Raw genomic sequence first — 72,089 nt, 5'->3', positions numbered from 1 at the left:
AAACCAACAATGGTTGGTAATGCCTTAAAACGGTGTGATTTTCAGCCTCATGTGTATGGGGGGAGAATGACCAAAAAAAATGTCATCAGCTATAGCATGTGGCAGGAGTTTTTGCTGACACTGGCAAAGCATTGTGTGGTGCCAGCACTGTTGTAAGAACTGTGTGAGAGCAAGACCATTGCACAGTGATGAACTCTGGAGTATGGTGAAAAAGAATTTCATGGCTGTGGACATACATGTGGTCAAGCCCAGCATATTTCTATTGAAACTGGCATAACAGCTCATTTTAAAAATAGGCTTAGAACAATTTTTTTTCCCAACACATTGTCCCTTCTCATTCACCATCACTAAAAAAGAAAAACCATTCAGTTGAGGACATGCCTGTTTGACAGACAGCACATGTGATGGAGAGCTGATGCTGTGCATCTGGAAATGGGAGTAACTGTAATGAAAAAAAACCCTGGATAAATGCAGAGAGAAATTACTTCCACTGAGTGGTGTTTTGTTCTGTGTTTTAAGTATCCTTTTAATGTTATTAATAGATCTTCTTAAAAATAAATTATTTAAGGAAGCTTATCTTTAAAATACTACTAGAATTATGATTAGAAAACATGTGAATCATTGCTGTTTGATAGCACAATTAATTTTCATTGCTCTGTTTGTGACCTACTTACACAAACTGTGAACACAAACCTCATTGGATAATTAAAAGAGTGTAAATATCATTTGTCCAGTCTCCAGTGATTTGTTTCAGAAATCCAATGAGCTTTCTACAGTGAACTTGCAAATAAAAAATCCTCAGTTATGTATAAAATTTAATTATCACGTACCACTAATTATTTTTAATACTTGGTTTCATATTTTACTTAGAATAGCACAAACTGTATTTAACATGCAATTAAATATTTTCACTTGTAATTTATGTCTCTAACCAGCAGTTTGATGCAACAGAATGTCGACAGATTGAACAAAACAGAGAAATACAGTCTTAGATTTAGTTTTGGATAATCTTTTTGCAGAATTTTTGTTGATGTAAATGAAGTTTTCTTTAAAATTTACTGATGGCCTTCTAACTACAGGTGTTAATTTCAGGATTGTACCAAAGAAATCCATTTCATAATCAAGGAAATATTTGGCTAAAGGTCATCCTGATTCTCCTTTCAAATACATTTATCAATTAAAAATCATAAATATCAGTGAACAATAAAGTTTATTAAGTTTATTAAGAATAGCAAAAATCTCAGCAATCCTATAAGCTTGCAACTAGCCAAAGATCACAAGTTTGTTAATAATGATGAGGAAACAGAAGCTATTATTTGACTCTGGGGGGGGCTTGGTAAGAAACCAGATTGCAACCTCATATAGCATGAAATCCTTTCATATCTACAAGTAAACTGTGGATATTCTGACTGTACTTACTTGAGATGTCTGAGTTAAATGGATAGATAAATACAAATATGGCAAGGGACTACATTTAATTCTGTACAGGAGATCTTTTCCCAGCCACCTCACTCCCTATAAATCTCCCTGTTCTCCTCTTTGTCCATCAGGAGAGGTGATGTGTGGGCCATGTCCAGCCCATCAGGAGCTCTGTGTCCTCCCTGTCTGCCTCTGGGTCCTTCACCCCAAGTGTCAAGCTGCCCATTCCCTGTGACACTGCACAACTCAATCTCTTCCCAGTCCCATTTACCCTACTTTAAAGGCAATAGTACTTCTGCTGGCTGAATTTTCAAGTCCACATCAGCACAGTGCTGACAGGAGCCAGTAAAATGTTATTTAAAAGCCATGAAGTCTCTATTTGACTTGATAAGCACAGGAACTCACAGCACAGTTTTGTGAATTACCGGATTTTTGCATTACTATTTTGATCTAACTTTTATGGGGGGGATTACCAAGCAATGGAATTTCATCTCTCTCTACAGCAAAAGTGTATGCTGGGTTTTTAACAAGCCCGGTCAGACTCTCTGAAGGCATTGACATTCTTACATACCCTAAACTGAAGTGAATGGTATTTACTCTAAGAATGCTATTTGGCCACCACTTGCTGTTGTCATAGCTCTAGCAAGAGTAAAGATGCAGACACTGAGCTGAGACAGTAACAGCCAGGGTGGAAATTGCTATCTGAGTCTGTTCTGAAAGAGAAAACTGACTGCAAGTGACAGAGAAATAAGAAAAGGGGCTGCATGCAATGACATTATTCAGTTGTGACATATGGCATGCTTAAAAAAAACCAAGAAAACAAATCAAAAAAATCAAACCACCCGAGATTCATATTCTTGTACAATTTTCTCTTGCATTCAAAGAATTATTTTAGCAATTGAAAAATACTTCTTTATCACCTAGATGGCTCAGAACATGGTAAACAGGTTTTCTTTGAACTTCCTGATTTAATTAGTTTTGGATAGAATGCAAGCACAATAAATCCCAGCTCTAAAGGTCACATTTTGGAAACATTATAAGCCACCTAACAACAGAAGCTTAGAAGGAGAATGCTTTCTCAGCCTTTATGACCGCCTTGCAACGCTGTAATAGCACTGGGACAGCAGTTTTACTGTAATTAAATATCCTCTGCAACAGCCTGGAGAAGCAGAAACACCCTGGTCATCTAGGATGTGTGTAGCAGAGGAAGACTCCTGGGGCTGGGGTGTGCACAAGGGTTAACTCTTTCTCAGGCATTGCAATGTGACAGCAGCAGCTCCCACATCCACAGCTCAGCCCAGAAACTTGTATGGAGACACTGGCTGAGTTTATGGATTTTACTGGTCAAGGCTTTTGTACTTATGGCAGAGGGAGTCCTTCAAGCTGTCTCTCACAGGATTCAGGAGATGCAGTAGGACAGGATGTGTGTCTGTGACAAGGGCAAAACACCAGATTGGGTTTCCAGGTAGAAGAGGTGGGGTGGAGGGGTGGCAGGGGCACGTGGAGCCATTCCTCTGGACATCAGCAGCACCCCAGACAGAATGGAGAAGTTTGTAGACCAGGCACATCCAAAATTGTCCCAGCTGAATCTTTCTGAGCCTGTCTATCAGGGTCTCACCACCACAGCTAATTCACATCAGAGAAAATCAGCTACTCAGCTGCTGCTCTCTGTCTTAATAGCTGCAGGGCTCTAAGCACAAACTGAGTGGTACATATCCCTGTGCAATGTGAGACTCTGTGTTCTCCAAGAATTCTTTGGTGACAAAGAGGTAAGGACAGACTTTCAGAACTGCTCGCTCCAAGAAGTGACATTTTATTCTATGGGAATAAACTTGCATGCAATCACACAACCACTATAATCAAAAACATTAAAATAACATGAGTTCTGCAGTATAGAAATTTTTAAAAATAGCTAAAGGATAAATTATGGGAGTAAATAAGACACTTTTCTGTCTTTTGGATTCACCTGGACATCAAGGTTGATGCAAGACTTGTCTATAACCTAAACTGGGTCCATGGCAGTTTTTGTATACATCTCTCAAACAGCTGTGCTTATGGCTAGTAGGAGGTTTGGTTCTTAACCAAAACTGGAAAAAAGCCTGCATAGCTTGCACTCCAAACTACAAAAGTAAAAGATATGAAATACTATGCCCACTGCAGAGACAACATAGAAACACCTTTAGAAAAGTGTGTTTCAGAATTCCTTAAGATCTATAAGATCATTCTAGATATCTCTATCCCACAACAGCTTGAATTGTGGGTCCAAATATGAAGAACAAAGAGTGGGATCATGCCAATGCCCTAAGTTTGTTTCTACATGTTATATAAATTAGAATTTGTTGGCTTTTTAATGGCTTACTTGTGCACTTAATGTATGGAACAGTCACGTGTGATTCAAGTTGCTAACTCTAATACAGTAGTTCTACATGCTATAGAAACACAGAAAATTTCCTCACGCTCTCCCCTCACTACATATTTATACTTCTTATGTCTGCCAGATGGTGTGGAGCAAATTATTCTAGCACTCTGACCATGTGAATTTTAAGCAGATGAATATAACAGTCTGTGCAGCACTTTGGCTTCTTTTATCATTGACTGTGGTGCTGGTCTGTTTGATCACACCCCAGAACAAACAAATCTCATTAATCAGTGTTTTCTTTTTTTTTTTTTCCCCTCTTTTTTCTTTTTTTTCTCTCCTTTTTTCCCTTTTGGCTGCTTTTCGCTTTCCATTCACTTTTGGATAATTTCTTTGGGAAGCCTTGCTTTTAGAGAGATACAAATTTTTGAGTCAGTTTGGTCCTCTGATTTAAAAGTGCATTTAGCTTTAAGAAAAAGTGCCAGCTTGATAGAACTGAGGAACAGTGCACGTCACCTATAAATGAAACTTGGCCAGGATATCTATGATGTAAATTATCCCCTAGTAATCCACAGCAATTTACATCTCTAGTTTAAAGGGTAATGTGATTTAAAATCCATGTACCTTTCATTACTAGGACTCTTACTGAAACTGTCATTGAAGGTTCTGAATTATGCAATTCGAATATAGTTACTTCACCTCAAATGTCAGCAACATTAGCCAAGCAATAATTTGATGATGTTGCTTAATTCACTCTGCCATGACTGAACTGGTCTTGAAGCACTCCTGACTTTTTGTTTTACTTTCAGTTCACAGAGTCGTAAAAATATTGGTCAGAAGGGACCTTTGGAGATCATGTGGTTTAACCTCTGTGACCTGGGACTCTTGCCAGCACTAGATCAGATCATCTATGACTCTCTCTGTAGGAGTCTTGAAAAGCTCTAAGGATGAAGATTACTCTGGGGACACAGTGATATGAACCTGCTCCACTGCTGCTCTGTCCTAGGGAGCCCAAACCTCCCTGACTGAAATTTGTGCCCATTGCCCCCTATTACGTTCTCTGTTACTATGGAAAAGGGTTCTGTTCCATCACCTTCATCACTCCCCTTCAAGCACCTGGCAGATTGCTGGGTAGCTCTGCTTTGCTAGACTGAACAAGCCTGAATCTCCACCACTTCTCACAGTGACCAACCTCCATTCCTTCTTGGTGGCCCTCAGAGGGACCCTCTCCAGTTTCTCCACATCCCTTTCCAAACTGGATGCAGATCCACCTCAAGCAGGTGTGCCTCACCACCAGTGAATGAATGGATCACCCTTTTCACAACTGACTTAAGATATTTAGTAAGTACTACTTAATACTCTTGGCTACTGAGTTCTTGTGGCAGTTTTCCTGTATTAGACTTTGAAACGTAAAGATCTATGGTTATTAGAGAACAATTATGGAATACACAACTTTTGTTATGGTCCTGGCTTTGCCTTTTGACTGTATTGAGGTTGCCTCCAGGCTTCAGGGAGATCATTCCTGCAGGGATTTTATCTGGTAGTGTGAATACCCTGTCTGTACTCCTCCTCCAGACTAAGAAAAGAAGGTAACAAAGTCAATTTGCAGGCCAAGGCACCATTTCTTGAGCACATTTCAAATAAATATCCAGTAAAGATACAGTACTTTTTTCACTGTTGTTTTCCCTAATAAGCTCCTTGATGGGGATGGGAAAGAGCTGGAGGGTTGGGGGATATGGGGCAGAGCATGGATTGTAATGCTAGTTTCAACAGCTAAATTGAATAGTGTGGCAATTTTTGCCATATAATAATATGTACATGCTTCTGTCAGGGATATCTACCCATAAATATAGAATCCACAATGAGAGGGAGTCTTAATGTCAAAGGTACAAGAACACTGTAATAAGTGATAAAGAAACCCTCACTTATCTCCTCTTCAAAATTAGACATCCTTGTTAATATTCCAGCACAGACTTGGTTTATGGAGCTCCAGGCAGTAACAGCAGACCTATCTGAATCAAAATGAAAGCTGAGGGGAGGAATGAAAAAATATAGTGCAGCAACCCAGTGCTGATAACAGTGTATGGCACACACCACGTTGAGAAATGGGCAGGAAGAGGCAATACAAGAGCATCAGTGCAGACTGGGATGCATTGCATCACAGGTGTCTTGAACGAAAATATGATGGAACTCAAAGTTGTGTTCACTGGACAACAGCAAGGTCAGATTTTAGGGTAACATTCAGTTCTAATCTTGACTCAGAGAAGGGCAATTAGATTTATGTGGTATTTAACAGTAGGAATTTTTCTCTTCCTCTTTCTTCTATTTTTCTCATTCTCACCTGCCTCAATGACAAAGTCTCAGTTACATTCTCCACAGCATCTGGGCTCATCTCCTAGGAGATCAGTGGCTTTGTACCTAGAGCATATGGCCACTTCACCCTTTCCCTGAGCAAAGTTTCACCTGCAGCCTTCTCTCTTAATTGTTCAATATTCTCCTTCTTCTCCCAATGAAATATTGGCTGTGCTTCTCTATCCTTTGGAGTTTCAAGCTGATTTCTTAACTCAGAAATTATTTTTAAGTAAGTGTTGAAGTGTGGGAGTAGAAACAGCCTCTGCAAGGCTGTGCATAGGTGCAGCACAGAAGACTGCTGAGGGCAGGCAGGGCTGTGTAGCCAGCAGCTCTGTGTCTGTTTTAGAACATTAGGATGAAGGGGGAGCAAGGGGTAAAAAATAGGTCTGAATTTTGCAGTTTCATACCGAGGTGGTGGTGAAGACACAGAAGCTTGCAGGGTAAGTGATTGATGGGGGCTCTAAACCCAAAGCAGCTCATACCCTTCTTTTTCCCTAAGTGGATTTTCTTTCAGTCTTACTTCCTATGACTCAGCTCTCTGCACTTTCAAACTTCATCCCTTTAGGTAAAGTCTGTGAAAAGGCTCTGTTCAGAAGGCTGAACTTTCTTCATTTTTCTTCTGTTTCTGCTTCTCTTTCTCTTGTAACTGTCAGCTTTTATGCTCTTCTGTCCCTTTGCCCCTACTGTTTTTTCTACTCTTCTTCCTTCCCCCCCTGGCAGAACACAATGTTGGGACTGAGATAAATCTAAAGAAGGAGTATTCTCCAGGGAGCATCCAGATGATGGGCATGAGCAGATTTTGTGAAAGCAAAGGACAAACTATACCTCAGAATCTTCAAGCTGAAATAATTTAGCATCCTGACTCTATGAAACAGCACAATTTTCAGATCAAGTCAGCAGATGTTTTTGAAAGCACTGTCACCCAATCTCTATCTCAACTATTGCAGAGTTAGTATAGAAAAGTGATTTGTTGTTAAGGTATGACTAATCAGATTATGAACACATCTCTTAGCTATTTCTTTGTATTAACTACTGAGGACATTTTAATTCAATAGTATTAATCATCATGGCATTAGCCAAGGTTGGCATTTACTCTCAATCAGAATAGAGGTGGGAGATGCTGTGGTTATAACTGAAGCTATCATAGACCACCTGCAGATTCTGTAGGGGTTATTGTTCACTGATATTCTTAAAGCACAATGCAGAAAACCTCTCCTAGATCCATTCTGGGGATTACAAGACATTATTACCCCCAGCTTCCCAGCAATGTCCCTCTGCTCGACTGTTAATACTTTCCTGCTACCCTATTCTTCCAAGAAAGCAATTTATGTAAGTGCTCTCTAGCTCATTTCTGTCCAAATGAGAAAGGTTAACTTAAACCAGTCCAAAAATCAGCTCTTTGTTAATGCTGTTTATTTGACAAAAGTAGATCTGAAAGTTTGTAAAAAATACACCTATGGGAGAACTTTAGAGTTAAAGGATGTGTAGCAGGGATATTAGAGTTTTCTTTTTATGTCTCTCAGTAGACAAGCAACAGAGCTGCTCAAGTCTTGTTCTGGTTATTTTTGATTTTTTTTTTTAAGTGTCCAAGTAGATGCATGGTTAAAAAGATGAGCACATCAGTCTAATTTGATTTAATATCCTCTAGAAGAGGATATTAAAGAGTGTTTCAGCTACATGTTGGAGAACTTAAAATATTTTTTCCTACTTTGCTGTTCCTCCAGCCTGACATGCCTCATCGTAGGATACTGCAAGCTTTTAATAGACTATGAACAATTCTCAGAGAGTATTTGTACTGAAGATCCAGTCCTTACCCCATCACTCTCCCACACAAGGTGCTAAGCAGCACTGCAGCCTTTTAAAGGAGAGAATATTCTTTAAGATTCTCCACTATAAATTTGCTCTAAGGTGTAAATTAAATATCCATTGGAATCTATGGAAAAACAAAGCTACTGTCAAATATCTGAATATTTCTGAAAAAAATGCCAAGTAATTATTTTTATAAGAACAGCTAATGTTACTTGTGTAAATGTATCCAAATGTCACTTGAATATGGTATTAGTCATCTGGTAGGGGAAAATGCATATCAAAAAATAGCTTTTACAAGAAGATACAAAATTCTTTGGTCCTGATCCTCCAAAAAGTTATTGAAATACTTAACTTTATTCACTATGAGCAGTGTCAGGCTGTTATGTCATGGATTTTTTTCAGGCAGTCTGGCAGCTGACAGTGTCCTGTCTCCGGTTGCTTGTCTGTGTCCCCGTGCTACTCTGTCTGTTGTCCTTGCTGGCAAACAAAACAGGCTAAGAAATTGCTTTTATGTTGTTATTGCTAGGCTATTTTTTAGCCATCTCAGTTTCACAGCCTGATGCACTGCATGGCTACCCAAACAACCATGGCCTAGGGAGGGACAGGGTACTGCAGAGATGGGACTCAGCAGCCAGCATTGGGAAGGTCAGGGACTGCTTAGGTTCTGCGGCAGCACAGTTCTGAAAAACCTCATTTACTTCCATAGAACTACTTGCTGCATGGTAAATATGAGACTTCATGTACCCTTGCATGGACAGAAGGTACTTTAAAAATGTTAAAATTGCAGAAAAAAGTGCCTCCTTACCTGTGATAACCTCAGTTCTGCTTCACTTCTTATCAGAGAAGTATTATAGTAATTGTACAGTACTGCTGTAGTACTATTGTAATGTATTTGCAGTAGTAGTATTACACATTGGTAGAGTACATAAAAATACTATGCACAATGCTTTACACAATATAGTAGTATTACACATTTGTAGGAGACAAAAAGGATTTTGAACCAGGATTGCTTTATTTGGGCATCACACCTAGGAAGCACAGATTAGTCCCAGGCATTCTCTTTTCTGGAGCCATCTCTTACAGCAAGGAAACATTCACTGGCATGATGCAAGATAATGTCCAAGAAAATGAAGGCTGAAAGCTGCTGCCTTCAGAACAAGTTATCTGCTTTGCAGTTCAGGCCCAAAGTGTCCCAACAATGCTATGGCAACAGCATGCTCCTCACCATCCTCTTTCCCAGTACTTTTCCAGATCTGGCAGAAAGCAGGAACTTCCAGAACAAATCCAACCTGCACATGTATAGATCAACTGCCCTATGTGCCTGGGGTAGGCTCAGTTTATAAGACATGAGAGAGGCATCCATATTGCTCACCTTTGCAAAGGCAGAATTGTGAGGATGAGGTCACTGCAACTCTAAGAACAACCATGAGCCCCAGGGCACAGGAGACAGTTCTTTATATTAACCCAGATATGGCTGTTATAATTTTACAAATGCTGCAAGGGCAGTGTTCCACTTGTTTGCTGTTGAGAGACAGCTGCTCCATCTCTGCAAAGAAGGTCACTCAACAGAGTACTGAATCAGCTCTTATTTTTGCAAAAAGGAGCAGCTCTAGCAGCCCTCACTCCTTCCCTTTGGAAACAGTGTTGCTCATCAGAGAAGATATTATTAAAGGGTATGCAGTGCTATATTATGATAATAGTAATATAATAGTGCATTAACCCCACACCAAAAAAAAAAAAAAAAAAAAAAGAAAAGGAAAAGGAAGAGAAAGAGAGAAAGAGAAAAAGAAATAAAGGAAAAGAAGGAAAAAGAAAAGGAAAAAGAAGAAGAAGAAGAAAAAGAAAAAGAAAAGCCCCAAAGTTCTTCCAGCTCCTTTAGAACTCTTACACTGGTTTTCAGGTTATAGTAAGGCTGTTAGTCCTAGCCATGACCTGGGGGTAGAATGACTCCCACTAAGTACTAACCTCACTTCTGCAAGGCTGGGGCTTTATAAGTTGTCAAGAAGGAGGTTACAGAGCTGCAGCAGTATAAATACACTTTTGGTGGTTTCTATTGGCTCCTGAGGATTTTTCTGCGTGTGATCTTTTAACGCAGTTGAGAGAAAAATTTGAATCATCTGGGGAAAGAATGAGGAAGACCACGTGTTAAAAAATTTGGCCCAGCTAAGCAAAGTGTGATTGTTAATGTTTATGGTTTGTTACAAACCCTTTCTAGGGTATGATGGATTTTCTTAGTCTGTATCATTTTCTACTGCTATTATTCTGTTACGTAGTGTGGAGCTTATTATGAAGATAAGGATTAGTGTTTACCACTTTAGATGTTAGTAGCCCATGAAATATAGGTTATTAGATCACCTATATTGCTGCTCTATAGTTTTTTTGTAATCTTAGCTTGTTGAAAAACTGTGTATGCTTTACATAGATAGCAGAAAATAAGCAAATATATTTCTTAATACTTCAGCAGGCACTCAGAGTGAAGATGAACCACTGATGGACCAAGCATGCCTAATCTTAGGCATGAATATGAATGTTGTACAGATTGTATTAAAGAGAGGACTTAAAAATAACAGTCTTAAGGAGCTACTGCAATAGTGAATAAGAGATGACTACTCAGTACAAAAGGAATGAAAAATATATACAAGTGTAGTTCATTTTTTTCTTCTGCTCACGTGAAAGATTTGCAAAGAAAATGCAAGAAAGGGTCACACCTTCACAAAAGAAGTGCCAACTGAAAAATGTATTTGCTCTTCTTCCAATATTATAGTACAAGATCAAAGAAAAACTTGAAATTGAGGTCTTCTCTGACTTTAAACACTACTCCATGAAACAGTTCCTCCCTGATACACCTTACATTTAGTGAGCTTCTCTCAAGATTTCATACTTGGCTTAGAAAGCAGACAGATTGTAAAGAGCTTAGAAGTTCCTTCATATACAACATACTAGCCTGTAGTTTCAGATATTTCCAAACATGGATGGTATTGAAACAGAATACCTTTAACCAGAAAGATCTAGAAGTTACCAGAACAATGTGTAAATTCAGTGTGTAATAAGTGTAAATTAGACAGGGGAGTATTTTTCATTTACACTGGCTCTTCAGCTTTTATTCCAAGTGCATGAGGAATACTTTCTCTTTCATGGTTTCTCAGAGGATACTAAAGGTGACTATGAGGCCTCAGCAGGTGACTGAGGGGCTTGGAATAGCAGCTTGTTGTATTTCATTCTAGAGAGCAGGGTTGGTTTTCAAGTGTGTTGTCTCATGCTTAATGCTACAGTAGATAGAGCTGCAATCTCTTTCTCCTCCTTCTCCGCTTCTTTTCTTCTTTATGGAACTTTGCCAAAACCATTCAGACCTTTTGGACCTGCAGACTCAGTTACAGTGTGGTGTGTTCTGTGTGAAACAGGATTTAACAACCATTCACAAACTTCAGGTAGTGCCTGCATGGCTGGACCAGCTTGCTGCCATGGCCACTCTGCTGTTGCCACGCTGGCTGCCTACAGTGTGCTTGCCAGAGTTATTCAAAGTGTTGATTTCTGTGTATTTGAAGTGTTGCGAAGTTTAGTTTCTGTAATTACAGAGAAGCTGCCTCTTTTCTTCACTGAAGAAGCTGGGATCTGTTCATGTATTCATCCTCATACTTTTTAAATTTTAAAAAAAGTGGAAGTCTGACATTTTAAAACACACTCTGATTGTGGGTTCTTGTCTCAAGTATTCTTTCCCTAATGATGTGACAGAACATGAGGATAAGATCCATTAATTTATATGGGTTTGCTGGGGGAGGACAGAATGACAGAATGAAAGCTTGTCTGTGATAAGCATTTGCATTTAAGGCTTCTGCCTTAATTTTTGAATATTACTCTTTTTTATATATATATGTATTTACATATATAACACACATATATATTTACATACACATATATATGTACATATATATATATGTATTATACATATATATTCTTTTGAAACAGTGATTGCAATGATAATCAGAAATACAGCTTTAATATTTTTATATTAATTTGCAGAAAAATATTTCATATCATGTTTTGTAGATTTATAAACAAACAGGGGTTAGGCTTGCTTTTAAAAAGCAAACTATTAAAAAAAATATATTGACAGTGCCAGTGTGGCCCTAACATTGGGAGCACATAGACTGTAGCTTACATTCTCCTGCTAGTCAGCCAGCCATAAAAGAAATATGTGCTACAGAGGTTTTAGGGCTATAACATGCAAGTTGTAGTAGATTTAATCTCCCCTGGCTGTCTGTCTTACAGCTCTGCTTATTATTATAGCTTCCATTGCAGCAGCAGTTTGTGGTTTCACTTCCATGCTACTAGATACATCTCATTTTTCTTCCTTTTATAAAGTTGGTAATCTCTAGCCAAGGGGCGAAGCAATTAACTACAGACAATAATATCCTAGACTTTGTCACTAGATTTCTCTGTCAAAAACCTCACCTGATCCAGGGTATATCTCTGAATTTGAATTTTGACTTGTCTGAGACCCATGTTTATTCTGTTGGGGAGAAGGAAATGCACAAACACAAGCAAACAAAAAAATTCAATCAATATTTTAGAGATAATGTTATTCTCTTAAGCCATTGTTTCAATTTTAAATGTTAATGTTCCTTTCAACCCAAAGAGCATATTAAGTATTATGCCCGTATGAAAAGCAAATGAATATTCATTGGAAATTGGCTAAGAGGATTTTGATTCCAGTGAGTATACTTTTTAAAACTAGGGTAAGAAATGGAGAGCAGAAGAGTAGACAGTCAAATGGCATCTCATATAAATGCCTCCTGTTTCAGTAATCAAAGATTTTTATTTTTATAGATAATATAAAAGATTGGGGGAGAGGGGCTATAAACCACTCTTACTTACAAATGCCTTTGAAAAAGCAGAAAATATGCTTAAACATTTTACACATTCCTTTCATCCTTTAGGCTTTTGACTTAATGCTTATCACTTTGTTATGTCAATTTGTGCTTACCAATCTTTTTTTTTCTCTTGTCTAATATTTAGGCTGTGATCCTGTGAACAGTTACCTACATGCTTAGTTTTGCTACTCCTAGTAATCCCTTTGAAGTTAAAAGGATTATTTGCATTAGTAAAATAAGGCATGTGTGTGCTTGCAGGATGAAGGCCTTATATTGTAAAGTCTTTAGGATGGGACCAGATCATTTATTATGCAGCTGTATAGCTCTAAGCAAGGCTGGGTGGTGGATGAGTTCAGGAGTTTGCAAAGTATTTTTAACAGAGAACTACTATGGGGGTTCTCAGTCTGGGGCATAGAACTCAAGTAGCTGCACACCCCATCTCACACCCCATCTTCTTCCCTTCTTTTTTTCATTCGCTGCTGAGGTATATCCTAGGAGCTCATTCCTCCTGAGATACCTGCTCCTTTTTTTCTCCCTCCTAAAGCAGAAATTTCCTTGGTGCTGGCCATGTGGTAACCTGGAGCAAGGCCATGGATAGCTTTACACTGCTGGGCAAAGGAAGGAGCAATGAAGACCTGGAATGTACAGCTGGAGAGCATCCCAGGCTCCTGTTGTGGGATTGTTGTTGCCTTCAGAGAACCACACACTGCTCATCCCAACCAACCCATGTGATGCTTTGATCATCTTCACGTTTTTCCACTTCCAACAAAGACTTCACCACTACCTTTTTTTGCTCTTTTCCCCCCCTCCCTTCTCTGAGAAGCATAATGTGTACTGTTCCAACACTCTATTCCAATAATAATTTACTTTTGTTTAAGACAGCCATAATTTAATACCCACTTGGGGAGATGTGGAGAAAGTCTTTCCTTAGGTTCATTCTGAGAGCACAGGTCTGTGTACACTACCACACCATCACAAAAAATGAGTTTGATATTTGGGATATATATAGAGAGAGACCCTATAAAACTTATCCTCTGGCAACCTCTGACATACATGTTCCTGTGCTTTTTGTAATAACCCTTGAAGAATTACTTGCAGGTTGACAGGAAAAGCTCAAAATCCAGTTTTCCAGGAATATTTCTTTTGGTTGATGGTTCTAAGAAGAAGAGTGTTATTTTTATTACACTAGTGTCTAGAACCCCAGTTGAGCTGTGGGTGCCATTTTGTTGTATAAGCTAAAATTAGGGCTCTTCTATTAATGAACATGCTCTAAAGACTTGGCAAGGGGGTTAGAATGAGATGAGCTTTAAAGTCCCTTCCAACCCAAACCATTTTGTGAGTCTACATGAAATACTTCAGTCGTTATATTGGTAGCCCCAGAAAATCTTTGGAGGCCACAGCCAAACACCCATTTGCTGAGCTGGCTGTGTTTGTGGAACAGGTCACTGCTGATGGCTGGTCTTTCCTGACCACTTCCACTGAGTGCTCCCACCTTCCGTGAAAGGCCCAGTTTGGTTCGGTTCCGTCCAGTTTAGTCTGGTTTGGTTTGGTCTGGTCCGGTTCCATCTGGTTCAGTCTGGTTTGGTCCAGTCCAGTTTGGTCCAGTCCAGTCCGATTTGGTCTGGTCTGGTTTTGTTCAGTCCAGTCTGGCTCAGTTCAGTCCGGTTCGGTTCGGTCCAGTCCAGTCTGGCTCAGTCTGGTTTGGTCCAGTCCAGTTTGGTCCGGTCTGGTCCAGTTCAGTTTGGTCCGGTTTGATTCGGTTCGGTCTGGTTCGGTCCGTCTCAGTCCAGTTCGGTCTGGCTTGGTCCGGTTTGGTTCGGTCCAGCTTGACCCCGTCCCTGACCCCTCATGACCACTGGAGCGCATGGGGCAGGGCGGTACCAGCCGTTGGGTGCACACTGAGGGAAGGCCCCGCCTGCGCCCCCTCCACGTGCTCCAGATGACCCGTGGCAGATTTTTGGGCACCCGGGTCCCACACTCCCATGGCAGAATGGGGAGGTCAGCCCGGTCCAAACTCCCTCCAGGGGAACTCCCGCTCCTCCAGGGGCACAGGGCGGGCAGTGCAGAGGGGCCGCTCCTATCGGGTACTGGTGGTAACGCACAGCCTGGCAGGGCCCGATCCCACCCTCTGTGAAAGGCCCGGTTCGGTCTGGTCCTGTCCGGTCTGGTTCGGTTCGGTCCAGTCCAGCTCGGTTCGTTCTGGTCAGGTCCGGTCCAGTTTGGTCTGGGTTGGTCCGGTCTGTTCCAGTCCGGTCTAGTCCGGTCCGGTCCAGTTTGGTTTGGTTTGCTCCGATACGGTCAGGTCTGGTTCACTCCAGTTCAGTTCGGCTTGGCTCGGTCCGGTCCCGTCCGGTTTGGTTCGATCTGGTTTGGTCTGGTCCAGTTCGGTTCAGTTTGGTTTGGTCCAGTTTGGTCTGGTTCGATTCGGTCCAGTTCGGTTCAGTTTGGCTTGGTCTGGTTCAGTCTGGTCTGGTTCGGTTTGGTTCAGTTCAGTCCAGTCCGGTCTGGTTTGGTCCAGTCTGGTTCGGTTTGGTCTGGTCTGGTTTGGTTTGGTCCGGTTCGATTAGGTTCAGTCCGGTTCGTTCTGTCTCAGTCTGGTTTGGTTTGGTCTGGCTCGGTCCGGTTCGGCTTGACCCCGCCCCTGAGCCTCTCGTGACCACTGGAGCGTGTGGGGTGGGGCGATGCGGCCATTGGGCGTGTGCTGAGGGAAGGCCCCGCCCGCGCCCCCTCGGTGCGCCCCAGTGCCCGCGCGTGCTCCCCACCCTACCTTCCCTCCGCAACCCCCGCCGCACCCGTCACTGCTGCTGGTTGGTCTTTCCTGACCACTTCCATATTCTTTAGCTGAGCTGTTTATGCAAATGCTCACTTGCTCCCACAGTCTGATTGAATTAAACCCCCCCTATTGTTTAAAACTTTTGATCTAACCTATTTCCTTTAACCCAGGTGCTGATGGAATGAGTGCTCATTCAAGAACCTGAGTAAAGGTTCTGTTCATCTCTGGCAGAAGGGCTGTGAGAGCAGTGATGGGGAGGAAGCCTTTCAAAGGGCACGTTTTTCAGCAGACACACCTGGTGGAGGGGAGATGATGGTGACATGATGGGAGAGGTTTTAATTTCTATCTCAAAAACACTTTTGTTTATGGTATGGATTAAATCAGCGAAGCGGTGCTGAGGGAATACACTGGGAATGGAGATCAAGGAACAGAATGTGCCGTGGTTGGTGTTCTCCAAATAGCTGTCGGAGTATCAGGAACAGTGCCTCTTGCCTTCCCAGAAGCTCTGCAGAGCAGCATTTACGAGCTGTGCCCAAGGATCAAGTGACTGCACTGGAAGGCGAGGCAGCTGCTGAGAGTCAGTGCTGGGAGGAGCAGCCGTGGCCAAAGGTGACTGCGGTGTGAGAGCAGGGCTTACCCAGCGAGAGGTAAGCGTGCTCTTAAAAGGCATCTGATCATCTGCCCGACGTCACCTGCTCCTGCCCAGACTCACAGGGACTTCCAGTTAGAGGGCAAATGGTGCTTGGGTGGGTGGTTAACCCAGTTCTGCAGAGGTGCTGGAGAAAGGCTCGGGGCACAAGAACCAACTCTGAAGCCCAACGTGTCTGGACCAGGCTTAATCAGGCAGAATCCTGCTGGCACTTACACAGGTTGGGAGTGTGGAAAACAAGGATTAGAGCTGTAAGTGTGCGAGCAAAACCTGACTGCAACCTGACTGCAGGGGGGGAACGGCACTTGAACTCCCACCTCTCGTTTCCCTGGAGGAGCTGTCTGAACGCTCACCCTGCTCACACCTGGAGAAATGGGATTGGGACTCAAGAGGTCTGTTGAGCAGAGGATTCCCCATACTGCCCATCTCACATCCACACAGCAGGCAAACTGCAAGAGAAAGTGACAAAAACGAGTGTTCCCCATAGTTTTTTCCTCAGGAAATACACTGCCGGGAATAATCCGGAGTACTTAAAGGCTTGTACAGCACGCAGCCCTCACGTCCCTGCCTTTCCAGCATTCCCGCTGCTCCAGATGACCCGTGGCAGACTTTTGGGCACTCGGGTCCCACACTCCCATGGCAGAACGGGGAGGTCAGCCCAGTCCCAGCTCCCTCTGGGGGAACTCCCGCTCCTCCGGGGGCGCAGGGCGGGCAGTGCGGAGGGGCCGCTCCTAACGGGTACCGGTGGTAACACACAGCCTGGCAGGGCCCGATCCCACCCTCTGTGAAAGGCTCAGTTCGGTGGTTCGGTTCAGTCCGCTCTGGTCCAGTCTGGTTCAGTTTGGTCCAGTTTGGCTTGGTCCGGTGTGGTGCGGTTTAATTTGATTTGGTCCGGTCCGGTTCGGTTCGGTCTGGTCCAGTTCAGCTCAGCTCGGCTCGGCTCGGTCCGGTCTGGTTCAGTTGGTCCGGTCCCGTCCGGTTTGGTTTGATATGGTTTGGTCCAGTTTGGTTCAGTCCAGTCCGGTTTGAACCAGTTCAGTTTGGCTCGGTCCGGTTTGGTTGGGTCTGGTTCAGTCCAGTCCGTTCTGGTCTGGTTCGATTCGGTCCGGTTCAGTTCGGTCTGGTCCAGTTCAGCTCGGCTCAGCTTGGCTTGGCTCAGTCCAGTCCCGTCCGATTCGGTTTGATCTGGTTTGGTCCGGTTTGGTCTGTCCCGTTCTGGTTTGATTCGGTCCTGTTCGATTCGGTTTGGTCCAGTTCGGTTCGGTCTGGTCCAGTTCGGTTCAGCTCAGCTCTGCTCGGTCTGATTCGGTTCGATATGGTTCGGTCCGGTTTGATTCAGTTTGGTTTGGTCCAGTCTGGTTCGATCCGGTTCGGTTTGGCTCGGTCCGGTTTGGTTGGGTCTGGTTCGGTTCGGTTCGACCCCGCCCCTGAGGCCCTCGCGACCGCCGGAGCGCGCGAGGCGGGGCGGTGCCGGCTGTTGGGCGCGCGCCGAGGGAAGGCCCCGCCCGCGCCCCCGCCCGCGCCCCCTCCACGCGCCCCCGCGCGCCCTCCCCACCCTTCCCTCCCTCGGCACCTCCCGCCGCGCGCGCCAGCAAGCGTCTCGCGCAGCCTCGCCACTTCCTTCCGGCCGCCATTTTAGCCCCGCTGCGCCTGGCCTCGCGGCGCCGCTGCTGCTCCTGCTCCTCCTTCTCCTTCCCTTCCTCCTCCTCCTCCTCGAGGAGCGGAGAGCTCGCCCCGCCGCACCCGGACCCACCGACCGACCAGCGGCTGCCGCCATCCCGCCGCCGCCATGTCCAAGCGACACCGTCTAGACCTGGGGGACGATTACAGCTCCAGCAAGAAGCGCACCTCCGATGGGTAAGGGGCAGCGCGGCCCGGCCCGGCCTGGCCCGGCCCGACCCGACCCGGCCGAGGGAGCGCGGCCTGCGGGTGGGGGGGACCGCAGCGGCGCCCGCGCGATCCGCTCCTCATCCTCGGTTCTGGGCGCTCTCCGCGGGGCCGCACCTCCCTGGGCCACCCGCGGGGAAGGTTGCGTGGCCCAAACCGCGCGGCGATCCCCCAGTGGCGCCGCCTCGGCGGGGTAGGCCCGGGAGCCTCGGCGGCTCCCTGGAGCGCTAGGCCCAGGCCCCGGATCGGCCTTTCTGTCGGGGCCGGGCCCCTCGGTGGGGGGCGGAGGAGGCGGATGGCGGAGAGCGGGCCGGGGGAGCCGCGGGCGGCGGTGTTGGGAGGGGGAAGGGAGGCAGCCGCCGGGCCAGACGCCTGGGCTGGGCTGGGCTGCGCTGCCGTCGCGGAGGAGCTGGGGGCGGCGCGCTGCTCGGCCTGCTCCCCCGCGCCCGGCTTTGTCTGTAGCTTTCTGCCTCTTCTAGCTCTATTTTTTTTTCTTTCTTTTTAAATTTTTTTTTTCTTCCTCTCTGGTTTGAGAGGTCTGGCAAATGCGGTCCTAGAGGTCAGCATGATGTTTGTTTCCGTCTGTGTAATTAGTGCCTAGCCTGGTGGGAACGTTATTCCTTTGTTAACGTCTTTCACTCAGTAATCGGCAGGGATGTGCCTGACTCTTACGATATGCCTGACCCGATGGTGAGATGGGTTTTGCAGGAGGGATTAGGTTTTTTTTTTCCCTGAGTTTGGCGAAGTAACAGTTTTAGGACTGTGCTGTGTAGGCTTTAGCATATTGTCATTAAAGGTAAAGAAATTGCAGGAACTCAAACAATACACTGGTGCTCTCCTTTTATAAACCCTTGTTTTAGAGCCTTTTCTGTATAATCTCTTATTCTCTAACGGTGGGGTGAAGACGGGTGGAGGAAAAGGCAGGCGGCTGCTTAAAATAAATTTCCGGTCTCAAGGAACACAAGTAAATTCTGTGATTATCGAATATGTCCTTGATGGAGCATAGAAAGATTTTAGTGAATTAATGCTTTTTTGAAGTCCAGTTTTTTGTGGGTTTTTTTTTTTGTTTTGTTTTTTTTTGTTTTGTTTTTTTTTTCTAGAGTATCTAAGAAAAATGTTTAAGGTTAAAGCTTGCAATAAATGAAAGTCTAGCATAGCAGTTAGTGGTTGCTGATAGAGACTTTTCAACACTTGCCATTTTTTAATGGTTAGACCCTGGAGTTTTCATACATTTTTCTCTGCTAAACAGAAGTGGATTTTCATTATTGAGCATCTACTTCCCATATCTAGGAGAAACAAAGCTATTTTTTAGAAGAAATGTATTAAACTATTTATTTCCTTTAATAAATCTTTGGATGGTTTGCTGGAAGATGAAATAGCTCTGTGTATACAGAAAGTTGTTCATATGCAGATGAATAGGTTTAAAAAATATCTATGTACAAAAAAAGTGGGTATGCCAAAACTGGGCATCATTTAAACATAGTAAAACTGTTACCATTGGCTATAAAGATAAAAAACAAGTCAGTATTTCCTTGTTTTTTCATGTTGGTTGGTTTTGCAGTTTTGTTACGGTTTTATTTTGCATTTTTTTGCCGATTATCTACTGTCATCCTGAACTCTTAGTCTTAGTATTTTGTGTATACTGTGAGGTCCCACCAGTGGTAAAGCTTTTTAAGCAGAAGTGTTGGCAGCTACAAACTACACCAGCACTGCTCTAGTTGCCTCCTTTGTCCCTTTCTCCTCTGCCAATGAAAGTATTATATGGCATAGGACTGAGAACAAGTCACTATAAGGGCAGTTATTGAGAATGATTGATTATTTTTAACATTACTTGAAATTTTGACTCATGTAGCACAAGCCATACTAATACTGCATGATCTTGATATATTTTGGGATAGTTGGGCTTTGCAGCTTCTGGAAGGCTGTAAGGAAGATGCACAGAGAGATAGTTGCAAATAGCATGTATGTGCATGTCTTCCTCTGTACGGGGAGTGCCTTCCTGCAATTTAGTTGCTTTTGGAGCTGGGTTAAGCTGAATTATCTCCTTGGGTGGTTGCCATTACTCATGCAGAGTAGGAGTTTATCTTGCAGTCAAACTAGACCACCTGACTGACCATGACAGTTGTACCAAGTTACCCTGTATTTTTTTAGCTCCTTTTTTATTTGAGGCCTGTAATGGTACCCATGGCTCTGCCTAGCACTGATGCCATGCCAGCAGACTTGTTCTTGTTGGTGTAGCCTTAAGCATTGGCATGACATGTTTTCTTACAGGGTATCACCTATGAAGTAAAAATTTTTTTTAAAAAATGGAGATATGATGGAAGGTTTTGGTTACAGTGTTTTTTGTGAATTGTACACATACTGTTTAACTTGGGTTGTTGTTTTGTTTTGGTTTTTTTGTCTTTTCCAAAGATACTTGAGTTGTTGTGTAAAGTCATGGTTGAAGTGTTAGTGAGATTCATCACTCAGGCTAACTGTAATTTGTTTTTTATGTATAGAACAGAACCCCCCCTTTAGCTGCATTGGCTTTTTTGCATTACCTATTGCCATGTCCAGTAATGGACTAAAACCACTCATCTTCTGTTAGATGTGCATAGAATTCAACCGTGGTGATCAGTGGTTTTACCTTGTGTCGTTTGTTTCCGTTTTTATTCTTAAATGCTTTCCATACCCTGATTTAATGATTAATGTAGCATTTCTTTTGTATCCACATGTGTGTAATTATGTCTGCAGACATAAGAAAGTGACAGCAGATAGCAAACCTCACCACTTCTCCTGAAACACAAAGCAAAAAGTCCAACCCCCTTCTGATTATGGAGGCTGTTACGAGATGCAGGCACAAGACAAATGTGATTAAATTATGATTCTTTAATTGTTCATTTCTGGATTTGAGATCAGTCTCTGTGTAATGAAGAAAAGTAACTTAAATTTGACAGTGTATAAATGAACTGCCAAGTTGCAGTTTTGTTTGAGGAAAGTTTAGTAAATTTATATGGCAGCATAACTAATTCCTCTTCCCTTGCTGATCAAAGGAATCACAATGTGTCTGCTAAGTTTTGGTATTGATGGGGAAGCATTATTAGGTAAAAAGTGGTGCTTGAAAATGATAAGTATTGGAGTGTAAATTTGAGAGCATGTTTTGTATTGTGATTTTTTTATGCCTCCATTTCTCTTTTTTTTAAAACAAAGTGACACGACTCTTAACCTGTAAATACAAAAAAATGTAGATAGAACTTGATAGGCTTGTTTTCTGATTTGTATAGTTAAACAGCTGTAAGAATGCAATGAAGAAACTGAGAAATGGAGGATTAACAGGACTTTCCTGTAGTGTATTTGAAGTCTGTTTAATCCACTGTCTTGTTCTTGAGGTTGTATTTTTATCTATGCTTAAAGCCCACACACTTTGCTACCAGCAGAGAAGAAGGCAGAGCTGTGTTCTCCCTTGCTCTGCAAGTGAGTGTTTGGGAGACTAGATCAGAGACCTCGATCTAAGTTAGAATTAACATCTGTGGAGGGGGTCTATGGAGGGCTCATTCTTCACAAGGCTGTTGAAATGTTTGTACCAACACACAGGAGAGGGTGGCAGCAATGTAGCTGGGTTCGTTTTTAGCAGTAGCACTGCTTTACATGAGGCTGAAGCATACCTGAATATACAATTGGTGAGCTGTGATGTAGAAGCTTCTGGCATCACAGTAAGTAAATAGCTATGGAATGGCTTCTTATTGGTGTGGTTTTTGGTGGCTTTTTTCTTTTTAGACTTTGACTAGATACCAGTGGAAAAAAAAAATTCAGAAGCACACATACAAAACTCAAACCAAACCAAACCTCTCCCATTGTGAAAGGTGTACTGCTACCAGGCTGTTGCATTTTACCCATTTCACTGTTCTTACATCACTTTTACATCTCTACTTCCTTGTCTTACTATTTATGTTACTGTCTGACCATGCACTTGTTTATCCCCATAGGTGCAGATATTTAAAAATCTGATTGTGAACAAATAGCTCGATTAACTAACAGTCCAAAGCTTCATTCCTGTCTGATACCTGCTATTAGACACTATCTGACATTATATGTAGCATAATGGAGCCTGGTTTCTTCAGTATTTAACAGGGGTAACTTTTCTGTACCTGAGACTATGAACCTACTATACAGTAAGAAGAGATATCTGGCTTTTAAGTGTTTGATTACATTAGAAGTAATGTTGAAGGTATGGAATCTCGTAGTCAAACAAATGATCTGGAAGGTCCTTAGTTTTCAGACAATTCAGCTTCCAAAGCTGTAGGAAAAATGAAATATAAATCGGGAGTCTGTGGTAAAAGGAGTAATCTTAAAAACAAAACAAACAAACAAAGCCCCACACAGAAACAAAAAAAGCCCCATAAACAAACAAACCCAACCAAAAAAAAACCCCACAACAGCTTATTGAAACAACGTCTGAAGCCATACTGTGCTGAAGTGTTGAGAGGAAAAAATAAGCTAGCATGGAGTGGTGGTTTCCAATGTGGAGCACATTTTGAATTGCAATTAATAGAATCAGTACTAATATAGTCTTGATTACTTCATCTTCCCTGTACGTAGGCATTTGCTTATTAACTTCAGCAGTTACATTTGAATGCCAGCTGCATTTAGAAAGAAATACAGCAGCTTGGAAAGAAGTGTTGGCTAACAGTTTTCTTTAGAAATTCTTTCTTCTTTCAGAAATTCTTACATGCTGCTAAAAAAAAGGGAAGATTGTTTTCAATTAACTATTTCTAAAGATCTTTATATGTTCATTTATGATAATTTCTATGGTTCACCTTTTTGATGGGATTTCTTTTAACATTGTGCACAAAATAAGATGAAGCTGAGGATACCCTCACTTTTGATTTTCATTAGTTTCAGGGTGTTTTTGTTAAGTGGGGCTTATTTCAAAGTGCTGAATGAGGGTAAGTTTGAGATCTCTATTAAAAGCATGCTTATAGTCCTTCAGGTCAAACTGAGCATTTTTTTGCAAGTGTTTGAGTGTAGGGAGAGTGAGATTATGTACAAGAACAAATAAATGAATATACAAAATCAGAAACTAAGAGCAAGGCCAGAGATTGGCATTTGAGTGGATAGCTATGGTGAAAATAATAGTTTTTCTTTTGCAAGTGCAGTGAACTTTTATTTCACGTAATATTTGGAACAAATGGGAATATGTAAATGCTCATTGTTGTGAGTGTGGTAGGAGGTGATAATGGAGAAGATGGTATGGCTTGGTAGTGCTAGGTTAACAGTGGGACTTGATGGGGGCTTGATGGTCTTGAGGGCCTTTTTCCAATCTGAATGATTTGGTGAGCTGTAGTGGTTGGTTTTAATAAAGTTTGTCAAAGTTGAGCATGTCAGAAATCGTATGGAAGGCTTAGAACAAAAAAACCACACATTGTGAGATGTTAAAGTAAAAACTTTCAGGGCTTGCTTGTCCCCTTGTGAGTTTTTGTGGGTTAATATAATTCCATTGCTAGGTAGGCAAGATGGATGTTTTGTGTTATCTTATTTTTCTGCAGCAGCAAGTAGGGATTCAAAGAATTGTGAGAGAACTCTGGGACATAGAGCCGATTCTTTCTAGTCATTACATGAAGAGGATTAACATGATGCTCTTTTCATGTGGTACCTTTCTTCAGTTTTGCCTGTAATGAGAGGAACTGGCAGTGCCTGTATACAGTGCCTAACTATGTGTATTTGCTGTTCTGAATGCATCAGATATTGTTACTCCAGATATTCAAGGTATCTGTTTCAAGAGTTTGTGTCCACTTTGTACAAGATCTTTTAAGTTGTTGTATTTAAATTCCTACTCTGTATTTAAATATTCAAATACCTCATTTTCTGATGTGTCTCTCAACTTATTCTAGGAAAGATCGGGACCGGGACAGGGACCGTGATGACCGTTCTAAAGATCGTGACAGGGATCGTGACAGAGATAGAGATCGTGACAGAGAAAGGGACAAGGACAAAGATTCCCGATCTACATCTAACTCTTCCTATTATGGGGCTGCTGGGTTACCATCTATAAAACCAGCAATGATTCCACACAGTATTAACCCTTTCACAAATCTACCACATACGCCACGATATTATGATATCCTGAAAAAAAGGCTTCAGCTTCCTGTCTGGGAATATAAAGAAAGATTTACAGACATCTTGATCAGGCATCAGTCATTTGTGCTGGTTGGAGAAACAGGGTCTGGTAAAACAACACAGGTGAGTTCTTAGCTATCTGTGTGGTACTGCAATTTTTTTTAAAGTTGAGACTGGTGTGTGTGGGTGCAACTTTCTGTGGAGTCTTGAAAATTCATTGTGTGTCACAAGTTGCTTGTGAAATTAATTGGGTGCAGGTTTTATTTGCTTGATTGATACAGAAGTGAGAAGAATCTTTCAGCATCTTTGTTTTTCACAGTCCAGTCCTATTCTCTGTCATCTGCTTTTGTTAGGCTTCATGATTGGTAACTATCTTTTTGATTTAAGAAGGTGAAGGTATTTTAATGGCTAGGCAGAAGTGTGCTAATCGACAAGCTGAGGTGATGATTCCAAATTTACATCTGTAGTGTATTTAGCTGTTTGTGTAGATAGCAGTTGGAAAGTAGAAAAAGCATAACAAAGGGAATTGAAATGTCAGGCACCATTCTGATGTTATCTGATTGGATCAAGTGTTTTTGTGATATTCAAACTTGAAAGGAAGAGACTTGTGTCTCCTTGGTACCGAAACTTCTCAGAGGTCATTTAGTTTTCCAGTACTTCGTTTAAAATAACAGGTTTTTTTGTACTTTGATGGATTTAAAAATCTTGCTCAGCGATGAAAATAGTGAGAATAGATCTGCAGAGCCTTCTTAACCCCCAAGAAGAATTTTGGGGACCAATATACAGAAAAGATCCAAGATAAAAGTGTGTATTTATAGCAGGACAAACCTGCTCGTAATTTTTATCCTCTTGTTTGCTGTTTAAAATCTGTGGAAAAATGATGTTAAAAGTTTTTTCTTTAAACTGATTAATTCCTTTTAACAAGCCAGAAAATAACTGAAGGAAATTAGTCTTAATAAAATGGATGATAGCTAACTTACAGTATTACAGAAATAAATTTAGTCATAAAATTTATCTGCAAAATCTGAAGGATGTAGTAATACATTGGATACCTCTTACCTCATACAGCTGTATGTGAAATATTTGAAGTTAAATGCCTTCCTGCAAATTTTGGGAACCAGTGTCTTCTTTGGAATTTACCTTATTGCATTATCTGAATTTCTCTTTTAACATGTATAAGCGAGACCAGGATTTTATAGAATTCTTCAGAAGTGTTTGATGATATAGTTACTTAGAAGAGGTGGTATTCTGAACATTGATATAAAAAAAATTTTGTACTTACATACGTGAAAGCAGGATTTCTTTTGCATGATCTGAATTTGAAGATCTAAAAAGGAATGTGTTCTTAATATCTATGACTTCAGATACCTTGTACTGTCACATCATTCCTCGGGCATAAAGCATTTTCTGAATTGTCTTGTTACTTTACCCCTTATTTTCTGGAAGGAGTTATAAAGCTAAGGCATCTTTCCTAAGAACAGGATTTAACCTACCAAAAGCACTGAGCTATCTTGGAAGCCTCGTGGTTTTGCTGAATTATCTCCCTTAGGGCTTGCAGATACATTCTGAAACAATTACAAGTGTCTCTGTAGGAACCTATCACTGAAAATGATTCTACTACCAGTTAATGAAAATCTTGTTTTGCACATAAGTGTCACATACTTACTGTGGTCAAGGGCTGTCTTAAAACTAGATGGGGGATGCTTGTTTTTCTTCATTTGTTGATCAGAACAAGGTAAGTAATTATCTGTGGTTAAGAAACCCTGTAATGCTCAAACTGAAAAGACACATGAACTACTATTTGTATTAAGTTGGTATTATTTGAAATATATAGGGAGTTGTTCTTCCAGAATTACTATCTTCTGTTTCTTGGCAATATTAGAAGGCTATAATAGCAGTAGATAATCTTAATGTGAGTGAGCTGCTGCCTGTCAGGTCCCTTTCCTGATTAATGTGTGCACATTTTGCCTTCAGTGTTGTTGAACACCCAGGTTTGGGAACCCTTTGCTTTGACAGTGGAAACAGCAGAAGATGAAACTTTTCAGAAAAGTCTTACTCTGCACAGACTTAACAAACATAAAGCAATGGAGAAGTAAATTGCAAGTCAAGAGCCTTAATTTCAGAATTTGCTGAATTTCAGTAATTGGTGAATTATTGAACTAAGCCTTCAGTACTTGCAATGACTTGATTTGTAATTTAAACTTGGCCTTTTCAAGTTAATGGTTGTCTTTAAATGCTCTCAGAATATACTCAGCGGCAGATCGAGTGAGCTGAATTTCTTTTAGAGGTTAAATGCTTGCTATAATTGCAACATGTGCTCATTTTTAAATGTGGAATCATAGGCAGTGCTTTGTAGATGGAATAGTAGAGTAGCATCTGCTGTCACTTGAGAGTCTTAATTTTAAAAGGTAGGATGCTTGTTGACATAGCCTAAAGGATACCATTTTGTCAGGAATTTTCCGTGTCAGGTGAAGTTCAAAACAAAGTGGTTTAGAGTATAAATCTCCTGCTCTCCATGCAGTCTGCAAGAAATTGTTACAGGTGAAAGTCCTGGTGCCTTCTCAACTAATGAAAATTTTGAGAATTCTACCATATAACTTTTAACAAAGTTTTCAATAAATTTAGGTGGCTCAAAAGCCAATGTTGTTGATTGTCCCTTTCTTGCTTTGCATACCTTTAAAAACAACTTGGAATAGTCTTTAAGAGCCCTCAGTGCCTTTATCTTTGATCTTAAAGATCACTATATGTGTAGTCCTTAGCTATGCATGTTTATGGCAGCTGTATTTGAAAAATTTCATTGAGAATATCCTTGAGGTTTAAAGAAGGTGCTAACTAAAGATATTTCTCATGCTTTTGATATTGATAAAATGACTTTTCTTAAGGGAAGGTTAAGGGCTTTGGTGATTTATAGGGTGGTTTTTGTTTTGGGGTTTTTTTTGTGTGTGTGTGTCAGTGGAGTTGAATTGATTTTGTTTTGTAAGAACCAGTTAATAAGTACTCAGTATATTCCCAGTCATGACTGAAGTAGAAAATGTAGTATGGCAGAGTCCTTTTTTCTCTAGTGCTTGCATGTCTTTTAAAGCTGAACATGAAAAGTATATGCTCGTAGTCACCTAAATCAGCTCAACACACAGAAGCGTATGCATCCCTTTTGTTTGATGCCATTGCTGTAGGCTTTGCTGTTTACTGAAAAATTGCTTTCAGGTTTTTTTCTGTTAGTTTTTAATGTGAATATGCCTTATTTGGTGGCATTGGGTCCAGCTAACTAGTTTATTTGCTCTCATGTTTTAGATATTTTTGTACATGCAGTAGGCATCTTCCTAGAGTTAACCAAACTTTATTTGATAAAACACAAAGTTCCAGATGACATTTGGCCACTTGGAGTGTGTTTAAAACCGATTTTGATTCTTGGCAGATCCCTCAGTGGTGTGTTGACTACATGCGCTCCTTGCCGGGACCGAAGCGGGGAGTAGCCTGTACCCAGCCCAGGAGAGTTGCTGCAATGAGTGTGGCTCAGAGGGTTGCTGATGAGATGGATGTCATGCTGGGCCAGGAGGTTGGTTACTCCATTCGATTTGAAGACTGCAGTAGTGCAAAAACTATTTTGAAGTAAGTATGGCAGCTCTCCTCAGGTAAAGGTGTGGGGAATCACAGGGCAGTGAAGAGTGTGATCAAATCTATGAGAGGTGTAATAAGAGGAGTATGGTCAGGTACTTTCTGTGTCTGTGTGAGGAGACAGGAGCAGAGAAATCTGGGATGTGGTACTTGAGTAGAATAGAAAACAAGACATTCCTGCTAAATTGCTGCACCATATGGGAATTATCTTTAAGTGATTCTTAAAGAAGAGGGTGATCTGAAGAAGTATGTTTATGATCAAGGTACAGTTCATTTTACTGACCTTTGTTTCGTTGTCCTACTTGGGGTAATCCTAGGGAAGTTTAGTATCTTATTTCAGAAAGAAGTACAACAAAGCTTAAAAACTGGCCTGTACCTCACTCTGGGACACATAGTCCACAGTGTTTTACTTGTCAACTATTCTAGATTGCTGTGCTGGGTAGGTATTTGCAGATGACATTCAGAATGCTCAGTATAAAAGGATTTGACAGTGTGGTTCAAGGAACAACACTTTCTTATCAGATGGTTTCTTTTGCTTGTACAAGTAGTTGAAGGCTGGGAATGAAGTTAATGTATAAAAAGAAATCTAACTGGGACAGAAAAGAAAAAGTGAACAAATGATCTGCAAACAAAAAGTGGGAGAAGCAACTGCAGAAATAATTTCTGGGATTTCCGAGGGGGTTTTTCCCTTTCTTTTCCTGGTTCTAGACCTGGAAATTTGCAAATAATAATCTACAGATTAGTTATAAGCATTGTTAAACTTATTTTTTCTGTCTATTGTTTATGTTTGGGTTCTTTTTCAGTTTTGTTTTTAACCTCACTCCCAGATTACACTTGGCAATAATTTCTGTTTGAAGACTTAAAATGAGCTTGCTACTGTGGCAGCATAATTTACTGATGTTTCTGTTTCTAAAAAGTTGATTAGAAGCTTGGTTCAAGCAACTTAGTGGATAATACAGGCTTATTTAATAAATTCTGTGTTGTTTTTGTGTTCAGGTATATGACTGATGGTATGTTACTGCGTGAAGCAATGAATGATCCTTTGCTGGAGCGCTATGGTGTTATAATCCTTGATGAGGCCCATGAGAGAACACTGGCTACTGATATTTTGATGGGAGTTTTGAAGGAAGTTGTAAGACAAAGATCTGATTTGAAGGTCAGTAATCATGGAGCCCAACAGCTTCTCCTTTCTAGTTGCGGGCATACCAAATGAGATGTCTGTGTGTTTACCAATAGTTGATTTTTGTGATCTGCTACAGTAGATCAACATGGGTTTTTTTGATCCAATGATCATCTGTGTTGGGAAGATAACCCTAGGAAATTCTTAATCCAGTTTTCAGTATATGACCAGGATTTTTGGGGGGGGGCTTTGTAATGAGTGCTCTATTCAGGTCATAAAAGCATGCTTAAATTTTAGTCAATATTTGAGCTTAGTTTCTTACTATTACAGATAGTATGAATCAATTGCACAAAATCGTATTAGTGTTTGGAGTAACTTTTTTTTGTCTTCCAAACCTACAGGTTATAGTTATGAGTGCTACTTTAGATGCTGGCAAGTTTCAGATCTATTTTGATAACTGTCCTCTTCTGACTATTCCGGGTCGCACCCATCCGGTGGAGATATTCTATACTCCAGAACCAGAAAGGGACTACCTTGAGGCTGCCATTCGAACAGTCATCCAAATTCATATGTGTGAAGAAGAGGAAGGAGATCTTCTTCTCTTTCTTACTGGACAAGAGGTACTTTCTTCCCTATTTTTTCTTTTAAATCCATGCATGGGAAGATGCTTTAAGTCGTTGATGTAGACTGAAATGTTTATCATCCTGTCTGCTTTACTATCTGAATGACCCTAGGTTTTGTATCACACACTTGAGATCATTAGGCATTGTATTTGTAATATGCATATACTATGCAAGCCCTCTAAAATTAAAAAAATCATATCAATGTATTTCTAGAAGAGAAGCCTAGAATATAAAGGCCAGATTTTTACTGATGTCAACTCAAGTTCTCTGTCCCTGGTGGCATCTGTGTTTTTATTGAAAATGTTCTATACACTTGGGTATCATACAACTTATTTTGAGAGTAACAGTTTGATTCTGCTACTTACCTGTCAGTGGTAGTTTCCATAAAAGTGTTTGGTTTTGTTTCGGTTTTGTTGTTTTTTTTTTATTATTAATAGCTTTGAGTATTAGACTGTAGTCTTTCTGTACCACAAATGCCAGGAGTTATGTCTCAGCAATTGACTTGGTCCCTTGCAGAAGAGGATTGTACAAAAGCACTTAAGCTAAATTACATCAGGAAATGAGGATTTTCTGGAAATCTTAAATCCTTTGTTTAAAATAAATGTGGTTTGTTATTTTTTTTTCAGTCCTAATCTGTTGCTTTGAAGCTCTTTTGAGTGTCACTATTCTAAGTAGACTAGAGATGAAGAGCTTAAAGACCCCACAAGCATTGTGAAAGTTTACATGGCTGGTTTAACGTAAAATTAGTATTTTTAGCAGGGGAACAAATGCAGCTAGCTGAAATGTTTTTCTAATTCATTATTCTTGCAGTCACTTCTCTTGAAAAAATACCCCTCAAAGCACATAGAACAATTCAGACTTTAATGTCAGGATACACAGTCTAACTATGCCAAGGGGGGAAAAATAGGACAAACAGCTTGTGATGCTAAAGGTACATGGGCTTCTTGAGTAGATTGCCAGTCTCCTCCTTTACAAAACTGAAACAATGTCTGTCACTGTAAAAGCAAATACTAGGTGCTTCTTTGGAGTGAATTGAAGTACATGCAGGGAAAATACTTTAACAGTTGTGGCTTTGAAACCTGGCTGGTGTTAGTTATCAGTTCTAGCTCAGATGAGGCTGGCAGGCAAATATGAGTGAGTAAATCAGCTGTTAGGAGTGGACAAATGAACCTGTAGCCACAGAAAAGAACACTGCTGTCCAGTTCTTTCAGCAGATAATTTTCTTATCAGGGTTGTAGATCAGGCTTGGACTTTTCATGAAGAAGAAATGCTTGCCCTTCTAATTATCAGCTATAAATGATGTCCTTGCTGCATCAATTGATGTGGATTGCTCTAAATTTTTTATGGGAGTGGGACAATTCCTCTAGATGTTACCAATGCTGAGCACAGCTCATGTTTGGCAAGAGGATCTAGGCCCAACTATTCTTAGTACCAGTTGTATGAACTTGTTCTTTGATGTCCACTGGGTTAATTTAGAGGATGAAATGTAATTAAACACATTTTTAACAACATCATGCACATAATACATGATCATATACACAGATATAATTATGCATATATGTATCTAACAGTATCCCTGAATTGCCTTGCTGAAACACTTAGAATTTGCATTAGTAAGCAATCATTGTCTTTATCATTGTCTAGAATTGTCCAGTCCATGGTTGCTGCTATTGTTCAGGAGCAGTGGAGTTGCTCTGCTTGGAGCTAGTGTGAATTTAGGTGGTTATCATAAAGCTGGAAGTCTGGTTTAGTTTCTGTAGAGACATTCTGAACTGTTACATCCATTTTGATTCATGATGTTTTGGGGCCTCAACAGGCCCATCTTTGAGTCTCATAATACAAGCTACGTGTGTACTACTTTTGAATCCAAAGTGATTTGACTTTCTGTAATCTAAAGCATGCTTTGGGTACTGCTGCCATGATTTGGTCAGAGTTTAGAAAATTCAGTAGCTTAAGTCTTTCTACTGAGTTTTGCTAGGCAGAAATTCTATGCAATTCTTGCAGATTCTGAGGAACAATATGAACAGGGTACAGGATGATTTGATTTTCTTGTCTGAAAGATGCATTTACAAAGCCAAGTGATGTTACCTAGAGGGAAGATGCTCTAGCTGAAGCCAGGCAAATATGAACTTTAAGAGGCTTCAAGTGAGAAGTGATTGCAGTGATATAAGGTAGAAGGAGGGTCCTTACTAGCTAGTGCTAGTGTTTGAAACAGGATTTATATCTCAGTTGCTGCAAGGAGAGCTTATCTGTTGATGTATTTAAAAAAAAAAAGCCAAAATGAAAATAAACCCTACAAAACCCCCACCCTGGTGTATCAGGGAGATTCCCACAGATGAAATGATGTTCATGTCTTGTGCCAATATTAAATACATGGCCTGGTAAACTGTGAGCCAGGTTGGCTGATGTCAGTCACATGCAAAATTAGAGACTCTGACAGGGAATTCTGTTCACAAGGAAATAGCATAATTACACCTCAGTCAGTGTGTCTTTGTTAGACAATATGTTTTGTCAGACTTGTTCTCAGCCATTGAGATTACAAATTTGGTATTCTAGTTGTGTAAATACCCATTTGTTAAACGACTTTAAATTTCTCAAGACTGGTTTACCTGCAGATCTCAGAGGTGGCTGGTTTATTCTTTACTGGAGTTCTGATAAAACAGTATTAGATTTCACATGCTTAAGATCAGTAAGTTGAGAGTAGGTGTAAAATACTTCTGGAGGGAACTTCTGGGATGGGGGAGCCAGAAATAATGGCAGAGAAACAGTCTTAAAAATCTTGGTAAGCTAGCACTTGGCACTTTAAAGTATGTTGTCCTCTGCCTCCTCAGCACCCTTTTCTTCATAGAGCCAGATGCATTGTTACACATTTAGGAGGAAGAATAAATGCAGGCTGCATCTGGAGATTTGAAGTACAGATGATAGTGGTTTTCTTGATTGTAGATAAGTAAGCTGAAGAATATTGGTTTCAGTTCTGGTGGCAGTGTACTGAGCTTCAGTGAGCACAGGTTATGTCTTGTTTAACTTTGCATAGAAAGTATTGAGTTGGGAAACATAAGCTGAAAGAAGAGTAATAATTATTGTATTTAAGTGCAAAGGGAGGAAATTAGTTTTTTTTTCTTTTGAGAAGATGTGAATATTAAATATTTTAATTAGAATGGTTTAAAAAGACATTATAGGAATATTTCTGAGACAGCTTCAGTTTTGACTTGTTCACAGCGCAATTCTGAGTTATGTTGACTTGTTCAGTGGATGACTTTTTTTGTCAAAGTACATAATTTTATATAATTGTTTCTCTATGAATTTGTATTGAGAGCATCTGAAACTGCAGCTGTTGTAGCTGGTACTGTTGTTTCCTCAATTTAACTTTTAGCAGTTTGCTTTCATTCATGGAGAAAGGGAAATTGATGATTTTCTGTACAGCTTTAAGGTCAGACAGTTTCTAGAAGGTTCATGTCATCAAAACCAGGTATGACTGGCAAATGCTTCTGTTTGTGATACAAACTCAAAGGAGGAAGATTCAGATGTCTGCCTGATATTTCTGGTTTGGGAGGTACGTGCTATTTATGCATCCAGTGATACTGCCTTATGTATAGGTTTCCTTCAGGATTTAAGTTATGTCTGCTTGACATAACTATTATAAATTTATCCAAGGTGGTGGCAAATCTAAGTGTGTACAGTGTAGCAGTTGATCTGCTGTACAGAAGGCCATCCTGTCCTATTTTAAGGTATGTTCTAAATAGAGCAGTCTTGAAGATTTACTCATTTTATGGGATTGTGTATGTGCTCCAAATTGAGAATGTGCTCCACTGAAGAAAGGGTTCCTGAAATGATGCTTCCAAGGACTATGTTTGAATTCTGTTTTGCATTTGTTCAATTAAATGTGCTTAAAATGACATTGCTAGTCACCATCCTTTTGTAGAAACAGTTTTTCTAAAGGTAATGAGATACAGTTTAAATCTCAGTTGAGTGGAGCCTGGGCAGCAAGTTAAACAGGTGTTTACACAAACAAGTTTGGCCTCTGAGCCAGAGTGAATGGAAGCACTTGAAGTACTTTGGTGGCTTGGGGTAACCTGTGGTCACTGGCTTGGTAACTGCTGTTTAGTGTCAGTGTAATTTCAAGCCTCATCCATGGCAACACAGATGGGTCCTGCACACAAACAAAAGGGAAGGAAAATCGTGTTGGATTGTTAGCTTAGCAGGAGTATTAAAACTCACTGCTGCTACTCTTCCTGGGTTTTGCTTTTTGATTACCATGTGATGGAACTTCTTTATGCAAGAATCTTGACAGTGTTTGTTTAGCTTGCTTCTTAAAGATGTGGTTTACTGTCTCAATAATGTATGCATGCAACTGCTCCTATAATTTCATGTTTTTAATCTTGCTAATAGTAATCTTTCAGTATGAGCACTCACTTTTTACTGCAGAAATACCAACATATAAACAGAGCTATGCAGCTCTGTTTAGATAAACTGCTAATGTTATGTTCAGATCCTTAGTTTTTGATGCAGAGCTAGGGAATATTGAGTAGTGTAGTAGTGAGATGATAAACAGTGGAGATGCTGTACTGGAGCCAGATGGTGAAGTATTGGGTTGTGGCTCATTTATTTGAGTCTGTCTTTGCTGTGTGTTCTGATATAGAGCCCGAGGAACAAACATGTTTTTGAATTAAACTGGCACAGACCATCTTTAAAAGTCTCACACATGAGCTTTTCTAGGATAAGGCTTTCAAAAGTAATATCTTTTAGAAGAAAAAAAGAAGTATCACCAAATACTACTTAGTATTACTAAGTGCAGTTCACATTTTCAGTCTTGCTAGTACTTACTTATGCACATAGAAGGGGTAGAGAGGAGGGGATTGGTTGGGATTGACGTTAGTTTTCATATGGCTTTAGTTTTCACAGGGCTCTAAGTTTTGTCCCTCTTGGTTTCAAATACTGGGAGCTTTTCATCATGTCTTCCCAGATAATTTCTGTTACGTGAAAGAACCAGGCTTCTTGGGAGACCTTCCTTTTATCCCTTTCCCATATTGTCCTTTGAGCAATGTGGAAGGTTTTATCTTTACTTTCTGCGATGCGGGTAAAATTATAACTGCTGTTATGGTGAGAAAGGGGGGGGGGGAAAGAGGGGAGGTGGGAACTAACCTCTACTCTGTGTCTTGTTTTAGCTGCAGTAGTTTTTCTAGTTGTTCTGGCGTCGGGGATGCAAGCAGTACTGGGTAGGATGGAAGACAAAAGAGCAGATTCTGAAAGACAGTTGCTAGCATTAAAAAACCTAACCTTCAGCTAGTGATTTCTGTGGTTAATTTAACTGTTGCAAAGGAGTAAGAGACTGTTGACCAGGGAGCAGCCTTCAACACTGATTGTACAAAGAGTAAATGCAGTGAGGTCTGTTTCCACTGTTACAGTCCAGCAATTTTAGCTGGTATGACATCAAATGTATTTACCTCACTGAATGGTTAAAAGTGCCTTGGAGTACTTCAATTTTGACCAGAATCTGAAGCATTAAATACACTACCAATAGCTCTTGTGTTTTCTTTGTTGATACTGTAAGATCTATAACACTTTTCAAAGTGTGTAGTGTTACTGTAGGCTCTTAGTGCTGTTCATGAGTGAGTGGTCTGACTCAGGAGTGCTTTTTGGCTTTTGAGAACTTGTATGTGTTATTTATACACACTGAGATGAAGTTTCCTCACTATTTCACCAGAGCTGGAGGAAAAGTTCTGCTCTGTGTCAGCTTAATCATTTAACATAAGCAGCTATTTCACTTGTAGATGTATTGCCATGAGAGGGGGAAAATAAAGCACCATGCTTCTAATATTTTGAAAGGTTGATACGAGTAGTTGGCATGTTATTCTTTTCCAGAGGATGCTGAAATGGGATATAGCCAGCAGTCCCTCCATTCTGAGAATTCAGCTCTACTTTTGTCAACAGGCTTCAAATAGTTTCCCTCTAGTCTGGTGGATCTTTGTATTTCAGGCTGCAGAGAAACACAGCTTCAATGTGAGGAATAAAACTTACTGTAGGCACTACTCATCAGCCAGCCTATTCTTTGGAAAATTGGGTTAAGATGGAGTAAAAATCTTGTCAATTTGAGGAGGCATAAGTAATCTACTAACTGTTATGTGAAAATACAGATGGCTGCACTAGTGTTTCTATTACATCAGAGGGAAACTACACCCTTCTCTGGCTTTGTTCCTAAAGAAAACACTGCTAAGGATTGGTTCCCTTACATACTTAGGTCTTGCTGAAAGTTATGGCACAATAGAAGTTCCAGTTGAAATCCTGAAGTGTTTTGGTGTCGCAGAATTGCTTTCTGATACTTAGGTTCCTGAATGAAATCCATCTCATTGGAAAGGTAGCTTGAGTATTGCCTATTGTCTACCAGTTGTTTGAAGGCCAAGGGGCCTCAAGGCCTCAGGGGTTATGTGGCCTTAACGACACCAATGTCTTGGAAGAAAAGCCATTTAAATTAGGTGAAATTTGATTTAGTAATAGTAATCTTGATGAAATCATCTGCTTAGTCACTGCTTTTTTCCTTTTGCGAACTATATTTAGCTGAGGGTTACAAAGTACAAGTTGTTGACTGTTGAATGCTTAGATAACTTTGTTTTTCCTGGTTGAAAAATACCACCCCATTACCTCCTTGATGACTAGTATATCCATAAGAAGAAATATTTTAGCTTTACTGATTCTTGTCTGTCTTTGGAGCTTTTCCAAGGGGACTCACGCTGTTGAATACTCCATGTGTATTACTATGAAGTTCCTAGCTGCTCCTTGTTTTTACTTTCCATAGTATTGCAGCAAATTATCTGTCTGCATATTGTTAATTTATTTTGATTGGACCAAGCAATAAGGTTTTTGGAAGCTTTAAAGTGTGTATTAAGACCATCTGGAACAATTCTGATAAGATGTTGTGAAGGGAAGGCATACTGAGTTTGTGGAACTTGAAGCTTGAAATAAATTTTTTTAGCTAGCATGTAACATTTCCCCTGTTTGCTATTTGCCTTTCAGTAGTCCTCTTTTTAGAATAAATGTACTGATGGACAGTGTCATTGACTACAGTTTTTATTCAGGGCTGTTGCTTAAACAGTAAAAATCTTCAGTTCTCTGAGGAGCTAGGTTCAAGTTCAGCCTAGTAGCTTCAGCCTTGTCTAAACCTACTTTCTTACTTGATTAATTCTGAAGCAGGGCTTTGTGTTGAGGCACTAGGCAGCCATGGGTCTAACCGTGTGGCTCCTCTCATCCTGTGTCTGTTCCTGCTCTTGGTACCCTGATACCTGCTATTGTGGGTTGGTGGTCTGATAGTATGGACTCTGAGGAATTTTTGGGGCATAAATGCAGATTCATTTATGCCTTCCATATTGTCCCTCCTGGAAGAAGAACCTCTTACATGGGGGTTGATGGAATAAACCCTCTTCATTGGATTTGGAGTAGATGGTGTGCAAATACTCAAATGTGTGTGTGTGTATTGATTTTTTTTCAAAAAGCCTGTCTTACTTCAGTAAGTCAGGACAATTCAGTTTAACTTGCTGAATCTTCAGAGGATTAAAGTCATAGTTACACCTTCAACTATATCTCTTATCTCCAGACTTAAATTTATTTTCATGTGATACAGATTTTTGTGATACAAATACAGGTTTTTTTAGGTTGGATGTTATGAATAATTTCTTCACTGAAAAGGGTTTATCAGACATTGGAACATGCTGCCCAGGGCAGTGGTAGAGTCATCATTCCTGGAGATATTTAATAGTATAAATGTAGCACTTAGGGATATGGCTTACCTAAGGTTTTGTCAGTGTTAGGTCAGTGGTTGGACTTAATGCTTTTGAGGGTCTTGACCAACAAAGGTGATTCTGTGACATGAAACATGCAACACTTAAGTGACTCCTTAATACTCTATAAAGATTGTTCTTACTGCATATGTGCATTCTAGATGGTGTACATTGAGATACCTGTTTTATTTGTCTGCTGGATTGGAGGGTGGTTGTGAATACAGTTGAAGTAGAGATATAATTTTCTGCTAGTGGGGTAAATAAAACAGCCTTTTTAATTTTTGTTTTGGTTCTGTTTGGGTTTTTCCATTTTTTTTTTTTTTAATAAAGCAGTTTAGAACAGAGGAATTCTCTTTTACTGTCTTTAGACAGTAGCTCTTTGACTTGCATCTTAATTTCAGCATATCTGTAGTGACCTGTGCAAATCTGTGGAGTGATGGTTATATATGCATTGGTCATCCCCATGTTGAGGTATTTTAATGAGTCTGGGTCAAGGATACTTTGAAACTGCATAGGGAAACTCTGGAGAGAAATAGAACTTTGATCTCTTCTGAAAGATGATAGGTGGCTGTGAACACATGTGGCCTGAAGGCTGTAGTGCTTTCATTTTTCACTACTTGTTTGTATTTTACTCTAAAGTATAAAACTGTCCTGAAGGCTCTAGTCACTCCTGTTGTAGATTAGGTGTCCTACCCAGCACCAGAGCTTTCCCAGTAATATTGGGAACTACATGAAACAGTGTAGTGACCTTCAGATCAGGAACTAAGGTCTGTATTGTATTTCTACTTTAGCTTTTGGCTTCTGATTTCTGTCTCGTTTTATATTAAATGTATAACAGGCCCAAGTATCAGCTTGTCAAGTCTTTCAAAGAGTGCAAATTTGGGAGGGAGTGTAGCTGTCTAGTTAATAAACTATTTATTTTAACATGTTGTCTTTTTACATGAGCACCATTGTTAGAGGTTTAATTTAATGAGCTACTTTATATGATTTGCCAGTTCAGTTAGATTTTTCTTTTTTACTGGGAGGCTATTACTGAACTTTAACAAAGGATTTATCACCAGTACACCAGATATTGACATCTGTGTAAAGAAATTAATTCTCTGTTAATAAACCAGTAGGGGGCATTCCAACTCAGTTTCTTGTATGCCTCTTAGATTTTATGAAGGGTGTATTGGATTTGTTGGCAAAGTGCACCTTTGTTGAAAAGGTTTTTTGTAAATATCTGCAGTTAATTCAAATTGGCAAGATAATGCGAGAAAGCATTAGGCTTACTATTAAAGGGCTCTTACATCAAAGAAGAAGAGTCTTCATTTTGCCGTATTTACATTTATTATATTTACTGATCAATACAGAACATGAGAATTGTTACAAGTCTCTTAAGAACAAGTTATAAAGACCCACATTTATTCCAAAGTTTATTTCAATTTGTTTTCTGAAAGGGAGGTTGAGTTTGCTTTTTTAATTACAGTTAAAGCACTAATTTTTAGAGAACCCTTAGGTTAACCTGTTCTGTGTATTTGCTTGCGAGTCTTAAGCATCACTTCAGCTTCATGCTGGTGAATTATTTGTTTTAAGGGAGGTCTGGCCTCTTTTTTGAAGTATCTTGCAGTCATTTTTTTGGCAATTGTTGCTTCCTGTCATGATGACTTTGTTCCCGTCAGTGGTTCAGCTGGAATATCAATAGTTGCTAAGTTTGCCTTTCAGTTATACCAGTAGAGGCTCTGTTGTAATTCCTAAATTGAAGTTAATGAATTGTGCTATTCATTGACCTAAATTTTTGTGCACTTAAATTACCATTAAATCTTGTAACTTTAACTATAGGTCACCTAGCTGACTTAAATGTGGTTGTTTAAAATGAAACAGAATTGTAAATAATTGGTCCATGGTGAACTTCTTTTCATGGAAAGCTAGTCATAAAATAAGCTATCAAATACTGTAGAAAATACTGAATAAGGAAAGTAATGAAAAATCTTTCTCATATTAAGAGTATTTAATTGACTTAAGATTAAATTATATTTCAGTTAAAGTAAAAGTTGAAACACTGGATTGAGAGATTTATTTTTGAGCTTCCATGTTTATACTGTAAAGGTGTTTTGCTTCATTGTACCTAATGAGAACAATCTTCCATATAATAGCATTAGTGATATATGGCATGAGAGCTTAATTAGCTTATTTTAAATATCCTGCACATCAATTTCTTAGATTGTGAAAATTGAAAAGGTCATGAGTGCAGTTTAATATTCCAGGGTGAGAGATTTCAATTTTAGTACAATTTGCAGAGAATTAATTAGGAAACATGACTAAAAGAAAAAGGATGTTGAATGCAAATTAGGCTATTCATTAGAGTATGGAAGCTGAAGCATCTTCAAGTATTGTGGAAATCTGATTGCAAATTCAGCAAGCACCTTGATTTTAATATAATTATTTTTATTTTTTAAAGTAGAAGTTACTGTAATTGTTTTTCAGGGTGTAGACATCATGTAGTTGTCATAAAGCACTAACACGTGTGCTGTCTTTTTTGTGGGGTTCTCTTTTAACCATGTTTTTTGTTTGTTTTACAGGAGATTGATGAAGCCTGCAAGAGGATAAAACGTGAAATTGATGATTTAGGCCCTGAAGTTGGTGACATCAAAATCATTCCATTGTATTCCACCCTCCCTCCACAGCAGCAGCAAAGGATTTTTGAACCTCCCCCACCAAAAAAACAAAATGGAGCAATAGGAAGAAAGGTAAATAGTATCCTGTTCTAGTATTCTGTTTAGTGACTAACTACTTCCAGTTGTGTGGGCAATTAAATGAGCTGCAGCTCTCCTAAATGTATTTGGACAGCAGCAAGTAGAAGGTATTTTAGATGAAGACTCCTTAGAGTTTGTTTCTCAATGCAATTTAAAACTGACTTCCATCTGTAACACAGGTATGTTCTAGTAACAGATTTGACTGAATAGGAGGTGCATTCATACAAGTTTGTTATGAGAATTATAATGTCAGATTAAATACTGAATTTGAAAACAAAGTTTTGTGTGCAGGGATGGGATTTTTTCACTGTTTACTCCAAGAGATGCCCTTTTTGGGTCTTGGGCATGTTTTGTCTGTTGCTCAAGGTTTGACAAGGTGCAAGTTACAGTAAATACACAGAAATTAGGTTGGTGTTTTCTGTAGTAGTAAGCAAGGAAATTGGGTTCTTTGGGCAAAATGGATTGAGAAACTGAAACCTGAAATGACACTAGTGAGTGTTATTTATAAAATTAACAGTTCAGTTCTTGAATGCTTACATAAACCACATTAGAAACTACATGTTTATTTCTCTAAAACTGAACGTTTGGAAGGAATCTTAATAGAGCTTCCTTGAGTTAAACTAATGCTATATGAAACTGTAGCAATCTCAAAGTTAATATTTTGAAGGTCAAAGATGAATCATACTGTATATGCTCTAGGGAGGTTTTATTCCTTGATTATTTGCTTTTTTGTGCAGTACAGTGCATCAGTGCAGTACAGGAATACTATCAACAGCTTTCTTGTGTTCTGGAAGAATAAAGCACTTAACAAATTTAGTGAAATGATCCTCTTTCTTATTGAAGTTGATTGCAGAAAGCGTACAGTCTGAAATCATGAAACTAATGCTGCAACAAGACTATTAGCAAATTACTTGAATGAATTAAATTGATTTTTGGTGATAGACAAGTGATACCTGTGTATTTGTCTTGGTTTAACCCCAGCTGGCAACACAACCCCACGCAGCCACTAACCTCTGGTGGCATGGAGTAAAAGTGACAAGTTGTGTGGGTTGAGATAAAGACAGTTTAATAGGTGAAGGAAGAGCCGTGCACACAAGCAAAGCAAAACAGGGAATTCATTCACTGCTTCCCATTGGCAGGCAGGTGCTCAGCCATGCCCAGGAAATCAGGGCTGCAGCATGAGTAATGGTTACTGGGGTAGGCAAACTCCCCTGTGAACATCCCTCCCATTCCTCCTCCTCTGATCTTTATATGCTGAGCATGATGTCACATGGCATGGAATATCCCTCTGGTCACCTGGGGACAGCTGTCCCACCTGTGTCCCCTCACAGCTTCTTCTGCACCCTTGGCCTTGTGGTTGAACCCTGGCCCCACACAGGCTCCTGCTTATTAATCCTGGAAGAATGCTGGAGGGAGAATCAGTAGGGTAAAAATGAGAAGATAAGTGGATATTTCATCAAATTTTTGTTCAAATTTAAAATGGTGCACTTCAAAATAATGCAGTTTCTGGTTTTCTTGGTAAAAGGGTAAAGAGATGCAGTGTGTAATTTTCATTACAACAACTTGATAAAGCCAGTACCTTTGTCTGAGTGTAGCACCCTCTTTGACTACAAGAAAAAAAATGCCATGCTGGAAAAATCACATGCACAAAGCAGGCACAAAATACATAAGCAACAGAAAAACCCCAAAATCAACAACAACAAAAAAACCCCAAACACAAAACTTCTTTCCTTGCCTGCTTTAAGTGAAATGTTCTGCCTTTTGTGTTTTGGTTTTCATTTCCATAGTGAATCCAGCAATGAGTGAAAGTCTGTCTCTCTAAATTTCAGATATCTTAGTTTCAGTTAGCCTTGGAAATCAAGATATGTAAAGCAGGACCATGGGTTGTGGTGCCTCCACTATCTTGCAAAAACCAGCTTTCATGCAGTCACCTGAACCTTGTTGAAACTAGGTTTTGGAACTGCTGAGGAGAGCAAGCTAGCAGGAGGTCTTAATAATTTCAAAGGCTCTAATGGTCATAAAAACTGAAGTGAAGTACTTGCAATACCTGAGTGAGTATCTCTGGAGATTTAATTTTGTGAAATAAAGGTAAGATACTGAAAGATGTGTGGCATCCTGCAGTAGTAGTGATGGTAACAGCTAGTACTGATACAGCTTGATAATTTAGCATTTTGTCCTCTTGGATGTGCTAGGCAAGATCAACTATCATTGCAAGAAAGGTTTAGATTGAAGATGAAGTTTTTACTGTTACAGTTAATCAGAGCATTTAATACAGAATCTGGAGAAAGATGAAGATGACTTAACAAGGAGCCTTTGTACTCCCTTTCCTACCTTATCCCTTCTTTCCAAATGGTGTTCTGTTTGGTTTTTGGTTTGTTTTTTTCCAGGAGTCTTAAGCATGAGTAGTTAATACATATGTGATAGAGATTTTTGTATATAGATGATATGTAGTTTTTAATATAGTAACTGGTTTAAAGTAGCCTCTAATATTCTTCGGTGTATCAAACAAACAGTTTGAAACAAAACAGTCATTTACAAACACTTTTAATGTAATCTTTTTGGTAATTGCAAAACTTCTTTCAAAGCTAATTAGGTACAATTTATTATTTTACATAGTTAGCACTAATTTCATTTGTTTGGTTTCCAAGGAATTTTGTACTTTGATTTAGGGTCATAAGATATTTCCTCGAGGGTTTTTTTCTTCAATTCCTTGGGTTTTTTATGTTCATTAAGTGTGATTTTTAAGCAATGTGACATGACCAAATGAGATCTGTACATAAAACTGTACTTCTTTTTTTCTTATTTACTGTGTAAATAACTTTATGCAGGTTCTGTACAGTTGATGTATAAGTTAATTCAAGTGCAGGTTAAATTGCTGGGCTAAGCATAGTAAGTGTCGAGTTATGGATCTTAATGTCCTAATAAAAACTGGTGAAGGGAGGCAGGACCAAAGACCAGAAACTGCTCTGTAGCTGGGATTTGAAGATGTTGCATATGGATGCTTCATATGTTAATACATCTGGAAAAAGAGACTTTGAGATAAAGTGTGCTCTCTTGCAGCAAGCTAATTGTGGATTGACCACCCTGTTAACTTGGGAGTGCTGGTTTAATGTGCATATTCAATGACTTGCAATTTTCTAATAAAAAAAAAAATGCATTGTGCTTTTGTGTCAGCACTTAATTGCATTGGTGTTTGTGGCTTTTGTCTCTATCTGTACAGGTTATCTGTGAATGAAAGCTGAACAGTATTTTTTAATTGGAGGATTTTAAGTAGCATGTTGTTTCAGGGTGGAACACCATAACTCCAAATTAATTTCAGGGTTTTTTTTCCAGTGAAGTAGTGCTTTTAATATATAGTAGTATTTGGGCAAGCTTAAGCCTGGAGTCTACTTAAGAAGAGACAGGATGAGTGTAATCAGAAACTGACTGGCAAAATATCAGCCAGGAGGAAGAGAAATTAGCAGGATTATCAATCCAGTCCAACCACTGGCTTCATTGTAATTCAGAGCAAATTGTGAAGGGTCTCTCAAATTCTGATTGCTAAACTGAAAAGAGTGACGGCAGAATGCTCTGAAGCTAAGAAGTGAAAGGTTAGTAGTGTTGATGAAGTGCTGAATGAGTTTGGAGTCTTTGGAGGTAGCTGATTAAATTTCCTAGTAACATGTGATTTAATGTGGTCACTGTTGGGATGTAAGCTAGTGGTATATGTAGAGTGTTACACTGCACTTCTGGACATAAAATTTAAATTATGGCAAATAAGCCTCAGAACTTGGGCATCACTTCATTTTAATTTTTACGTGAGATACAGCCTTCAGTAAGTTTATAGAACTTTAAGAATCTAATGTTCTAAATATGTCAGGATATTTGAATGTCTGGTAATTAAATGAGACAAAGCTGAAATATATACAGTTGAGGAGTTTAGCTGGAATATTTCAACTAATTTATTACAAACTCTATGCTTTATTACTATGCTTTTTATAAAAAGAGCATAGGTGTGCTGGTACAATTACATAACTTTGGATTTAATGTTATTTAACCAGATTGCCCTGTTTAGGCTTTTGAAAAAAGTTTAAAAGCTGGAATTAAGAGATGATGTTATAGGAATTCAGTCTGGTTTATTGTTTTGTGGCAAAGATGTGGGTAAGAATTTGAGTATGGCTCTTTCAAGTAAAATGTTTGCTCTTCTGTTTCTTTAACATTTGCTGTTGTTAGAGACAAAGGGGAGCAGGAACAGTGGTTAAAAATTTATCTGATTTCAACAGAAGTAAATCTGGTTGATTACTGGTTGTCCTATAAAAGTACTGGAGCACAACTCTTGTAGCTGAAGTGAAGCAAAGTTTGTCGTAAATTCTTGGTGCAGAAGCAGGAAAAAGCAGAGCTCTTCAACTTCAGCACAAAGTAATGATGCTTTTTTAATTTTTTTTTTAATAGGTTGTTGTGTCCACTAATATTGCTGAGACATCATTAACAATAGATGGTGTTGTGTTTGTGATTGATCCCGGCTTTGCAAAGCAGAAGGTAAGTACTGCTGTGTTTTTCTTTATAGTAGGGAAAAATACTGGTCTTGTTTGCTCAAGTAACTCTTTGCTTTGTGAAAACAGACAGATCTTGTCCTATGGTTGTTTTGATTTTCTTTTATGATAGGTTTACATTTTATCTAAAGTATTTAGATAATCAGGAGTGCTCTAAAACAGTAAAAAAGGGCAGAAGAATTCAGTTTTCAAAAAACTTAAATGTGTTTTGAGAGTCAGACCTGATATGTGGATTGCCTATATTTAGGGATAAAATAAATACCTTCCTTTTTCCACTGTCTTCATCACTAGGTTTCTTAGAGATTTCTTCCAGTGTTCATACATATTGTCAGCCTTTTAAATATCTGCAAAATGACAGATGCAGTGGAATGTGAGTGCAGTTGATGCCTCTTCTTACACAAGTGTTAGCCACCATTTAGGCCCAGTCTTTTCCCAAGTAGTTCTTACAGTGGAAGAATACATACTGTAATAAAACAATTTTTGTACACATTTATGCCTGTACACACTGGGAGGGTATCAAAACTTGGACCAAAGAACATCTTCAACTGAGTCTACTATGTGACTACTGCTTTTTTTATTTTTTTTTTTTTACAGTATGTTCTATTCCTTAAGCCCTAATGAGTTGGCAAGGCTGCTGTTTATGTATGACTGCAATGGAAATTTTGCAGCACACATTTTCTACTGTGACAGTCTGCATGTACCCTTGAAATAGTGTTGAAAAAGTCTTGCTTTGTCATCAGTCTGGTTTTGTACAGTTGCATTCAACCTTAATGTTAGATTTTTCTAACCTCTGGAACGTGATTATTCAACCTTATAATTGTATCAAGATGACTTTTAAAAATTTATTTGAGCATCAAGAATGTATTTAGCACTCTATAGAACAAATTGGACACATTCCTTCTGCTGTGAAAATCTTATCTAAAAATACACACATTTAAGAAGGGCGGGGAACCTGGCAGGAGTTGTTAACAAATGAATAAGAAGTAAATGGTGTTCTCTAGGCAGTTGTATTTGAAGCTTTCTGTCAGTGATCCAGATGGTTTTGTAGCCAATTTTTTTTCTCAGATACATACAACTTGCAACACTCTAGTCAGAAGCTTTATTTGAAAGGAAGTTTAAAGAAGTCTTTGTTTTTAGATAGTTGTCTCATCCATGGGCAGTGTTCATGCTTTTTCTTTTTTCTGCTGTGATTCTGCTTCCAACCAGGTGTACAATCCTCGCATCAGAGTGGAGTCTCTCTTGGTGACTGCCATCAGTAAAGCTTCTGCTCAACAGCGAGCTGGCCGTGCTGGTCGTACCAGACCAGGCAAGTGCTTCAGGCTGTACACAGAGAAGGCTTATAAAACTGAAATGCAGGTAAGATTACTTCTTTCAGATTACATATATAAAACCTTCTGATTGGTACAGGTAGTGTGTGCTGCCTGGATGCCATGCTACCAAACCAACTTAAAATTTGAATGCTTATGTAGTTTAAAGTGTTTGAGAAAACAAGTGTTCTGAATTTTCTTTTTTCTCCTTCCTTCCCCCAGGACAACACATACCCTGAAATTTTGAGGTCTAACTTAGGATCTGTAGTATTGCAGCTCAAGAAGCTTGGTATAGATGATTTGGTGCACTTTGATTTTATGGATCCTCCAGGTATCTATTTCTTTTTTATCTTGGCTACTGTGTTATGTTTTGATTTGATACCTTTATTTTCATGAATATTTTAAATAACAACAACGTGGGATAAGCTACTCTGGTTTTTTTCACTGTTTTATAGCTGTCCATGAGGAATGTCTTGAGTTTATCCTGAATTTTAGTATGTTTTAAGTTTCTGTCTCTGTAACAACTTCTAGTGGAAAGAAGGAATCCACTGAATGCCTCTTGCCTGCAGAGGATAAGACAAAATTATGAGAATCAGAATGTGTTACTTGCTGGGTTTATTTACTTTCTACCTTGATTACATGTTCTAATAGTGATCAGTTAACAACTATATGTAAATAATAATTGGCTAGCATTTTTAAAGCTGAATACATGTTTTTGGCTTGAATGATGAAGTTAACATGCATCTGCCTTCTAACAGTGTTAAACGTTCAGACATACTTCAAAAACAACTGGGTTATATTGTTAATTAAAAATGTCAGCTATATATAAATACATCAGCATGGCTTAACTTTTTCCCCCTAAAATTAAAAAAAAAGAAAATAATAAATCTGTCAGCTTTTAAACAGCTCTACAGAAGAGTTGCATTAGCTTAGCAGAAAGGCTTTTGGATGTCTGTTTTTCTTTGTGCACGTGATACCCACTCACTGTGAGGAAGGTGGGATTAAGAGAGCATTCTTACAGGCTCAGCATGATGAAAGACTGTAGATAACTAAAGTTTACATGGCTCAGACTTTAGCTCTGTATCAATGTATTTTGTATGGAACAAGGGAAAACACATCAGAGTATTGTTGGGGGAAGTGATACTACTATGATACTGAGACTTTCACAATGCCACTGCTGTCTGAATTTTGTAAAGCTGGAATTTTCAAGTGTTCAAAGCTTTTGATCTAGTTAAGAGCTCTTCTGAATAAGTGATTATTCCCCACCCCCAATTAATTCATGGCTGGATGTAAATAGTTGGTAACAGTGTTGTGTTTGGAAGTCAGTTGAATGAAAAAGGTGGCTTCTAGTCTGTGCTTCCTCATTTTTTCAGAGCAGTTTGATTAATATGCCTGCCTAAATACTTTTTCCTTTCAGCTCCTGAAACTCTGATGAGAGCCTTAGAGCTTTTGAATTATTTGGCTGCTTTAAATGATGATGGAGACTTGACTGAGTTGGGATCCATGATGGCTGAGTTTCCACTGGACCCACAACTGGCCAAAATGGTTATTGCAAGTTGTGACTACAACTGTTCTAATGAGGTCCTCTCTATTACTGCCATGTTGTCAGGTAATGGCCGGGAAAGTTATGATGAACAAAATGCAGTTCAGGGAAAAACTGTTTTCCATATCAAAACTATGAACAATATAAATATATTTCTAATACAAGAATTGGTTTTTTAGTCATCATATAAGGGTTTTAACAATCATCAGGGGTTTACATAGAGACCTTGAACCTAATGAATAGTAATCTTAAGAAATTAACATGCATAAAATGGTCAGTTTGCTCATAACTTTAGTTAAATTTATCTATATTTGAGTTGGTAAGAGGGGGTGGGGGAAATCAGGCTAGTGCAACAAAAATTTCTTTTTGGGCTTTCATAGTCAGGATCAGAAATGTCAGCTCAGCCTTGCTGTTTTGAAGGTGGTGAAATCTATTTCGTATTGTGCATTCTTCTGCACATTGTTAAATCCCAGTATTTCCAAAAGGATTATGATGTAGTTTATATTAAACTATGAGCTTGTACATGAAATAATGACATACTTTTCTGTCACTAAGTGGCAGAGCTGAAGACAATCATTACTTTTAAAGGGAAGAAAGAAACATTGGGGGACAATGTATCTTTATAAGAAGTAACTTGTGTGAATAGCGCTGCCTCAGTGCAGAGCTGCTTGTTGAGAGCTTGATGGGAGAAAAATGTTGTCAAGAAAACCTATCTCATTTCTCAGGTACACAGAACTGAGTGTTTTGTAGTTAGTTGTTACAGGACAAAGGGCAAGATGTAGTCTGTTGTGAAAATGGGGATGTTCCTACTCATAACTACTCTTCTGTCTTTTGGGTGCACTGTTTTGCTAGGCTCTTCACAATGCAGGTGTACTGGTTACATGCTTAACCTAGTTGAATAGAAAAAAATGTTTTGGTTAAGTGTAAAATTTGTTGCTCCAGTTTAGTCTTAACAGTATATTTAAATCAAAGGGTTTTTTTAAGAACAAGCTAAAATGTTTGTTGCAGAGTTATGATTGTTCAGACTCAGAGCAGATGGGCAGGGCAGAATCATAATTTTTATAAATGAAATGTTAGGCTTCATTGCGGAGGTGGTGGTAGGTTGGTGCCTGTCTTTCTCTTCCCTTTCCCCCTCTCCTTAATCTGCACTATAGAACAATAGAGTATTTTTATCTGTGATCTTCAGCTGATATGTCTTACTCTTTTTCTATTTACTTTTTCTCAAGCCACCATGCTACTTTTTTATTTTAAAGAGCAAATAATGAGAAATAAGGGTTTGTGTGTTTTTTTTTAAAAAAAAAGTGTTCAAGATTGTTTGTTAATGTATGAATTTGAAGTAAAATTAGGCTCTTAGAAAAACCCAAGCTCAAGAAACCAAAACCAACAGTCCTAGTATTTGTGAGGACTGTTTCTCAAAGTAAACACTTTTTTGAACCAGCAACATGACTTTGTTCTGGTGCCTTAAGTCCACATAAGGTTGTCAGGTTCTGGATAACAATTCATATGTTAATAGCTTGGAGTAAGTGGAAAACTAGATACCAGAAAAGAGTTGAGGACAGCATAGAATAAATGAGCAAAATAAATGACTGTACATAGTTTCATAAGAGCTGTGCTGTCTTGCTGTGAGGTAGCAAGTGCTATTAAATATTCAAAACACAGAAAAAATTTGAATTTGCTTTTTTTAGTCTGAGCTTGAAATGAAAATAACCTTTATGCTTGTATTTTCAAATGCAGGACCCAAAATACAGGGTGTTTATTTTGCACCTGCATTTCTATTTTATTTAATGCATTGGTCTTTCTGATTTGTTACCATGTGGTTCACTGTTGCAGTGTGGGGTTTCTTTGGTTGGTTGTTTTTTTTCAAGTTCCATCCAGCATTCAACTCAACACATTTTTGAAACGTAGTGTTTTGTGACTATATGAGAATTTTAAAATAAAGTAATGCCACATAATAACGAACAAAAAGGCTCTCATCTGTTAGGGACAGATGAGATGCAAAGAGGTATTCTCAGGAGATTGGTGGGTTTCATATTTTGTGAAGCCTAGTGTAGTCCCAAGCAGCAGAAGGAAGATAAAAGGATTTATAGCATCTTATTTAGTATTAATTTTATTGAAATCTAACCTCAAAACAAAACTGATTTTTTTTTTCTCCTGAAGATTTCTATAAAGTGAAGATCTGTTATTGTTATTTCCAATATCTTGTGAATTAGTATTGGTATTACAAACCTATAAGAATGTTGACAGACCATGAATTAAGTTGGCTGCTACACTGTTTGTGGTCTTTGGTAGGCTGTATTTGGAAAGGGAATGTTAAAACTCTTTTTTTTTTCAAGTCAGACTGAACCAGATTTATGTAAGAGAATGACAGAGAAAGCTCATCACATTGCTGGTTTTTTTTCAATTTTTTTTTTTAAATTTCAAGTAGCGCCAGAGGACGGTTTAACCTTCCACCACTACCGCTACCATCACAACCTTTAGAGTTATTAATCCCTTCATTCACATGTTTCTGTATACCAGTGCTGATAACAATACCACCTTGGGAAGAGGACTTGGCTTTACTGGTGTGTTCTATCTGGCAGCAGATCTGTGATAAAACTCATGTTTGTTTAGACTGTGCTAGAGCAGTACAGTTTCAGAACATCTTTCTTCACTCTCTCCATAGAGGCTCTCTGAGAAAGCAAATTTACAATTGAAGTTTTGTTACCTGGGGTACTGGCTCCTGGTAGAGCTATCAGCACTGGGTCTTGAGCTAAGATCTGTTTAGCCTTCCTGTATACACAGGCAATCTTGATGGCCTTCAGACTAGAGATTTTGATGCCTACATATAGTTCTATTAAAATAATAAGGTACTCTGTAGCTTTGAAACCCTCTTGTCTTACAGATGTGGTTAGGTGTTGATGTACCAAATCAAGGTAGTAAACAGTCCAAGATGCAGTTGGAGGCCATCCTGCCCTGCCCTATGCTCTGTGAACTGACCTAGCTAGGCCTTGTTCCTCTGTCTGTGAATGCGTGACTCATCGATATGGGCGTTTGTGTTGGGCCCATACCAACCTTGTTTAGTCCCACAGTGTTTTGTTCGCCCCACGGAAGCAAAGAAAGCAGCAGATGAAGCCAAGATGAGGTTTGCCCACATAGATGGAGATCATTTGACGTTGCTGAATGTCTACCATGCTTTCAAACAAAGTAAGTGTGCACCTGTTCTAGCAAAACTCTTGGTAATGCTTTGTGCTGGTTGCCTTCGCTCCTGGGCTCCAAGGGCAGTTGAAACACTTGGGCTTGTTTTTTGAGCTATTGTAATATTAAATATAATTTTTATAAAACTCTATAAGGAGCTATTTAAGTGCTACTTTTCTTTGTGAGCAGGAAGAAACAAAACAAAGGTAGACAAGACAGCATGTAATAAATTGATGAGTATGGAAACAAGCCAAGTTTTAAAATAAATTCTGGGTAACCTTGGACAGAAGGGAGCATTCCTATAATGAAGAAATATTTAAAGTTTGTTATCTCACATTAATTATAGGAAAAACTGCATAATTGCTCAGTAGTTTTTCAGGGAAAGCGGTGCAGAAAATGTCCTGAACTTGGAGAAGTATGTGTTCCTGGAACCCAAATGCATTGTAATCCTAACTTTTTATTATAGTTAGGAATTCTGTAATGGAATGGGTGTATTCTGAAACAAATGAGATGGATTGAGAGGCAAAGGGTTATGCATCAACAAGAAGTAACTTAAAGCCATATGATAAATTTATTTCATTTATTTCATTTTCAATCTGTGGGTTGTAGGGAGAATGCGCAGTCCTCCTCAGCATAGTTGCAGTATATTTTAGCTGCTTGAAAAAGATGGGAATAAACAGGTGAAGCTAGGAGTTCCCTTGAAAAATGACTGCATAAACGACACACTTTTTAATGGTGACTTATCCTGGTGGTAAGTAAAAATAGTACACTTCACTGCCAGCCAGGTTAAATACTCCAGTTGCAATTTCCTGTAAGCAAACAAAAAACCTGAAGTCCTTTAGTGTGAGTTAAAAAACAAAAAACCAAAAACCTGTAACTCTGTGCACCTACCTGTAGCAGGTTTTGGGGGTTTTTTTTAGAAATTCTGGGTTGAAGCATTCTGATACTGCATCATTATGTGGTAATCCAAAATAAGGGTATCTACAGAGTAAAGTCCAAGCAAAAGTTACAATCGCTGGAAAAGTAACAGAATTTGGTAGGGAGAACTGGTTTTCTTGGTGTTAAACATCCAGGTTTTTATCCTGACAAGAATGGCTTTGTCTTGATGCCTCGAGATTTCTTGCTAGTTATCTCAGCAGTAAAAACAGTAACTTAAGAGCACTGAGTTCTGTTGATGCTGTATTGCACCAGTCACCTGTATTTACACTTAATTGCTGTGAGGTGCATCCTGCTTCTTTATTAGTCTGTCTAGCTCTTAACTTCTATTTGGACTCTTCATTTAAGGAGTTTTTCTCAAATACAATGTAACTGTCCACAGTTTTCCTGTGTTCACTGCACACTACAGTTAAGGATTGTGCAGTACATTCAGTTCCATTTCACGCTGCAAGTTTGGAAGATACTTTTCTAGCATTGGTTTGGTATGTCAGCAAAACATGAATGATTGTGTGTGTCATGTTGGTGAGGGGTGGGAAGAAGCTAATCTCTGTTCTGACCACTTACATAGAAAATAATGTGGGCAAGTTAGCTAGTGTATGAATCAAGTGAGTAAAATAAGACCTGTTGCTGTTTATAGAAGTTTATGGATGTTTTTTTCAGGTTCACCTGACTGATACCTGCCTGATCAATCAGTTTCTGTTTCATTTATGTGCTCTAATAATGAGATGTGGATAAAATACTGATATTTTGTTATTTGTGTTTTTTAATGTTGCAGATCATGAGTCGGTTCAGTGGTGTTATGACAACTTCATTAACTACAGGTCCCTGATGTCTGCAGACAACGTACGCCAACAGCTGTCACGAATCATGGACAGATTTAATTTGCCTCGTAGAAGCACAGACTTTACCAGCAGAGACTATTATATCAACATAAGAAAGGCATTAGTTACTGGGTATTTCATGCAGGTATGTCTGTATTCTTATGTGGAACACAGTTCATTGTTTATGTGGCTGTTAAATAATAATAACCACAGTTACATCATCAAAACTTCATGAATGCTACTTAAATTATAGATGACCGTATTGCTACTTGGTCTTTGTTGGGTTGCTTGGTTACTGCTCAAATAGTACATTCTTTGGCCAGATCTTATTTGGAAGAGAGGTTTAGTCTTACTGGTATCAAAATACTGTTTCTGGCCTGACCTGTCAGGAATGGTGAAACTGTACTGTTCAAAACTTTGGAAAGGATCCATGTTAACATGAACTTCTTACAAAATTTTTGTGTTATGCCCCTGGGGTTTTTAGTTTTTAGAATACAAAAGTAACTAGCATTTTCAGGAACCTCTTAAATCACACTGAATATGCAAAGTATATATACAGAATATAGCAAGAGGGCTGCTTGCAAAAATCATGGTAATTTCATACTAAAAATAACAGAAATCATCAGATAAATAAATACTGCTTTCTCTCTATGCCTCTTATGAATACAGGCTGAAAGAGTTGAATTCTTCAGGTCTGGGGAAGGCTCTGGAGAGACCTTACAGCAGCCTTCCAGTATCTTAAGGGGCCTGCAAGAAAACTAGGGAGGGACTTTGTAAAAAAGCATGGAGTGATAGGAGATGGAGGAGTGGCTTTAAACTGGAAGAGCATAAATTTAGGTTATACATTAGGACGAGATTTTGACTATGAGGGTGGTGAGACACCAGAACAGGTTGCCCAGAGTAGTTGTGGTCTAGTTGGAGGTGTCCCTGCCCATGCAGGGGGCTTGGTCCCTTCCAGGTCCCTTCCAGCCCAAACCATTCTATGATATATCAGTGTCACTACAGAGGATGAAATTACCTGTGATGTACAGAAGTAAGATATTAGATGATGAGACTACTAAATAAAATCTAATCCTTGCTGCTACTCAGTCTTTGGTGCTATTTCATGTATATAATGATGTATCTTTTGAAGCCTTTACATAATCAGACTCCTAAAATAATAGAAAGGTAATAAATCTATGACATGAAGGTGGTCACCAGTGCATTTAATAGTATTCATTTTGCTCATTAAGAATGCAGGAGAACAGTTCAAAAATTCATAATAATTTCAGAAACACTGTTGCATGCTCTGGAAGCAGAAGCTGAAAATGTTGCTCCTTTGGTGCGTTCCAGCATTCCTTTTTTTTTTTTTAAAAAAAAAAAAAGCCAAACAATTTCTCTAAACTGTCTGAGACAAGCATGCCAAAATTTGGAGTCTTAAATCTAAAAGAGCTGGATCTTGTGATGAAGTTCTGCTTTTACCCTTTTGAAATGTGTTTGAGTTTACACTGTTGTGTGTTTGACTGAAGGCCCCTGCTCGGGCTGTCTAGGCACAGTGACATGATAGATAATAAGTAAGCACAAACATTGTTAACATTTCAGAGGCGGGTGTGTTGTTCTCTAATAAAATCATGACATCCTTGAAATCTGTGTTAGGAGAACCTGAGCTAAAACCTTCTCTGTAGTGGCATATGCTATGGTGACCACTGTTGCCATGTGGGTTTGTGTTGATAAAAGCATTGTCTCTAAACCATCAGCAGGTCGGCATTCCAGGTCTGCAGAGTAACCTGTTAGAGGTGCATGGGCATCTTTTAGTCATGTTTCTGTTACTCTCTAGGTTGTGTAATCAGTAGTGTTAGTTGTTTTGTTCAGGTAGCCTAATTCACCAATTTTTAAAATACAAATAATGAGAAATCTGCCTGTTATCCTGAGGTTCAGGTGTGTTCCCTAGTAACTCGCTATCACTACCCTATGAAATAGGTTCATAGATGTGCTTTGTATGTTTGTGTGGTTTCTGTGGAAACTCAGACTTTTTATCCTCTGGAAAGCTTTGCTTTCCTGTGGAGGATTTCTCAACCAACCACTGATACATTGTGTTTTACAGACACTGGGTTTGGGTGCATGCCAGGGGTTCAAAGGAGAATAAGTGTAGGTGCTGCCTTCTTCTGTGAACTTGTTCACTCCCTCTTGTCAACCTTGGTCTTGCCCAAGGCTGAATTCTTTTAGCTCTGGCACACCACTTGCACCTTCAGAGAAGCAGAGTTGGCTCTTTGTCAGCTGTGCTGGAGCAGCTTGGGCCAGGAGGGAGCAGGAAAATGTAGTAACTGACAGATCATCAGGGCTTGCTGTGAAGCCATAGCTTCACTGGGCAGATTCTGTTATGGAGTATTGTCATTTACTGAGTCTGAAATTCTTTACCAACACACTTAATAGAATCTTCTGAATAGGATGAATACTGTGGCTCAGTGGTAGCTCAGGATTGCAATAAGTCACAATGGCATGTAACTACTTAAAGCTGACTTATCCCTGATACACATGTTCCAAGGAAAGGGGTGTTTTAATTAATTAAGGCTATCCTAGTCCCTGTCCTTCCTTGGAAATTAGGAGCATGCTGTATTTTTCTGTAGTGTTTTCTTTGGGTTTGCTTGGTTGTTTCAGAATCCTTTAACTTCAGAATAATACAACGTAAACAAGAAATAGAACTCCTTACTATCAATATAAGTGGAAAAGCATATTGTATCTATTTAGAAAATACATTATAAAACTTTACTATTTTAATACATCAGAATGAAACTGATATGCTGAAGGCAAATTGTCTTGATTTAAATTTAACACCATACTAAAATGAAACCAAAGTATATTATTTTTTCTGTCTTTTTTTAGGAAGAACAAACAGAAAAAGCATCCAGATATTTTTGTATGCATGCTTTAATATTGATCTGAAAAATGAAACATTTCTTAAAGAAAATAAACTGAACCACAATTCTTTTTTAAAAAAAAGCATAATCTCACAGCAGTGTATGTGCTGTGGTTGTGCTAGGTTCGTGACAGATGAGTTTCTAGTGCAGTCTGGCCTGCAGCTATACAGTTATTTAATTTTGCAAATGTTGGATTGAGTTGGATGAAATTAAGCCTAAATAGTTACAGACAGTGTGCTGTTAATCTCCATTTAAGAGAGTCTCTGTTGGCTCCCCAGATTTGAAATAAAGAAGCAGTGTAATCTCAAATCTTGGGTGAAAAGAATGGCAGACTGTTGAAATACTTTGTTCCACTCCTAAAGCATGTTCTTGATATTCATGTCATATAAATGAGAGGCAAAATCAAAATAAATTATTACTAAAGAGAGATTCTGACTTAAAATTTGAGGGAGCTGTTGCTTTAGAAGTCCTGGGATTTTGATCTATCAGGTGGAGTTTACCTTTGACTAGGCAAAAAAAGGGTGAGATAAAGCTAAGAATTAAGAAAACAACCAAGTACTATGTGTAAAAGCAAAGCAGCTAAAGATGATCTGATGAAAAATGTCTTTCAGTTATTGCCTGCCCTTCTTTAACCTTTTTGCAGTATTTGTGTGTGTATATGTACTGAAATAGGTACTGAGCTAATCTTGAATTACCAGTATCAAAAGGTTAATTTTGGTTAACTTGTTCAGTTAGTCTAACTGTTCCTACCAAGATACCCTTCTAAGGATAACTGTCTGCTTTACCAAATGGTAATGAGCTGGGTATCAGAGCATCTCGGAGAGGCAGGCATTATTCCCTTTCACAGAGGGAAGCTTGGTCAGAGAGAGGTTAATTGATTTTTACCAAGGTCACAGCAGAAACGTGTTGCTGAACCCACATTTTCCAGCTCTGGAGCTCATGCTGTAACAAGACTGTTCTTATTTCTGACATACTGAATTTTCCATTCTTACCGGGCTGACACATTTTTTTTTTTAGGGAGCTGATGTGTGAGAGGATTTGCAGAACAATATGTGCATCAGTAAAATTCCTACTGAAACACTGCACTAATGAAAACTTGAAAGGATAACATTGCAGCTTACGAGTCCCACAGTAGCTAATGCAGTGAAGTGCTTGATGCAGCTGTCTGTAATAGAACACAGCTGACTTTGTGATGTTAGCAACCTGTCCAATAGGTATTCCCTTCCAATACTTTTGCTTGCATTGCTGGTGTTCTAATAAGGATTCTTCTCTTTTGGGTGATAACTATTTTTGTATGTTGCTTGAATTGTGTGTTAGAACATGCACTTGCTGTGATAGTTAGCAGAAACATCTGGCATCTTGATTGTGCCTATAAAAAAACCTGAATAGTTGAAGTGGTCAAGTAATGTGCCAAATTTAGCTGAGGTTTGAAAGCTGGTGTAGTATATTTTGTGTAGAACACTCAACAGTCAGCTTGTAATCACTTCATTTAAAAATTGCCTGTGGTAATGAAAGATTGTCTTTTTACTTAGGTGGCACATTTGGAACGAACAGGGCATTACTTAACAGTAAAAGATAACCAGGTGGTGCAGTTGCATCCTTCTACTGTTCTTGATCATAAACCAGAGTGGGTGCTCTATAACGAGTTTGTCCTTACAACAAAGAATTACATCCGGACATGTACAGACATCAAGCCAGAATGGTAAGCCAAAAAGTCTTAAAACAGTCATGACTTACTGTAAAGCTTTTGGTTTTGTTTTTGTTTTTGTTTTTTTTGTTCTAAAATTCAGATAATTAATGGTTTGCGAGATGATGATGGTGTGAACTTGAGATCCTGTATTTGAAGAAAGGTTTTCTTTGTGTTTGCTTATTTCTATTTGTGGGAGATGTGTGTAAAACTCTGCCTGGGTATAGAGTGTGTGGAGAGATGCTTGATTCAAAGCCAGGTGCTTTAGGAAGGAGCTGCTTGGAGATGTGTCTTGCTTCCTACTTTTGTGCCCAAGCTGAGATGGACACTTGAGATTGACCCAAGTTGAGATACTGGTAGCTTCCTCTAAAGTATAGGACCTGTCTTGGCAGTAGGGGCCTGCAGTTTTTCTAGGAGGATCTGAATGTGATTCAGTGGTGGTAGTACTGGTACAGCCTGTCTTGTCGTAATATTTATTAGTAGAGTTCTTACCAAGGAAACTGGAGGCCTGATCCTTTGCAGACAAGCTCTTGTCTTGCCTGTCTTTAAGCTTGTACTTAAAATGCCAAGTTGTAAGCTTTGGGGACATCAAAGGCTCTTCTGTTGTTGCCAAAGTTGTTCTGTTGCGCAGAGGAGAGTTTAAAGATTTGTAAGCTGGAAAACATAGCATATATGTGCATTTAGATGGTAACTGTGTGCTTGAATTCTTAGAAATCTTTGTCTCAACAATTGCTGTGTAGCCTAAAGAAGGATCCCGTGGCCTTGGTTGCATCTTTAAGCTTAAAACTGCTGTGGCTGAGCAGTACTCTTACACAAACTGTGGTGTGTGGCCTTTGACATTGAGCAGCAGTCTGACTGTACAAGCAGGGACTGCTGTGACTGCCTGTCTGGAACAGGCATGTGTGGCTGAGCAGGAGCATCTCATAGGCTCAGGTGTGTGCTTTCTGCTTTGGACTTGAGCACTTGCACAGCATGGGAGCAAGATGTAAATGTGTGTGTTTGTGTGTGCCATTAATCTTAGCACCGCAGAATGAGCTGAAAATGATGGATGAGCTTTGTTTCCCTCAGTTGTAGAATTTCTGTAGGATGCATCTTGAAGTTTGAGTATTAGTAACAAACTTTTCCTTCTTTGACAGGCTGGTGAAAATTGCCCCTCAATATTATGACATGAGCAATTTTCCACAGTGTGAAGCAAAGAGACAGTTGGATCGCATCATTGCCAAACTTCAGTCCAAGGAATACTCACAGTACTGAATTTATGCTTTGAACTGAAGTTATTCAGAGGACAGCTTTAAGAGAGATGAAAGGATTCAAAGTTCGAGTTGTGCTCTTCACTTTGGTTCAATAATGGCCTTTATTTGAAAGCTTTTTAATTTTTTTCTTTACAGTAAATATTCCATTCTGATTTCATAAATTAAACATTTATGCCTCCCTTTTGTGTTGACACTGTAGCTCATACTGGAAAAGCTGATCAATGTTTTGCAGTTTATTGAAAGTAGTTCTATATATAACAATGTTATAAGCATTTCTTTAGAAATGGTTGAAAATGCTTCTAAAAATGTGATTATCGACCATGGTATGCATGATCGTTGTAATTGTTGACATTCCTTTTAGAAGTTGTGAAATGTTACAACTTGTGCTTATGTAGACACAATCTTCAGCTTCAGTACAAAGGTACTGACTTCAATAAAGTCTATTTATACTAATTTTGTGCCACAGTATGTCAGTATTTCTGTTGTTTTGATCAAAACATGAGAAGCCATTTAGTCTCCTGTTAAACTGCTGCTTTATTGACAAGGCAGTAGTTTAATATTTTAATATTAAAACTGCGGATGCTTAAGCAGCACAATGATGATGACATCAATAGAATGCATACAGTGTTGAGCCCTTGCAGATTAGTTTGAATTATGTAGGAAATTGTTTTAAAAATTAAATGAATGTGGCATTTTTCAGAGTGCTTTCTACAAACATACTCCTAGGTATTTCTTGGACAGAACTGTAGTCCTGTGTCCTGTAAAGTTAAGTGTCTGTGGCCAGTTAGTAATTGCCCTGCTGGGCAATGCTCAGATACAGTTAAGACCAACACAAATAATGCCATAAGTGACACTGTAGGTCAGATTACATTGCACCATGGTAATTATCTGGCAATTTTTAGTGATACAATTTGATGGTATTTACAGCATTTTCAGTTTGGGAAAGTTAATCCCTTGCGGAATTTATAGTAATGTTTAATTAGAGGGCCAGAGCACCTCTGTGAAGATGAGCTGAGAGAGTTGGAATTGTTCAGCCTGGAGGAGAAAAGGTTCCAGGGAGCAGCCTTCCCATACATGAAGGAGCTACAGGAAGGCTGGGGAGGAACTTTTTACAAGAGCGTGGAGGAATAGGACAAGGGGTAATGGCTTTAAACTGTAAGAGAGTAGATTTAGGTTAGGATTAGGAAGAAATCCCTCTCAGTGAGGGTGGTGAGACACCAGAACAGGTTGCCTAGAAAAGCTGTGGATGCTCCATTCCTGGAAAGTGTTCAAGGGCAGGTTGGATGGGGGGCTTGGAGCAACCTGATCTGGGGGGAGGCGTCCCTGCCCATGCAGAAGGGTTGGGCTGGATGGTCTTTTAAAAGGTCCCTTCCAGCCCAAACCATTCTATGATTTCTGTGATTTCACATATTTGCTCAGATTTAAATTTTCCTTGCCTTGAAATACACTGAGATTTGGTCTTCTGGCAAAAAGGAGGAGCTGGAGCAGCTCTTGCTGAAACAGCTTCCCCTGGATTGGGACCTGTGTGCTTGCTGTAAGGCTGAAGCAAAAAAGGTCATGCTGAGTCAGACCAACCTTTAGCACTGGTGGGTGGGATTATCCTATTTAAATCATAGTCATTAGCTGCAAAATCATTTATCATTAAGTAATTTGAGACTTTCTGTCCTATTCCAACTTATTTTTGTCCTAAATTTCCATTTACATGATGGGGAGTAGAGAAGTTCTGACCATTCTGGGGTTGTTGTTTTTTGTTGGGTTTTTTTGTTTGTTTGGTTGGTTGGTTTGTTGTTTGTTTTTTTTTGTTAGCAATGAAAACAGCATCATGAAGGAAACATGTCTGAAGATGGGTATTTGAGTTAAACTGTGATATACAGTGGGATTTGTGAGTCTGCCCCAAGTTTGATAAGCAAGTGAGGGGGTGAGGGATGGGTCTTGTTTTTTCAGCCCTGTGAAAGACTTTTCAGTAGGAAGAAGGGAGGTTGATTCCTCGTAAAGCAAGTTTTTTTACTGCAGTTACAGGAGTTTTTACTCAAAACCCGGATCCTGACCTAAGCAACTGGCTTTCAAACTAGTCCTAAATGTACAAATGTCTAACAAATGCCTGCTCTGGGCTAACTTAAGCTGGATGTGTGGGGTTTCACCAGAACTTGCTAATGTCCTCTGGGGCAGCAGGGGAGCCACTTTGTGCAGTGCTGAAAAATGTCTGCTCCCCAGGTAAGAATTTCTCTTGTATTCCTGTGCAGCCTTCAGCAAAATGGTGTAGAGCCACCTTCTGTACGACTTTTCCGAGGTACAGCAAGGTCCACAAACCCAGCCAATTCTCAGCAGGAAATCCCTTGAGGACCCCAGAACCAGCTGGCAGAAACTGCAGTGGCTTTGGTACTTGCGAAGGAGGGAGCAGATGGCTGTGGCTGTGAGTGGAACTTGACATGGGAGAGGCTTTGGCCTGGTTTTATTTTTCTCTTTTTTTTTTGAATTGTCATACCCACAAACTCAGCTTGGGCTGTGACAGCCAGCCTGGGATCTTTCACTCCCCTCTCTATCTTTGCTACCAGGAATGCAAATACTCCAGGCCAAATTAATGTCCTCTGACAGCTGTGCTGCCCTCCCATCTTCCAATTAAGTCTGTGACACCTGTGCAATCCACCTAAAGGCACCGGGGTGCACTGGTGTCCCTGGCTTAATTGGAAGGTTGTCAGGTGTCCCAGCTGTCACCAGGGGCACAGCAGGCCCAGTGCCCTCTCCCCTTCTGGTGGAAGGAGCCTGAGCTATGGGGAAGCAGCTTGGATCTTGGGGTCCCACTGGGACTGGGGGGCTAGCACTTGGAGAAGGTACTGAACCTCAAACTGAGCAGGGCCACAAAGATGCTCAGAGAGGGCTGGGGCAGCTCTGCTGTGATGAGAGGCTGAGAGTTGGGGTTGTTCAGCCTAGGGAAGGCTCTTGGTAACCTTAGAGCACCTTCCAATACTTAAAAGGGGAGTGTAAGAAAGATGGGGACAGACTTCAATAGGAGCTGTTGCAACAGGACAAGGGTTTAACTAAACCATTTTCATTTTTAAGCTAAAGAGGGTAGATGTAGTCTAGATATAGGGATGAAATTCCTCAGTGTGAGACACTGCCACAGGTTGCCCAAAGAAGTGGCTGCCTTCTCTATGGAAGGGTTCAGGGCCAGGTTGGATGGGTCTTTGAGCAACGTGGTCAGGTGGGGAAGGGGTTGGAACTAGATGGATCTATCAAGTCCCTTCCAACCCCAACCATTCTATAATTATGGGGAATGGTAGTGGGTATGGTAACTGTGTGACATTTGTGTGTGTCACTGTGGCTCCTGGAAAAACACTTTTTCAAAAACTGCCAAGCTTTTGCAATGCTTAATTTTTAGGACTGAGGCATTTTTTCTGCTGGACTGTATGTGCTAAATGCCCAGTTGTTCCTTCACCAACCACTGTGTAGAGGAGAATGGCCCCAGGGCTGGAACAAGGAAGCTTTGTGCAGGCGTCATGCAGTGGCTGTTCTACTGAACAACACTGAATCTAACAACTGAGAGTATTTCAGGGTTTGGGGCAGGAACACAGAGTCTCACTTCAGTCACTGAATACCTTAGAATTACTGTAAGTTTTTCTTTTTTCTTTTTTTTTTTTTAATGTAATTTTAGAGCCATAGAGCAGTGGGAAGGGAGCAAGTTACCTAACTGTCCCTCTCTGAAGGAATAATGGAAGGGATGGCATTTCTCTTTTGAAATATTTCCTAGGTCCTAAAGGGAAACTGTATCAGGAATTTTTAACTACAGTTCTCTCAGGGATGCAACAGATGTCTGCAGGATAACTTAGTTTTGGGAATAGCCCCGTTTTCTCTCAAGTGTTTAAAGGTAAAACCCAATTCCCATTTTTCTGTTGGAAAAACTGTTTTAAAAAGTTTTTCAGAGAGAGAAAAGGGGAGACCAGTAAGGAGGTGTAGGACTGAGCCTTCTTTAGCTACAAGTGTAGGAAGGTCACTGCCTCCTTTTTAGACAACTAAAAACACCTGCAGTCCTGCTCATCATCAGAGCTTTGGTTTGGGCTGCTTACCCTGCAGACTGCAGTAAATGGGGGGAAAAAGTTGGAATGTGCAGAAGCATGCACAAATTTGCTCGTATCAAATAGAAATTCAGCTCCCCATGCATTTTGTGCTGTGGAATGCCACTAAAAGAATTCCGAGCTGCTTCTTACCCCTTAAGAGCTTTCTTGACAGGCAGCAGCAGTGAGGAGCAGTCACAGCTTTCCCGGGAAGGGGTGGAGGTGAGTGACTGATTGCCCTCTGGCTCTGTCCCTGGCCCATGGAGCAGGGAGCCTGAATCATGTCATGCTGAACAGCAGCAGCCCCACCACCTTTAGCTCTTTGCTGTTCTTCTGCCTTCCCTGCCTCTCTGATGTTTCTCCAGAGCATTCCAAGTACTAGCGAGGGTGTAAGCAGGTTTATTTTGGAGTACTGAGGAATTGCTCCCTCAGGATTAGTTGGTTATCTGCTTTGGAACAATCTGAAAGGAAAAGAGATGCTTTTTTTACTTACAGTTATCTCCTGCCACAGGAATTCTGGTGCGTTGTGAAAAGAGATGGTTTGTATAAAATAGGCTCTTTCTAGTGTGGGTCTTTTGAATATATAGAAAGGATTAGAAGATAGGAAAATAGTACTACATAACTGGAGTATATTTTGAAAAGGGGAGAGTGTTCCTGCTTAATTGTGCTCTATAATACCTCAAAAGCAGTAAAGGGCTAATAGTGATGTGAGGTAGTAACTATGATTAGGTGTGTTAGAGGGGTAGTTACTGATGACAGAATACATAAAGCTGTGTTTAGATGCCAATCTGTTAACATCGTGGAGACACACAGAAGTGACTGATGATGCTGTGCTTAGACTTGTAGGGATTTTGCAGCAGTTAGAATGTTTGTCAGATAAGAATAAATGGTGACTTCATGTCTTGCTATGTCTTGATGTCATAAAAAGACCCCTGACTTTGCTTTTGGGAGAGGTGCATTTATATCAGTGCAAGAAACAGGCACTGGAGTTCCTTTGGGAATTACAGGACTCTATTAATTTCTTGTACCTGAATTCTTACACCAAGGCTGAAGTGCTGTTGGTACAGGCCAGTGGGATGTTCTGTATCAGCTTGGTCAGCTTTGCCTGACAAAGCAACACCACAATTTCTGATCACCTTCTCCCTCTTTTTGGATCAGAGCTTGTAAAATGGCCCCTGGTTCCTGATGCGCAGGTTGAGGTCTGCGTTGCAACATGGTGCATGTTGTAAACTGCCAGTTATTTGCTGTAAGAAATGCAGCTTAAAGTAAAAATGCTGAAATTAGCTTTCAGTATTGTAATTTAAAAAGATAAAAAGTGAAAGGGAAAATCGGTTTTATTTCATCGAGTCAAACTACAGTTATTAATTTGTAATCAAATTGCTAGAATTTCCTTCATTTTCTGACAATTTCAAAAGTAATAAAAAGCCATACCAAACCATGATATTAGGAAGCAGAGTTATGTTCTAAACTACACAAATTTATTCACTTACTGTAATGGGTGAGGAAGTAGCCATTTATATTGCTTTTAAAACAGCTGAAGGTTTTAATAAACATCTTTTACTATTAGAAGCATAATTGTGTACCAGTACTCTGTTGACCTTTTAAAATTATTTCATTTTGGGACTATAAATGTGACATAAAATTTATGTGGAGCAGAGTGGGGAAAATGATATATTTGGTCAACCTAGTTCATTTTTCTACTAATACATCTTACACTGGTGGCTTTCTTTTGTGCTCTGCTTCCTTGCACTGCTCAGATACAAAGCTGAGCACCAGTCCCCGGTAATACAAATGCCAGATACTGTGAGCTTGAAATGAGGAGCTTTAAAACTGGGATGAAACCATTACATGGGAGTGTTTGCTCCTCTTTTCACTTTTCCTCTGGCAAATGACAAGCTTGGGCTGCCTCCAGTTTGCACTGATGCGTTTGAGATAAGTGGTTGGCATCGAGGAGATTCCAGCTTTCAGTATCAGGGGATTAAACTAAATATGGTAACAGCAGTAAAAGAACATTCCTGTAGCAGCGGTAATAGAGGAGTTCTGCTGATGGGAGGTGTTCTGATTTTGCAGTTTCTACTGAGATATGGTAGTTTCTCAGGAATGCTGAATGTATGTTGGACAGATGATAAAATAATTTTCATTTGTGTACATCTCGGCTCTGAGTGATTCTTTAAGCTTTTTCCAGCTCTGAAAGCTATGCAGTAGTTATGTTGTACAGAAAAATGAAACATAGCACATATTAATGTTGATAATAAATATTTCCTGTGATTCTAAACATTTATTATTTTGGGTTGGTGTTATTCTTTTAGCTAAAATGGGCTCTTGCCTTCTGTTTGAATTCAGTGTTTATTTTGTAAGCATCTCACAGTGATGTTCCCAGCCTCATTGCTTCCAGCAGCATAAACAATAAACACTTCAGGCATCCAGCACTTATGGGGCTCCACAGAGTGGAGGGTTGCTGGTGGACCTGTTTCCTGACTGCTTTGTCTGTTTAAGTATTCAGCCATGTAGTGAAACTGCTTCAGCTCATATTAATAACCTGGGGTTTTCTTCCCCCTCAAAAATATCAACCTTTTCAGCCTTAGGAAGATGCTAGTGTTACTATCAAAACTTGTGTGTGATTTTTAAAGACTTACAAGCTAAACTTGACCTTTCAAGCATTGGAATGGTATCTCTGAAGTCGTTTCATTTTGCATGTTGAATAACAAGTAACTGATAAGCCTTTTTCCTGGGACAGGGATAATATTGTTCTTTTAAAAAATTTAATGCACACTTAATTTAACCTTTCCTGAGAGGCTTGTAATTTGTACAGCAGCAGAAGGTTAAATGCAGTGTGATTCACAAAATGTGTCTGTGAGCAGCTAGTTGTCCAAGAGGATATTGACAGCTTTGTTCTAATGAGTTACTGGGTTACACAATATAATGCAAGTAAACTGAAATTACTCCTACTTTTTACATACTTAAAAAAAAGTAATTCTATTAAGAGTAGAAATCAAAGCTAAGAATTGGCAGGAATTGAAAATTCCAGGCTTTAGTGTTCAAAATAATATGTACTCTGTTGAAAACAGTAATTTTGTTTTCAGTAAATTTATGGACAATGAACAGCTTCTCCCTACGAGCGAGCTGGTGTTAAAGAAAAATCCATACCAGAATGGAAGCAAGAACATTAGCATATTTATTTCATTTTGGGTATTAGATAGGGGCTGTGCTTTACATGGTTTTGTTCTGAAGCTTGTTGTTGAACTCACTGCTCTGTAAACCCAAACAATCTATTTAAATGTTTGTTCTCTGCATTGTCAAATCTGATCTTAAACGGTAATGGGGTGGTAGAGTTGTGGGGTTTGGAGTTTTTTGTTTTGGTTTTGGGTTGGTTTTTGGGTTGGGGCTTTTTTTGGTTTTGTTTTTTGGGTTGGTTTTTTTTTTTTTTAGCCTAAAGAAATCCTGAAATCCTGTTTGTTTCTGGGCGAGAATTATGGAAGGAAAAGTGAGTAGAAGAATATTCAATTATATGAAATGGTAATGGCCTACTTCATAATCTCCTTCATAATCATATTTGTTCTTCACACAATAATTGCCTGCAATGAATATTATTTTTGCAAGTAAAGCTAAAGAATCCAACCGTTTGTAGTCTGCTGGCTTGATATGAGACTGATGTTTAGATCTCTTATTAGGTACAGTGAGGTTTCAGAAATTAATTTGCTTTTTTTAGCAGTCTCTTGATCAAACTAATCTGATGATAAAAACAACTTTATCAGTGCTGGGCTGTCTAGACTCGGAACGAGACTTCCTAAATTAGCAACAAAGCAGCAAATCTTTGTTCTAATTCTTCCAAAACTGTGATGTTAAAAAAGTCAAAAATTGCAGAGGAATTCTAATTGCTTTTCAATGCATTCACTTTAACCTGGTTTAAGAAAAAAAAATATTCTTTCCCTTGATTTCTGGCAATATGTAACAAAAAGAACATGCTTACAAACTGAGCTGTGGTGTTTGGTACAAACACCTGCCTAGCTCAGAGTAGGTTTTCTCCTAGTGGGGTTTGTTTCTATTAATTGGATCAAATAGGATGATGTCACCAAAGGAATGCAGAGTTAATGATCTGTCAAATCCTTTTGAAATATCTATCAATTATTTCTGAGGGTTTGCTGCCTCTTTGTGGTATTTCTTGTATGAAAAATGGAATTCTGTATCAATCAAAGCTTTCCAAGGGACTGTGCAAAAGACAGCTAAATGCAATTTCCCCGAGTGCTACAGTGTGTGCCTGGGCGTTTTGCTTCCTCCCTGCACCACACATAGTGCCAAGGGAGTAGCCAAATATTTTTTGAGTGTTTGTAGTACACTTTGTGATGATGAGGCACTACTGCTTTATCAATAAGCTTTGGATAACGTGCTGGATGGCAAAAACTCTTTATCTTTTTCATTATCTGACCGAGGAGAAGAGATGTCATCAGACCTTTCAGTCCATTCATTCTTAGACATCATCTTTACCACAACTGATACAATAGTGGTGAGTCTGCTCCATTTCTATCACTCGGGATTTTGCTGATGATCTGATTGCACCTAGAAAGAGGCAGAGGGGCTGTGGGGCTTTTCTCAGATGCAAAGATGCTTAGAGCAGAGGTCATGGCAGGCCAGCCATCTTGATTACTGCTTATTTGGGTTATTCTAGGATTTTGCATCCCCCCTTTGATTAGTTACTTCATGTAGTTACTTCATAACTATAATCACAGAAACATAATCACAGAAATGTTATTTTTGGGAAGCAAGAATCTGATAGGGCTTTAGTAATTTATTTACATTGTTAATTGGTGGTGAGACTATAAAAGTTATGAACTACCTCATAAGTTCATGCCTGCCTACATTTGAATGGCACGTATTCACTGGTTGGTATTTATAATTTTCAGGGTATTGAACTGATGGAGATTACTCCTGTTGAAAAGCTGCTGGAAGGCCTGAACTAGGAATTAAATTATCATAGTGGCTTCATTTTGTTAACAGTCTCATTGAAAATATCTCTCTTGAAAATATCAGGACAATCAAACTCATCAGTGTTCTGCTCTTCCACTTCAGTAGACAAAGTTTTAATCAGTGGCACACTTGATCTTGCAGAATTCAAGGAAAATAATTTCCTGCATTTTTGAGATGAGCAAAGATTCATGTAATCTAGCTTTTAAACTCCTAGCTCTTTTTTTTTTCTTACTTTTCAAATAATCAGCTTTACTTCATTCAGTTGCCTGTTACACATAACTCCAATTATCAAGATGACCCAATGCTTAGTTGGGATTTGCTCTTGGATGAAGAGCAAGCAACTGAATCTGAACTCAGGCAAGGCAAATAATTGACTGATGGTGAGAACCAAACATTTTGGAAAATGTACAGTTTTCTCTGAAGCTGTCTATTTGCAATTGGTCCTTACATTTAGATGGCTTTAGCGAACCTTGTTAGTAATTTTTGGTTTACAGCAGTATTGATGAAAAAACCCCAAACTTTCCTACTGTTCTCTTTCTTGGAGTAGCCATTCAGTCTTAGGCAGTCATCTACCTTCAATTATCTTTTTATCTTCCAGATGAAGCACAGCAGTGTTTTCAGCCTTAACCATCTAGCAACCTTAAAAAAATTATTTATATTCCAGGTCTTGTTTTTTTTACTTCAAGACAGCCTGGTTTTGGCTCTGGGATGAAGACCACAAGCCAGCACCAGTTATTTCTTTGGTGTAACAACTTTCTGAAATGAGAGTAAAGCTTGTCTGTGCAGTAACCATAAATACAAAGTGGTTTAACAAATTTCAACTGACAATCATCTAGAACCTTGTTACTTTCTGCTTTATTGCAAAGAACATTTTTTTGAACGTTTCTTCTCTTACCATAGACAGCAAAGACTCCAGCACAACACTGCTGCCTTTTTGATGAGGAAGAACAGCAGATGTTAAGTCACCTGGTTTAATGTGGTGTTTGACATCATTCAGATATTTCAGTGATATATACAGTCATAAGAGGTCTAGTGGACATAACAGAACTTTAGAGAGGCCGATTCTGATAAATTCCTGTACCACCTCCATGCAGTAGATGGGAAGTAGACATTATCTGTACTTTGATCAATGACATTCGGATTTCTGAATGCAATTTTATTTCAGCAGAACCTTGTATTTTTTGAATGATGGCAAGTAATTTAAATTTGGGAGTGTTGCTCCAAGGTACCTTAGAAAAGCTGTGTTTTGATTCATCTTGATCTGTGATGCTAATACTGGAAAATTTGCACATTTGCTGAGGCTGACAAGTTCAACATGTGGAATCTGTTCTGGGGAACTCCAACTCTTTCAGGTACCTTGGAATTGGGCTGCATAGCCAAGTGAAGGTTAAAAAAAATCACCTGGATTTTAGTTAGAATACAGCAAGAAGCCAAGGAAAAAAGGCAGAAAACTGAAACAATACTTTGAAGGTGACTGTGGTTGCTGTGCTCTCATCCACTGGTGGTGGTTTCAATCTCACTTATACCTAATCTTGTATTTTTTTTATTATAGACATGAGTTATCTTGAAAGTTAAGTAGAAACCTAAACGCTCTGGAATCTCCACTTATTTCTGCTGTAAGTAGGTTTTTGCTCCTCTGGGGCTAATTGCTTTTATAAACATTGTCTAAAAACATTGCTTGGCTTTTCCCAGGGTCTGGTACTTAAACTGTTGATCTGGAGTATTAAAAGGATTTAATACCTAGCTCTAGAGGTGTTCATAAAGCAAAATGAAATAATTTGATGGAAGGTGCTAAGGAAGCTTTCAAGTATTACCCTAATAGAAAACCTATCAGCAGACTTTTAGAGCCTTTCCTCTCCAATTTTTATGGACTGTCTTAATTGACTTTAAAATGCTTTTATGCACTTATGAACAGGCTAAGTAGAATTATTAGGGTTTTTTTCACCTGCAAATAAGATACAGGGACAGCTTCTAACTTTTTCCTAGAATATCTGATATTACAGGCTTTTGCCCTGTGAGAAGGGATTTTCAACTCACAAAGTCCAGTAAAGTGTGGAATAAGAAAATTTTATTTTATCTAAGGCTCTAAACTAAACTTTGGAAGAAAAAAAAAAAAGACAATGGTTGAATGAAATAATATAACACATAAAACATGTTGAGGTATTTATTATCACAAGCTTTAAAAATAATAGGAACCACAGCACTCAGTTTATATGCTACACTGATTATTAGAGGGACACTAAACAAAATGTACAGCCACAAGAGTATTACTTTGTGCTGTAGAATCTTAAATTGGAGATTGCAGCTGAGCTGAGTCCTGATCCCCTTGGGACTGTTTTGATACAAATCTGCTTACATGGAACATGTAAATTGAAGATGAGTATCTTTTCTATCCCAATTTCTCCATATACCTCTCCAACCAAAGACCTCTAGAAGCCTTGCTTTTCATGGCATTTCTCAAAAGATCACTCTGCATAAAGAAAAGGAAGAGGTGTTCATGATGTTCTGGCTTTTCCCTGCAGCAGTGGGCTACCTTTAGTCACTGAAAGGTTTCTCACAGAACTTGGCACTTGGTGATGCCAATTCTGTTATTGGCTCCCACAGCAGTTCCTGGCCTTAGCCTTGTCTCTGTGCACCAGCCTCAGGGGAATGAGGATGCTGTCTCTGAGAAGACAGGACCAGCCTCTATTGGAAAGCTTCACTGTGATTTACTTTATTCCCACACTAGACAGGATTTGCAGATAAAAAACCAAACCAAAACAACAACCTCCCCCACGCTTCTCTCCCCCCAAAAAACCCCACAACCAGTTTCTGGTTTATTTAATAGACTTCGAAAGTCTTTAGGCTGAAAACATGGAAGCAAAGAGCAAACCAAATTAAATCTAGACTATATTTGACAAGATGCCTTTCTAGCAGCTTCACAGTCCTTTTGCCTAGTCCTGTGGCTGTATTATGCTGTGTGTGTCTCTGAAGAGATCTGAGCAATTTTCTCCATCCCACCTGCACCAGCCCTCTTTCTTTCAGCACAGATGGAGTATTAATGGTTATCCTGGGGTTACTTTTGTTATTCAAACATTTCCTGAGTTTTGCTGTTTCCTCCGCCCTCATCAATCCGTTTGTTCCAAATTGCTCAGAAGAGTTTGTTTTAAAGCATCTCCACTTTACTCCTTCCCACCCACAGGACTGAAGAATACACTTAGCATCTATCCTATAGAGCTGTTAGCACACTGGGATGGCAGGCGATGGTTATTTGTGGATTTTATTATGTTTGGTTACACTCTTCTAGTAATGGAAGTAACACACGGAGCTGTTTGCTTCATCCTCAGCCTCCCAGCAACACGATGTGTTAGTGATGATGTTAGTGTGCTAAATCAAGCGACAGACAGATTATTAGTCACTGCAGTAAGGGCTGGTTGACTGAAAACATCTACAAATGGTATGGAGGAGCAATACATAATGTTATAAATAAATTTGCAGATCTTGTTTTGCTGCCAGCAGCAGCATGCTCTGCAGAGGCCTTGAGTAGGTTCTGGGTGTCTTGCAGGTGTAAGGAAAAAGCTACAGCTAGATCTCAATTAGTGTCTGATCACTGGGCAATTAAGCTTAACCTCCTACCAGTGGTGCTACTCCAAGGGCAGCTGAAAAGATTTTCAGCTGAAAAGATTTTGAGCTAGACCAAATGGTTAACAGCAGGATGAGGAACAAGGTTTGAAGGGGGAAAAAAAAAAAAAAAAAAAAAAAAAAAAAAAAAAAAAAAAAAAAAAAAAAAGATAAACCCCAGACACTTAGGAACTTGTGATGTTTTGAGACTGGAGAACACTGCACTGGAGGGACAGACAGTATGTCTCTCACTAGAGGAGAGGAACTGAGATAAATGCCACCAACTGGAGTGTATAAATACAGGAGATATTAGGAAAAAAAAGAGAAAGGAGAAGAGTCCAAATGGTAGGACTTTCAGTTCAAAATATAAGAACTTGGATACAAACCATAGAGTTTTAGAGCCAATTTTACAAGCAGATTAAATAACCCAGGGGTTGGGCTATGCTGGAGTACAGATTGAGGATGGAATGCACTAAGACTTGAGATGAAGCATACAGTGTCAAGTTGCTTAAGATTTTAGAGGCAAGATGCTTTAATCACTGACCCCTAAAAGAGAATAAACCAATTCAAAAAGGATGGCGAAGTAGAAAGGAATTTTATGCCTTAACTGCTGTCTGAAAAGCTGAAATAAATTCTTAAACTACATGAAGTTTAGTGGGCCACTGATGGAAGTCTCTGAAGGAAAATACTGAAGCAGTTTTAGAAACAAATCACTGTGGACATAGTGAACACCTGGTTCCTGATGTAGTTTCCATATTCTGTTGCTGGGAACCTTCCTGCTGTGTTTTTATCTGGCTTAGGGCAGGGTGACAGGCTCTTTCACCTCACATGGACTAGAGCTGCCTGTCACAAAGGTTCCTCTGGATAGTGAATTCAGGTATTCTTGGCTGGCCTTCCTTCAGGCAAAGTCAACTCACGTGAAAAAGATGGGTTTCTACTACACTCAGTACGTTTCATGGCATTCCATGTTCATGCCACATTTGGAAACTGAAGAAGATAAGATTCCGCAACAAAGAGAAGGGTCAAAGGATTCCATGGGTGTTACTAAATGGTGATTCCTTCCTTAAAGTATGGGATGAGGGGGAGAGAGAGGCTTCAGCAGGCTTTTGATCAAGAGTTGTGGCAGAAAACCATCTCTGGTCTTTTCTGTGGAGGCTCATGGGCTGCTGTGAGTGTGCTGGGTGCTGCTTACCAAACCAGTTATGGGTTGGAAGAAAAAATTCTATTAGAAAAAATGGAAACCAT

General features: G+C 39.4%; 1 protein-coding gene across 1 annotated transcript; it reads left to right on the top strand.

Annotated features, from left to right (window-relative positions):
• The first annotated feature begins 17,849 nt into the window (after positions 1–17,849).
• Positions 17,850–58,680, top strand: DHX15 (DEAH-box helicase 15). The gene is made up of 14 exons (XM_030449557.1): positions 17,850–18,086; positions 23,987–24,335; positions 27,628–27,821; positions 28,824–28,983; positions 29,349–29,567; positions 39,904–40,071; positions 44,509–44,595; positions 45,816–45,965; positions 46,139–46,247; positions 47,334–47,525; positions 50,520–50,642; positions 52,345–52,535; positions 56,820–56,989; positions 58,111–58,680. The coding sequence occupies exons 1-14, from the start codon at positions 18,019–18,021 to the stop codon at positions 58,226–58,228; spliced, it is 2,298 nt and encodes a 765-aa protein (XP_030305417.1). The 5' UTR covers positions 17,850–18,018; the 3' UTR covers positions 58,229–58,680.
• Positions 58,681–72,089: the final 13,409 nt, after the last annotated feature.

Source organism: Calypte anna, chromosome 4A (genome assembly GCF_003957555.1).
Source record: "Calypte anna isolate BGI_N300 chromosome 4A, bCalAnn1_v1.p, whole genome shotgun sequence".
Lineage (NCBI taxonomy): Eukaryota > Metazoa > Chordata > Aves > Apodiformes > Trochilidae > Calypte > Calypte anna.
Note: the sequence above shows the minus strand (reverse complement) of the source record. Positions and strands in the feature narration are given on the sequence as shown.

Excerpts from the sequence above, each read along its gene's own strand:
- DHX15 (XM_030449557.1), top strand. The coding sequence starts at position 18,019 with ATGTCCAAGCGACACCGTCTAGACCTGGGGGACGATTACAGCTCCAGC. Across the intron at positions 18,087-23,986 it reads AAGAAGCGCACCTCCGATGG|GAAAGATCGGGACCGGGACA; the intron begins GTAAGGGGCAGC and ends AACTTATTCTAG. Across the intron at positions 52,536-56,819 it reads TTACTGGGTATTTCATGCAG|GTGGCACATTTGGAACGAAC; the intron begins GTATGTCTGTAT and ends CTTTTTACTTAG.